The sequence below is a fragment of the Dipteris shenzhenensis genome, chromosome 1 (genome assembly GCF_047967505.1).
Source record: "Dipteris shenzhenensis isolate YYH24624 ecotype China chromosome 1, Dip_SZ_1.0, whole genome shotgun sequence".
Lineage (NCBI taxonomy): Eukaryota > Viridiplantae > Streptophyta > Polypodiopsida > Gleicheniales > Dipteridaceae > Dipteris > Dipteris shenzhenensis.
Window position 1 is genome coordinate 40,345,706 of NC_141596.1, and position 72,089 is coordinate 40,417,794.

The 72,089-nt window shown below is 40.0% G+C and overlaps 2 protein-coding genes across 2 annotated transcripts; one reads left to right on the top strand and one right to left on the bottom strand.

The window, feature by feature from the left end:
- Window positions 1-17,506: 17,506 nt before the first annotated feature.
- LOC147905827 (uncharacterized) lies at window positions 17,507-27,159 on the top strand. Its single transcript, XM_087374965.1, has 14 exons — window positions 17,507-18,542; window positions 18,622-18,754; window positions 18,843-18,923; window positions 19,028-19,126; window positions 22,544-22,744; window positions 23,052-23,156; window positions 23,870-23,938; window positions 24,264-24,327; window positions 24,411-24,605; window positions 24,706-25,627; window positions 25,737-25,902; window positions 26,002-26,166; window positions 26,246-26,398; window positions 26,495-27,159. Coding segments are annotated over exons 1-14 (2,589 nt in total). The 5' UTR covers window positions 17,507-18,540; the 3' UTR covers window positions 26,729-27,159.
- Window positions 27,160-28,898: 1,739 nt separating this feature from the next.
- LOC147905828 (uncharacterized) lies at window positions 28,899-30,886 on the bottom strand. Its single transcript, XM_087381872.1, has one exon. The coding sequence runs from the start codon at window positions 30,519-30,521 to the stop codon at window positions 29,256-29,258; it is 1,266 nt and encodes a 421-aa protein (XP_087237998.1). The 5' UTR covers window positions 30,522-30,886; the 3' UTR covers window positions 28,899-29,255.
- Window positions 30,887-72,089: the final 41,203 nt, after the last annotated feature.

A 72,089-nucleotide genomic window follows, 5' to 3' on the forward strand; every position in this document is an offset into this window, starting at 1 on the left:
GGTAGTAGTAGTGGTAGTGGTCGTGGTCGTGGTCGTGGTCGTGGTCGTGGTCATGGTCGTGGTCGTGGTCATGGTCATGGTCATGGTCGTGGTCATGGTCATGGTGCCGGTGCTAGTGCTAATGGTAGCAAAATAGGACAACAATAACTAGACAACAATAGCAACAGTAGTAGTAGTCATCATCATCATCGTCTAGCATGTGTACCTAAATATATTCATCCTAGGATAACAAAAAAATGACACTACTAGGATAAAATTTATTAAATCGAGCATTAAAGGACCTCTTTCTCCATTAGTTTGTCTTGCAATCATCCAAATGTTCATTTTGTTCAAAGATATGTTCTGAAAGATGGACAACTCAACATTTGGCCTTGAAAGCTAGTTCTAAATTTTAGGTTAGAAGGAATAGCTTTGTTGCTTTTGGGTTTGTTGGTTTGCTTCAGTAATGATTAGTGCTTCCCTGGGGTGCCAACTCCCTTTAGTAACAAAACCTATCAAAATCTTGAGTATGAGATGAATTTAACAATATGCCATGAGTAGAAATTATTCACATTAACATGGTTGTGTTCTACACTAAAGGAGCTGCAATTATGTCTTTACCATGGATGATTTTTTCAAGGTAGTTTTGTTAATAAGCTAAACTTTTATATTGGTTTTGAAAGTTTATATGCCCAATAAAATTAAATGTTTGAAACATTTGCCAAGATTTGAAACTTTATTGCAAAAATATATAAAGTTTCACCAGGATTTTCATTTTTTCCTTCAAATTTTAAAAGAAAATGTATTAAAAAGTACTACATTCTACCAATATTATGAAGCTAAAAAAAGTAAATTGAAAACTTTTGCCAAGATTTTATATTAATATATAAGCATAGCTTTGATAAAAGCATGCTTGGTCTTTACACCTTGAAATTTGGGTACACATGAAAAAGTTACATTATTTTGGAAGGAGATGGGTTTTCATATTTTAGTGTATTTTTTGTTTTACCCCCCTCATCCAAAAGACCCCCCCCTTGGGCCTCACATATTATCAAAAATATGTACAAATCTTAAAATCTTGTAGGGGTACATGAAATTTTCACGTTTTTCCCTTGCATATTTGAAATTTTTTAAGGAAATGCATGCATATTATATGTGGACTTTGTCCCCCCATATCCTAGATTTTGGACGAGGGTAGTAACATATTACATATTGAGTTGGTGCCCCAAGAGTGCTTCTTCTATGGGCTTCTCTTTTGCAATTGGCTAAAATTAATGCCTACTAAATTGGACAAAGACTTTTCACATGAGCCAAGGTCAAGAGATGAATAATGTTTCTAAGCTTTGAAAGAGGTTATTTGTTTGTGTATGGGCCAAACAAAAATCTAGGTAGGACTTGATTCTAGAAGAAATATTTGCTTCATGTGGATAAGAAAATGAATGGAATCTTACATACGCAAATGATTTCATATATTTAATTATTAATGTCAAATGCATAGATTGCATACTATTGTTCAATCTATCATCCTATGAAGATCACCCTACATCTGGGTGGTAGGGCAATTCTCTTTTCTAGATAACTTATGAGTGCATAGTGAGCTGGGTGCAACAAATGTAACGAATGGCATGCAATCAAAAGAGCAATGAAGTAATGGAAAGAAAGGTAAATAGATTGTGTCTTTCTTCTCTTCTCATCCCTTCAATCTTTTCTTCATTCTTGTCTCCTGTTACCTCACCAACCTTCTCAAGGATCCTCTTGCCTGTCATCTTGCCAACCTTCTCCTTATCACTCTTCTCTTCTTTCATCATCATATCTTTCCATCTCTACTCGGTCTTCTTACTTTGGAACTCCTTGTGAGGGTGATGAGGATCCGCTTCCTTGTCCTTGTCAAAACCTACCCAAATTTATAGAGCTAGAATTTTTTGACTCTCTTGGTAACTCCTTTAGCCTCTTGGAGTTCAACATCAATGATGGTGAATTGGTTGGCCTACTTACACTCCTTTGTTAAGGATTCATCTTCTTCGATGATGGTTTCTAGCCTTCTTCTTGTTGGCATGCTGAGTGCTATAGATAATTGTTCTCTTTTGTGCTAGTGCCATATTTTCCTTCTTGCTCTTTCATTTGGTGGCTCTATCATCCACTTCTCTTGAGTCACTCACACTCTACCAACTTCTCTAACGCTTGTGATCTATAGCCATCAATAGGATCCCAAATGTTAATGTCAAACACAAAGATTGTGTGCTACAGTTCAGTCTATCATCTTGTGAAGCCCACCATGCATCTAAGTGGTAGGGAAATTTCCTTTTCTTGATAACCAGTGAGTGTATAGCAAATCAGATGTAATGAATGCAAGGCATGGCATGCAATCAAAAAGAGCAATGACCAAATTGTAATGGAATATGTATGAATAAGAGACTTGGAAAGAGAGTTTTATAACTTCCAATTGGCCAAATACTGTAGTGCATGGCTGCACTGAATGCACTCAGACCTTTACCCAAATGATGGACCTTTCCTACTTTCACTCATGGACTATTTATATGGATAGAGTAGTCTAACACACAACTAACGAACATGGTGGGTGCTACCCACTGCCCTTACAATGATTGAATTTTGAATGCCATTTAATTCTCAGACCATTTACTTCAACGTGATGTTCGAGCACAATGTACATTTGATTTTCATATAACCACTACCGTCCCTTATCTTTATTATTGCTTAGACTGGTGAACAACACAGACTGGTAAGTTTGTTGTGCTCGTTACTTCCCCTAGTCTTTGAGCCACTCATCCAACATGTCATTTGGTGGGAACATCATCTACACACTTGGTCCTTCCCTTGAGCTCCCCCCTTGTCTTTTCATTCAAGCCCCATTTTTTCCTTTGATTGGAGTGCCTAGATTTGGCTTTATAATTAGTTGATTCCTAGAGTTTAGCATTAGCTATCCCTTGATGTAAAATCTATGACAATTATCAGGGATGCATGTGCTAGACAGTATTTGACAATGAAACTACATTTAAAGGTATCACTCTTTGAAGATAAGATTAGCCGATGATATGTCATCACATTTGATACATTACCCTAATCATACCACAAAGGACCATTCACAGAGCTATCAAGGGGGTTCACACAAAAATATCCACGTACTCATGAATTTGATTCCTATAGTGACTCCATGGGCATTGGATAAAATGTAGTCATAGGATTTAGGATATCTACTATATACAAGTTCATGGTTCATTGGGTCAACTATCCATTGAATGTGTGTGTGTGTGTATGTGTGTGTGTGTGTGTGTGTGTGTGTGTGTGTGTGTGTGTGTGTGTGTGTGTGTGTGTGTGTGTGTGTGTGTGTGTGTGTGTGTGTGTGTGTGTGTGTGTGTGTGTGTGTGTGTGTGTGTGTGTCCTACCAAACGATCTAGCCTACTACACTACTAAACCAGTTTCCAATACTATAGTAACGCAAATGCAAACATACACCATTACCCTTTTCAAACACCAAGTGAAAGTAGTCCCTTCATATTCAACCTCTTCAAATAGAGTATCAAAGTGGGAGTCAACACAATTATTCCCATTCATACTAATAAATTTTCAAATTACAAGAAGAGGCTAGAGTGATCCCCAATAGTTGATTCATTCCTACATTACAAGAAATAGAGATAATACACCATCATGTCCTCCTCGAATTTGCCAACGCCGTATTATGAGTCCATTAAATCATGCCAAAGATTTCATAATGCAAATTTGATGGAGAGGTATGCCGATGCACTTGGCACCATCATAACCAAATGAAAGCTAGAACTATTCATTCAAGCTGTGGTATCCAAGCTTCAATGCCAACACACAGTTATCAAATCTTGGAAATCTTAATACTCAAAAAATAATCAGCAGCAACGAGTTGGCATTTAGATAGATAATGAAATGCTTATTAAATGTTAGAATAATACCCAAGGAAATAAATGGAGTAATCAAAGGCCCCATTGTCCATTGATCAATTCTCAACCAATCATGATATCGAATCATGTTAGGCCTACAAACAAGAAGCCAAAATTATGCATAGAAACTAGCATATAGAACCAAAGTGTAAAACATGTCTTAACTCAGTTCATATCCAAGATAATCCCATGATTCATTTAAATAATCTATAACAGGGCCAAAAAAATTTCTAAGCCAATGGTCCAAGATTATCCTAATCATAATATTCCCATTATGAAACATTAGCTAAAAAGTCTCAAAACTTTTTAGCTCCTTGGTATATAAAATTTTCAAGCATGTTGTATTAGTCCAAGGGCTAATAAAGAGTTACACAATTGTAGAATCTTGCCTTAGGTTTTTAGTCCTCCCGATCCTAAATAATTATAGAGAGATCTTAAAGAAACCTTTAAAGTATAGAAAGTCCCACTCAAATGCTACGAAGCAATGTGACAAGAACCAAGGTATTACACTGTTCATGGGCATTGTTCAAGTATATAGATAAATATATTTTGACATATATCCATGAAATTAATTATTTCAATCCATGGAGCCAAGTTATGGTCTTGAAATGCAAACAATTGAAATTTTCTTTTGCTGGGCTACTATACGTTATCTAGTATCTACTATACCTAAAATACCAAGTCGTAAAAGAAATCTTTCCCAATATAAGACACTTAAGTAAACTCCTCCTCTTTAAGTCACAAGCTTCCTTTAATCCTCCTAAAATAATCTATACTTAATAAGAAATTTAATAATTATTCTCAAGGAAATTCCCTCATTTTCTTTTCTCATGAATAATAGAATAAAGTCCTAGTAAAATTTAGAGCAAAGGACAACTTTAAACTGCATCCTAAGCTCCACATACAAATTAAGCTCATATGCTCATTTACAATATAGTGAGTTTGTGAGAGACAATCCTAGAGATGTCAGGCTTATTCTTTAAGCAACGTCTTCAAATAAAGTCTTTATTCATTTATATAGCAATAGTTAGAGGACCATATGTGAGCATTCCTCGTGAATAACAGAAACCTTAATCCAAATACTATTTGTATTCTTCCATGGACAGTCCAAATATCAAAAGAAAATCAACAGAGTGCAAGCGAAAGTAGATGGCACAGTCTCCTCACCTGATTGGCAGGGCATTCATAGGAGGATTCCACATCTTTGTATGCCACAAGTTCATTAGGGAACATCATCTTTCTCAAGAGGGAGTCCATATCTTGTAGATAGAGAGGGGGTTGAGGATCATCATAGTGGGTAGAAGGAGGTATACAAAGGGCATAGATTTATGGGAGCCATCAAGGTTCATCCCACAGTGCACAATGAAAGAGAGGGGAGAGTGACAAATATTGAGCCTGCAGGAGAACAAGAAAGAATGGACGTGTGAGGAATGAAGATGAGTAGATAGTCAAGAAGAGGAGGTGGATAGTAGCTCAAGGGAAAGAAGCTATATGAGAATCCCATTAAGAGGACAGCTTTAAGAGGATTTGAGATATGGCAGGATGCACATATGCAAAATTATTTGAGGACCGTGAGGGATTGAAGACTATGAGAGTGTCAAGGGAAGGAGGGTTGGAGGAAGTCTTGCTACCATATGGAGGAAGGAGAGTCAGCTATAGAAGAAGGACAAAGAAGGAGATGTAGCTATGGATGAGGCTTGCTCATTATGAAGGGAAAGATGATGAAGATATTGAGAGGGAAATATATTTTAGGCTAGAAGGGGGCATTCGAGCACAGAGGCTTTACAAGGGGGAGGGAGGAGAAAAAGGACACCATATGGGCCACCTCTTATATGTATCTAAAGCATAAAGTATTAGGATAAGGTCTTCGTCCACCCCTTTGCTAGGCTTACAAGTGCACTTTGGCTCTATGCAACCTACCCATGGTGATAGAAGACATGTTATGGGATGGAAAAACAATCTTTATCATTTACATTTGGAGCAAAGCATTTACCCACTAGAGACCAAGGTGGTACTATGGGAGAGGAGGAGGTGTTACACAAATATTACCAGTACCATGTAGGGAAGTAAGCCTCTTGAGAAATGGAGTCATTATGGCTATTTAGTTTTATGTAATTACTCCCACATTTCAAGAGGGTCCTTCCAAGAGGTCTCTTTCATGAGACGATTAGTATAAATGAGAGGTAATTTTAGTGAGTACACATGGGATTAAGAAAAACCAAATTGTCTTAAGCTCCCATTCATGAGTTACATGGTAATTATTCAAATTTAACTCTATTAACATAGTTTTCTTAGACCATTAGATGGCATCAAAGAAAAAAGATGAGACTAAGAGGGCTATTTGGTGCTAAAAGTTTACGATGAGAGTATGAAATGTAGGGGTAGAGAAGAGCACAAGATGCATTGAGCTCGCATTAGAGAGGGAAACTAGGCATAATCAAGAGTCACGCCCAACAAAGATACATCATTTAATCAAGAACTACCATATGGGATAAGAAAATCAATAAAAATCAAAACACATATGCAATTCTAAGTATGAAGAAAAGTTTGTGTGTGTGTGTGTGTGTGTGTGTTTAGATTTAATAATCCCATCAATAAATGAACCATACAATTAATTCAATCATTTAAATAATTATAAAAAGCAATGAAATGATTTTTTTAAAAGAAAACTAAATTGATGTAACTTTTGACAATGTTGCAATCCAAAATTTTGGTAATGAAAGCAAGAGGATTGGCAATAGACTTTTTATTTATATTGAGTTTGCAAACTTGAGCAGTGAATTAGTACAAAGTGTTGAATCTGTCAAGTAGTCCAGGCTCCAAGGTTAGGGTCCACTTACCTATCACCATCCACAGAAAACCATTTGTTAGAACAAATTTGGCATCATGTGGGAAGACAGGTAATGCATGTTTTCCCCAGCTTGTTATCACTTACACTAAAGAGACTTAGAACTATAGACAAATTCTAAATGTTATGGACTCTTAACTAATCGAAAGAAATGTCATGAGTCACAAAAGTAAGGGTTAGTGCACATCCACAGAGGATGAATTAAAGTGGCGGGTAGTCCACACCCACTAGTGACCTATAGAAGAAAAATTTTCAAGGAAAAATCCACCACATCTAAGGTGCACAAACTACAATAGGGGGTAGTCCACACACACTGGTGAGAAACAGAAGGAAGTCTAGTCGATAAATATTCCATCCTCTAGAAACAAAATCCCAAGGGGGTAATGCACACCCTTTTAACATTATTAAATTAGCAAAAAGGGGGGTAGTCTACACCCTTATGAGAAACAAAAATAACTCAATGTTTTGTAAACACCATTAAAGGAGAGGATGTAGGGGGGTACTCCACTCCCATGTTTTAAGGAAAAATGGTGGACATCTTTATGTAATAATGTCACAAAATGAAGCTAATCAATTCTTGCCTAAGTCTATGAATAAAGAAATTTTTAAAATAAAAGTTAGTTAACAAATAAATGAAAACACTTTAGAAAAAGAGTAAGTCCACCCACAAGATTTGAGAGGAAACCATCATCATGAAAGCAATCTTTAAAGGTGAAACTCACAAGAAAAAAAGAATTTTTTTTACAAAAAAAGGAGTTAACTAAGTGTTATAAATGTTTATCTGAAGAAAATGAAAATAAAAAGGAAAGCCACATAACAACAATAAGGAAAAAATGTTTAACAAAAGAGATATATGTATATATATATATATATATAAGCACTAGATTGTATAAAAGCCAGAATAAAGCTTAAATTAAAAAGATAGGTTAATTAATTAAAGAAAAGGACAATATAAAGGAGGGCCACATAACCATAATACGAAAAAAAGTTAATAAAAAGAGACAAATAACTTTACTCTAGAAAGAGAACATAAAAAACAAAAGAGGAAAATAACAATAAAAAGGAAGTAAGGAAAAAGAGAAAAATAAATAATACATATATATATTTATTTATTTATTCATTTATTTATATAGCGAACCAAAGAGAGCCCAATAGCTAGCGAGCACTAAATAAAATATAAGTATATATAAGCATATACTATATAAACTTATAAAGGAATAAAGCAAGTTACAATAGACCCAATGAAAACTTATAGAAATTAAAGGGATAAAAAGCATTCTAAAATGTAAACGAGTTAGAAAGAAATAAAGAATTAAAATTTTCTAAGAGAGCTAGAGAGGGTATCTATACCAACAAGTGGAAGCAAAATAAATAAACTAAAAGGAATTAAACAACCACCAAGGTCATAAAAAGAAACTAAAAATAGAAAGGTCAGTCAACTCTATGGTTGATTGACCAAAGTGAATGGGCTAAACATCTACAAAGTACGTGTCAATCGTAAACACAAGCAAATGTGTTTCTGAAATGTCGCTCACAAAAAGAAGAGCCTCCAAGCTACTTTTGTTAAAAATCGAGTTGCACCAAGAGAAGAGCCACGACCAAGTGATGAAGTGGAAACTTTTACACCATAGAAGCCCCACCAAAGAGCTTTGGGAATAGTAAGCAGCTAGGAGTGAAGCCATAAGGACAGCCAACCTGGAGCCATAAGGAGCCCACAATGAAGGCAAGAGTCGCCCACCTTGGCAAGAGATGCGATTAAAGAGTAAAGCACGTCACTTACCGAAAAGCTTGAAGGTATAAGTGTACCAGAGCTAAAGCATGCAACAAGGAGGAGGGGAATAGGTGCGAACACAAGGTCGATGACCAACAGATGAGGTAAAGGAGTAAAACATCAAAGCACAACATATCATGTCATCCAAGAGATTCCGCTCCCTCTTGTACATATGAAACCTCTTCTTTTCCCTTGTGTTTGTAGTATTTTGAGTTGCATTGGAGTGGAGCCTCACTCTATTAACAATGAAGATCACTTCGTATTCCCTCTCTTAAGTCTCTCTTCCCTTTTCTTTCTTTCAAAGCCTTAAAAGTTCTTTCTATTCGGCCCCTCATTGCACACACATGGTCCATCCATTTCTCGAGCCACCAAGGGAGTTACTTACCCTATTCTAGGTGAAATCTATGAGTGGTGGATTGTTGATGAAGGTGGATTCTTGAGGGAGCATCTTGCTCAGGAGAAATTAGCATGAGTGGAGGGCAGTTTTAATGATAGTTTGACCCCCTGTTAGTGTTTTGCTCATAACTTTCTGCTCAATAGTCCGATTTTAATGAAACTTATATCAGCACGAAGCTCTCTTGAAGATGCATGTTTCTATGTGATTAGACCTTGAATCAGATACTACTGTAGAAAGTTATGAGTCTCTGTTTTTTTTTAAGATAGTTTTTACCCCCGTCGAGTAAACCGCCCATAACTTTCTGGCCGCTTCTTTGTTTCTTATGAAACGTATATCAACGCAAAGCCCATCTCAAGCTGCATCTCTATCTTTGATATCATGTCTCTACTAAAATTTATAGGCCTCTGTATCTAATAACAGTTTGTAGAGTGTTTTGAGCTAATTGTAAAGGTATCTATGAAGGAGGTGCAATGTTTCCTCGGAACCTACCCATCCGACCCAATCAACCTCTTCAAACTCCTCGATATATATCAGTTCATGTCATGTTGAGCTGCAAGGTCTTCTTTCAACAACGTATCGCTCTTCTCTTTGGCATAGACCAGCTTGCTGAGATTATGGCCTCTGCTGATCCTTTCCTTCTCCCTATGCTTGAGTACAACATCACTTGGGATGTTACCATCTTCATTCTCATCTAAGGGAGGAAAGTATAGTGTGGTATCTCGGCATAAAAGCTTCTTTTTAATGTCCCTTTCTCAACGATAAATAAATGGGGGAAGAACCAAGTTAGGGGGTTTTCGAAGATACAAAAGTGGGAAAAAAAGAAGGGGAAGGTAGGGATGCTTCTAAGAAAAAATTTTATTGAGAAAATTATGTGTGTGTGTGCATGCGCATGCGCATGCATGCACGCACGTGTGTGTGTGTGTTTGTGTGTGTGTGTGTGTGTGTATGTGTATGTGTGAACATGAGATAATTATTAAGCAAAATTTGTGTGTGTGTGTGTGTGTGTATGTGTATGTGTGTGTGTGTGCATGTGTAAAGAAATAAGTGTTTGTGTGTGTGAGATACATAGAATGCGTCTTTTCTCTGAGCAATTTGATTGAGCACATTTTTCTGAGCATGGCCTATATTGTGGTTTCATGGACAATTTTATCAAAACATCACACCCCCTACTACCCCACAAAGATTCAATACATTTAATTACATTTCTTTCCAATAGGGTTTTGGGTTTATAAGATCCCTTTATTCACAAAACTACTTTCCATGTCTACTTCATTTCAACATCCGCCACCTACATCATCCATCATGCATACTATCATGATAGATACTGATTTATCGATGAAATGATTGCAAGTCACATGTGCAAATTTGCATGCATCTAGGCCGAAACATTTATTAGTTGCATCAAGGAGATACTTTAAGATTCAATTCACCATGATGATCATTTGTACACAGCTCATAGTTTTGACATGTAAACCTTAACTAAGTTTGACATGATTGTCACATGTCTAGAAAATAGTAAAATTTTTATGAAACCAACATGCTTGAATATGTGATATTGAGATTAATATTCATGGGTACTCACATGATGTACTAAATAGTTCTACAACATGATTACAAAAGCTATATAACTAAGCTTTCGATTAGCATTAATTCTAGCGGTTTTTTTGTCCATGAAAACCCAATTCTTCCTGTAAGACAAGAAATAATTTAGTGAAAAGAATAGAAAAAAGTATTATAAGAGTGTTAGTTAGAAAGTTAGCAAATAATTAGAGATTAATTGCATAATAAGTGGTGGGAAGTGTAGAGAGATGCAAGACCGACAAGGAATTAATTACTAAAAAAATACACAAAGACACAACTACTAGGAATTTATCACCTAGAATTAATTATGCCCATGCAACAAGAAAGAGAGAGACAATAATTAAATGAAATGCCCATGTAATAAGCAAGAAAGGGACAATCATCCAAGGAAGGTAATAGTATAATGAGCAATAACTATGAAACAGTAAAATAAGCTCATCTATATGTAACTATAGAGAAGCCTACATAATGGAGGGAGCATAGAAGAGCAACGTATTCCATGAGTAATAGTGCATTTGTAGTTATAAGCTAGTAGTGGCTCAAGGTTGGTTAAGGGGCAAGGTAGGCCAATAATGCTAAGGGGAGTGACAATGCCTGGAGAAGAAACCATGAAGACCGAAGAGGCAATGGCTGTTCAAGACTGGTTCACAGTAGGTAGAGTATAAAATCGATAGAGCTACTGGAAAAGGGAATACTTAAAAGATTTCCCTACGTAGGCTTAAGTGGTAAGAAGAAGGAGAGCTCACGAGAGAGCGAGCAAGGAGAGTATGCACCAGCCATGAGAGCCTTGCGTAGTGAAGTACGTAGCATGAGCGTTATGATTATCATGTAGGTACGGGATTATACAAAAACAAAGGAAGGTAATGACCTACGCCAAAGTAAAGCAGCAAGCAGCAACTGACATCAAAGCATCAGTGACCCAAACACTAAGAAATCGATACTGTAACTATGAACTCCACAGCTTCGACGAGACCTAGATGAGAGCTGGTAAGTAGTGATAATCTAAGTTAAAGGCATGGCTTGACTACAAGCATAGAGCTAAATGGAGGACCGTAGACAACACCAATGCGAGGACACTCTGACTGTCAATCTCTCACATTCTCACAAGGATAGTGCTTCAGAGGAAGGGACAGCCATGCTGTGATAACATGAACAAATATGAAGAGGGAGAGGAGAAGAGTGGAGATGAGGAGGGAGGACATAGCTAGAGAGCACACCGCAAATGACTAACTATACACTAGATTAGTTGAAAAGAATCAATATATAGAAACCCCTTTGTGTTAGGGTCAGGGTTGGAAACCCCTTTGTGTTAGGGTCAGGGTTTCCAACCCTTGTGCCTTTTAGCACTCTTTATGTTAGTGATATGCACACATGGTATTGAGATGAATCCTCAACAATAGAAGCTCTCAAGAAGAGATTGGATGATTTGTCCAAAATCAATGAATTGAGGCTTAGGGCAACCTAGACACAAAGTGTAATCCAATGGGGAAGAAAGGCGTGCCATGACTGCCACATCAAGAGACAAGTATAGTGCCTAACTTGCGGCAATGAAGCAAGGCCATACCAAATCAAGGAGTGATTTGAGAATGAGATCATAAATCTAGAAGATCTAGAAGGAAACAAACTACCACAACAAATCAATAAGATGAAGATCAAATTGTTTTGGCCAGAAATTGAGTTTGTTTGGGAAGAATTTGTCGAGGTAATCACAAAGAGTAACATCATGGGCACCAATCGCAAAGGGTTGTTACACATTAAATTAGGTTAACATGCAATCAAGCAAGATCATGATGGAGGGGAGTGCCACCATGATGAGGGAGAATCTAAAGATGGAAAAGAGAGGTGTGAAAAGAATGGTGATCTGATAGTTGATAGGAAGATGTGGTGACAGACCCTAAACGCCCCAATACATAAGCCTTCCAAAAAATTTGGGTGCACTTTTCTCATTCAAGCACTGAATAATCCTCTCTCTCTCTCTATCTCTCTCTCTCGCTCTCTCTCTCTCTCTCTCTCTCTCTCTCTCTCTCTCTCTCTCTCCTCCATAGCCTCTGAAACCCACACCTCCCATGATGAGATTAGATGCTTTAAGCCATCCAAAGTGAAAGGCAACCAAAAAGGGTGAGGAGCTGACACCAAAAAAGATGAAGTCCAAAAAACCAAAGGGACAAGAGGTCAATGCACCTCCTATTCATCAATGGCCACTTACATCAATCAACTATATGAATCGCATGAGCCTTAATGCATTATTCAATGTTGCTTGAATGTGACATTCAATTTAGGCCATAGAAGCCATGAACTCGTATGATCCAAAAATGAAGCTTTTTCAAGTGAAGGGACACAGAGTAACGACAAGCAAAGTCAAAGTGGCCACCATCCTAAAGCTCTTGAATGGAGAGATGGTTCCCCTTAACCCCTCAAAAATCAATTGTGATGACCTCTTCAAATACGATGCATGGTTGCAAGGCGAGGGATCCGTGACTAGCAAGGTCAAAGAGGGGAGCTTTTAAAGGTTTCTTTAAGCTCCTCTTTGAACAAATTCATGGACACTTGCATGCTAAGAATGTTAGTCCATAAGGCAATTAGGGGGAGCGAAGGTCAATTTGGAGAAATTGATGGCCATGTAGATCAATGAACAAGTGGTAAAGATGAAGTCAAGATAGATAGGGGCAAACCTTTGCCTCATGGCACAAAGTAGTTAGGAGATTCCAAGCCAACCACCACCCCCCAACAACCAACATTTTTGAAGGATCATTTGACAAACCATCCTCAGAAAATAAGGCATGAATAGCCACCCCTCTACCTAAATTCTAAAAGTAGTAGAAACCCGTTAAATAATCCATGAAGTTAGAAGCGTCGGTGTTGATTAGATATGATTTAATGCTATCTATCCTTTTGATGGGTAGGTGCAAATTATTGTAAGTATGGGTGGGTAATACTTGCAAATGTCAAAGATTTGTGTAAATAAAAGTCTTACAGTCCTAGGAGTTTGGGTCATCTTGTTTTTTTCTTTTGAGAAAAGTTCAAAATTGTATTAGAAAAGCAAAAAAGAGGATACAAAAGAAAAAGGAAGAGTTTCACTAAAAAGTAGTTGCCACAACATGTCATTTTGCTTCGAAAAATGTTTGCAAATCCTTAATAGGTTTTCCACGACCAGCTCATGCATGAAGTTTAGCCATTGCCCTTTGTTAAACACAACAATATTTTTAACTTCCCAGATATGAATAATAACCAATACTCTAACCAGTTGCTCCTAAATACAAAAAAGGGCTTCATTTACTCTACCTCTATCACCCAAAATGGCTTTCCTTCAAGTAGGCCGAATGAAAATAGAAAAGGATTCCAAACTTTTGCATATTTTACCCAAAGACCTTTCACTGGGGGGCATTCCCAAAACAAATGCAGAATAGTTTCTTTCTTGGACTTACATAAAGGGCAAAGGAGAGATATTCTCGAATTCCTGCACTTACAAACTATAAGATCATCCAAGGGAGCATGTTGCTTCCATAGCTCCTTATTCTGAACCATAACTGACTAAGAAGATTCTGCTCTAAATTCATTCATTGTACAAGCTCGAAATGGTTTCATTGACGCAGTAACATCCTCCACTCTAAACACAGTGCTACTAGGCTAGTACCTTTTAATTCTCGTTAGCAGTAAAGACATCACACTAGATTCTCTTTAGGAGTAAAGAAATCACACTAGATTCTCTGGAAATTAATTGAAATAATGCAGTCTTAAGTTGTTGAATAGAAAGCCACACACCCGTTCCTGGCTCATCTTGTTGCTAGAGCAACACGAGTATATAGAGTGTGGCCTCAGTGCTCTTTGTATACCAATTGGCTAAGTAATAAAAGAAGATCAATTCTAGTTTGTTGTGCATATCTTTCTCTTTCGATTTATTTTCTAAGTTGTGTGTTTCCCCCTTGCCGCCTCACAACTTACATACATTGCATCCCACTTGCACTTGTTCATTGTGAGCAAACTTTCACTTGGTTATCGGGGACAAACCAAGGCACCAGCAAGTAGTACCACGATTCGACATTAACAATGTGACACAAGTTAGAGAACCTCTCAGCTTCTATTCAATAATGTCATGGAAGAAGAGTATAATGGCATTCATAAGAATGATTCTTGGGAGTTGCAGAACCACCCAAGGGAAAGAATATCATTGGCTACAAATGTGTCTACAAGGTCAGACATAAGACCAATGGAAGTGTAAACAAATACAAAGAAAGGCTAGTGGCAATGGGATACGCTCAGTAAGAGGGCCTTAATTTTATGGAAACCTTTGCACTGGTAAGTAGGATGAAGACCATCTAATTGGTACTCTATTACATGCAATATGGGGTAACAATTGCATTTGATGGATGTCAAGTCTACATTCTTGAATGGAAAACTGTAAGAGGAGATATACATCGAGCAACCACAAGGATTTGTTGAGAAAGGATTTAAACATTTAGGAAGTAAATTGCAGAAGGCACTTTATGGTATCAAGCAAGCCCCATGGACTTGGTTAAGTAAGATTGGTAGCTACTTTAGAACGAGCCACAATTGGTAGGTTTCTATGATGCAGATTGAGAAGATGAGATTAAGGGGATTGGTCCACACACAAGTCTATTTTAGGATACACATCTATGCCAAATTCTCATTATGTATCTTGATTTAGCAAGAAGCAACGACAATTGTGGTATTGTTTATAGTAGAGCTTAGTACGTCCGGTGTGCATGTGAGTAATATGGCTTCATATTTCTTGGAAGATCTTGGTGTGGTCCCAAATGGTGCTTCCATGGTCTTTTGTGACCATCATAGTGCCACTGTTGGCAAAAAATTTGAAAGATCATGAAGGGTTAAAGCACATTGATATCTGTTACCATATCATTTGGTGGATGAAGGGATCGCCTAGCTTATTCGCTGTCTCTCCAAGGATCATGTAGTAGATATGTTCATGAAAGCCCTACTTGATCGAACTTTGAAAAATGCAAAAGCTTTTCATATTGTATACAATATGATATAGAACCACTCACTCATGGAGTAACTTTAAAGTATGGGTCATTAGAGGTCTCATTTAACTGAACATATGGTGGACTTTGTACATGGATGTATACATGGTTAGATGCTACATTGTAGTGAACTGTAGAAGGGGCCTAAGTCAGAGTTTGAATAGTCCTTAATCCATCATGTTAGTAAAAGTTAGTGTACATTTTGTTAATAAGAGTTAGTGTACATTTTGTATAGTCAATAAATTGGTGTCTCTTCCCTCTCCAGTGTGTGCATGTCAGCAGTGTATTCAGCTCACAACTCTTAAATACTATATATAGGTATTAAGAAAGGGCATGGTTATCATAAATAGAGTGATAAAAAGCTTCATGAGATTTATGGGGGTGAGATAATAACTTAATGGCATGATAAAAAAGTGCATGTGACCTATATGGAGGTGGTCTTAAAAGCTCACATTAAAGCTATCTTCATTAATACGCATCTTGAGATTGCACATGTTGAGTTCGTTTGAATTTCCCATCAAGCAGTTTCATAAGTAGTCTCGTTACATTGCATGTGGTTTTCATACCGGTGAGTTGGTAATTGCTTAGCATGCAAAAGATATCCTTTTATGCTTCTCGAAACCTTGTACTAAGGTTATGAGAATTTGTAGGTGGGATTCTTTTGTTTTTCCTAGAATCTTGTACCAAAGCTACAAGCATTCATAGGTAGGCTCTTGCTTTAGGTGATAATAGTGTTTGCCTCTTTAGGAGACTCTGCGAGGCATACAATGAGTTTGTACATTATGCTATATCTCACATTAAGATAAGATCTATATCAATTGTCATGCAATGAGAAAGGCTCACATCGTATTTATTCATGCATGTTGGATCTCAAATGAAGAATGCCATTTTTTGCTCTTGTGTTTGTATGTCAATGCGAGCTTTTGCATTCAAATGAGATCTATTGCTCATGGTTGATCGGCATTGGATGAGAAGAGATTAATGTGTGGGAATAGAGTAGTGTGCATGCATATGAGGTTATTGGATGAGGGTGAAAGGCTCAGGTGGTTGTGGGTTCACATAAAATGTGCAAATTTTCAAAAGAGAAGATAACTAAATATTGTTAAAGAAGATATGATGTCAGAAAGGGATAATTGAGGTTTTTTTTTTGTGTGTGTGTGTGTGTGTGTGTGTGTGAGAGAGAGAGAGAGAGAGAGAGAGAGAGAGAGAGAGAGAGAGAGAAGGGGGGGGGTTGAGCTTTAAAATATCTTCGTCTACTTTGAAGGAGGAGATCATGGTAGCAAGTTTGTGGAAAAAGAAGCATACATCATGGAGGATGTGATACTTGGGGATGCACGTCACCCTCAAATGGCGCTAGTTGACGGGGAAGTCCCTGCCCTCACATGGAAGACTTGAGGAGGCAACGAGTTAAGCGAAATTGGAGGGTTTTGGGAATATGTATACCCAATGGGCGGGTTCCAAGTGAAAAGTGAGGGAGTGGGGTTGAACACTGCAGCAAGAACAAGGTGAAAAAAATGTCACCAGGCGTGCCAAAGGGGATGTGAGAGCCTGACTCTTAGATTATGACAAATACGTAAAGCCTCTATCAAGATACTCTTCGACAGAAGAGTTCTTTGAAGGAGCGTGAAGAATTCCCATAATATAAGAGAGAGAACTCAAAAGAGAGGGGAAGGAGTTGAAAGGGAAGAGAAAAGAAGATAAACAAGATTACTTCTTACTTCGAAGGAGAAAGGAAATGCTCAAATTTACCGTTGAGGGGGGGAGGGGGGGAGAGGAAGAAAGGCAAGGGGCAAAGTTCGATAAAAGTGGGGGGGGGGGGGGGGGGGGGATAAAATTGAAATTTTGAAAAGCGCGAATTTCGAGTCCGGTCTGAAAGGAGCTTTTACTTTTAGTTTAATGCCTCAGCTGCGCATACAAACAAAATTCGTGCCAAGAAATCAAAGCCTTTTTCTTTCTTCCTTTTCTTTCTTCTCCATCTCTCTCTCTCTTTTGCTCTGCCTTTCATTTGTGTTCGAACTCTTCTGGCCTTTTGAATTCCACAGAACGCGGGCTTCCCCTTCCCCACGTTACACCACCTCCCTTGCCTTGCTTCTTTCCTGTTCTCATGGCGAAGCCTCTCCATTTCTCCACTTCTCCAGTCCTAGCTCGCTTCTTCCCATCTCGTCCATCCATGCAGCAGCCCCGCAACAGAGAGGTTACACCAGCTCAAGCGCTCTTCTCTCTATGACAGACAAGACGAGCCTTTTGCCTTCACGCTGCACGGCCATCGTTTTCCTCCTGCCTCTGCAATTTGCCTTTTTTGCAAAAATTGAATGCATGTGAACACGGACAAAAGGAGAGCGATCGCGATGATTGCATTCACGGGAGACAGGCTTGTAAGACAAAGTTTAAGCCGCTCGTAGAGACAATGAGAGGTCGCATGTGAAGCGACGGGAAAAACAGACCTGCACTGTAAATTTCATCTATGTGAGCTGCTGGAGGATAAGATTTTCTGTGCGAGGAGGTGATGCATGGGAATCGCAGAAGACATGCGTGAGCTCAGGCTGCGGATGTCGAAGGGGAGGCCAGCAATGTGGATTGAGCGGTCGAGAAACAAGGCTTGAGAGAGAGAGAGAGAGAGAGAGAGAGAGAGAGAGAGAGAGAGTAGACCGAGTTGAGCGTTACCCGGAAAATAAGAACGGCGCAAATCTAAGAGTGACAAATGCCATCTCCTGCTGCGCCTTCTCGAAAGACAATTAAGAATGTACCGCCTTTCGTTCTGCTTCTCGTTCTGTAAAAATGGAACCTGTACTCCTTGATCCTTTGGAGTTCGAAGGCCAACAATCTTAATAGCGTCCAGGCGGAAATCGCTGGGAACATCGTTCAACTGATCGTCATCCGACTCCCACAAATTTGCAAATGGATCCTGCATTCCTTGATCCTTTGGAGATCGACCAACAATCTCGCTACAGTCCTTGCGGAAGTTGTTAGGAGCATCGCTCGACTGACCGTCATCCACAAATTTGCTGACCGCTGGTTTATCCTCGGTAGCGCACATGTGAGTGCTCTTGCGTCTCATATGTGGACTGATCATGAGCTTTACAGAAGTTTTTACTCATAATTCGTTCCTGGCGTAGGTGTGCGGCAGTGCTTGGACAATGTGGACCCCGAGTACCTCGCCTCAAGTCGCTGTTCCACTCCCTAAGGTACTCGGACGAGATTTCCCTCCTTCGGGGAGACCGCCAGGCTGAGCTCCAATCGATCTGGCAGGTAGCTATTACACGTTTGAGGTGATAACCACTGGTTTCCCGCATGCATCGTTTCTGGTCACGACACTTATAAAATTTTTTCTGATCAGGAAATCGGTGAAGACAAGTATCAGAAGCTTGAAGAGCTCCGGCGACTGGTATCAGCTGCAGTGGACGACGTATATGAAAAGGTGTGGACTTCTTCTGCTTCTTCACTTCAGAAGACCTTCTTGTGATCGCTTTGCTTCGTCATTCCTTTCTTCTTGACAGATTGTGGGATTACTTGGCCAAGCAGGCGTTGGAGGATTGCATAAGGCGGAAAATGGATTTAGAAGAACTGGTGATCAAAAGCGAGATTCGATTAAAGGAGCTTTTGGGATCCAATGCTATGCAGGTGAGCTTTCTTATTTAACAAAGCAAGCATGCTTTATTAACGGTCAAAAGAATCTCACGAGTTTGATTTTTGCACGAAAGGCAGGCTCGAGGTATACACAGGGGAATTAAGATTTTCATAGACTGCTTCCTTCCACGACATTTTTATGTCCAGTCAGTTGCATTTTCATCTCTTTCTCACTTTTTGGTTTAGGAGGAACAGAACTACGTTTCAACTTAGAAAAGCCTTGTGATTAAGTTACTTGGTAGTTGGTTAATGTCAGTATAACCAGATAGCTAAGTGGATAGACGTGCACACACAAACTTTGTCTTCACTTTCGAATTTTACTAGAAACTTGATATTAAACCTTTGTTTTAGTGCCAATACAAATGTGTATGCCAATCAACTTGGTATTAAACCTTTCTTTCAATATAATTGAGGTGTGAATATGCATGTCGTATTACCAGGTAACCTACTATTAATTTGCTTAGTGCCCTTTCTTTGAAAAAGAGAATATTGAGCCACACATTGACCAACTTGAGGAGGATATTGCTTTCTTTTTGTTGGACATTTTTAGAGCTCTATTGAAATTTAGTATGAGGACCTTTGCATAAACATGTATATGTGTGGCACATGCATACTTAAAGGCCTAAATGTACAAAGGTGTCATCTCTCTCTCTCTCTCTCTCTCTCTCATTTTTTAGTTACATAAGGAAATCAAGAGCCCAAGGCATGCCTTCAGCATATACATTTCTAAAATTGGCAAGCAAACCAATGAGGTATTGCCTTCCATCAACTCAATTTATGTCTACTTTGAATGAAATGGTCAATACATAAGGTGATAACACAACAAGATGATGTCATTGACTCTACATAACACAAAGTAGTTCAAGTAGTTCAAGACAAGAGAGAGGAATTGTAGGATCAAGAGGAGCAAAAGATGACCCTTAGTAAACCTAAAGAAGGCAGTTGTACAATGCATTACATGGTCCTTGTTAGTTGAATTCAATCTATTGACAAAGCGGGAAAGCAAGCAATTTAATAGTTTGGTTCGTGAGAGGAAAAAATCAAATACCTTACAAGCCAATAAGCTAAACGCACACAAGTGTATATCTTGGATGATCTCACTCTAGCTCACCTCAAGCAAAGACTAGCTGAATTGGAAAAGATGCAAGTTAGGAAAGCAAGAAAATGGGAAGTAAGTATATGGAGTAAGTTGGACAATCATTAAAGACTTTAAACTCGAGCCAAAGAACATGCAATCCATAACTGATGTGAAAAAGTTAAAAGAAAGAGACTGTTAGCTCTATGATACAATGATAAGTATATATATACTTTTTGGCACTCCAATGTTGGATTATGGACTCATATACCCTTGTTGATCCCATAGGATTTTGGCCTTTTGTGGGTGCTAGTAAACTTGTGTGTGTGTTCTCGATTTCTGCGTGCTCATTAGATAGATTATCTTGCATACTTGTCTTACAAAGCAATTTTCTGATGTCAGAAGCTAGGAAAGATAGGAAGTATATGGAGAAATTTTATTAAACCCAAACCAAAGGACACTCAGTCCATAACTGATGTGAAAAAGTGAAAGTGAAAATGAATGTTAGCTCTATGATAGAATGAGTAGGAATGTTTTTTTGGGACAATCCTTTGGACTCCATGTACCCTTGTTGAGTCTCATATATCATTTTGGCCTTTCATGGATGCTAGTAAACTTGTGTATGTGTGTGTGTTTGATTGTTTGCAAGCTCATCAGATAGATTATCCTGCATATGTGTCTTACAATGCTATTAAATGATGTTGTAATCGCATGTTCCCGATCTAGGGATTGCCCTTTGTAAAATAAAGCTAGATAGATTTCACTAACAAAAAGTGTGTGCTCACGTGCTTTTCTATGGGTAGATAGGTGGTTGACGGAGCCTTACTTTGTGAGAGGTTAGATTTTTGACCTTGGACCTTTCAAAATATACCCTTGAGGATGGTTAAAGGGGAATGAAACTCATGTCCTATTTGCATAGGCATAGGCTCCATTACAATAGGGTATGGCATTGAAGGTATGCATGAGAGAGAGAGAGAGAGAGAGAGAGAGAGATGATATGGTTGTATTCAAAACCGTGTGAGACCCTTTAGGATCTATGGGACTGACGATCACTATCAACTAATAGTGATCCTTTACATCCAGCGAGAAAATTAGAGACTTGTTATGTAGTGAGTACTTGTTGGACTGGCTTGTGTGCTAGTCCTAGCAGAGAGAGATTTTGGTAGGTTAAGGTACAAATGGTTAAAATTGACAATTCATTTGACAAAGATAGTAGACACTCATCCTAGACAGTTGGTGCAAGGGAGATGAGGATAGCTTTCAAAATATAAAGGGAAATGGAACTCATGTCCTATTTGCATAGGCATAGGCTCCATTACAATGGGGTATAGTCTTGAAGGTACGCATTTGTGTGTGTGTGTGTGTGTGTGTGTGTGTGTGAGAGAGAGAGAGAGAGAGAGACCTGTTTTGGAAGGCTATGGTATAGCGTAAATGGTAGAACATTGATAATCAGATAACAAATGCTTGTCCTAGAGGGTTGTTGTGAGGAGATGAGACCTCTTGGCATTAAGGAACCGTTTTTGGAGAATAAGCTATACATTTTGTGAAAACAATGTTGCTTGTCTCTTTTAGTCAAGGTTGAGACCATCATTGAGGAGTTTCCAACAGGATGCAATATTGGTAATGGATAGTGCTCTAATTGTCTAGGCTGTCCGAAGTAGCTCCCTCTAGTGGATTATAGCTTGTGTTTGGAGTTCTCTTAGGCAAGTCGCTAGGTGGATCAAGGGTCTAGGCTCTATGAATCTTTGCGTAACATATGGAGTGGAGCTCTTGATATGAAGGTGGGAATATCTTGCCATCAAGCTCTCTTTTATCAAGAATAAGTGTTTGTGACGCTACGAACTGGACAAATCAGTGAACACTATTGTTGTGTGCCTCTCTAAGTCCGGGGAAGGTCTTGAACAAAGGAGGATTGTGATATCCTGTGAGAGGGTGTGATATTTTGGTATTATTTGAAGTAGTACTTTGCGGCATATGGATGTTGGTTTGTGATAGGGTTCTTCTAGAGAACTCAGATAAATTAGGTCGTGTATAGGTCCTATAGGACCCTCCATACAAGAATGAAATCCTTCTTTTTTTCCCTGTTGCACACACAAATGCATTGCTAGTAGGGCAGATATGATAAAATTACCTCTTTGAAATCCTTGATTGAACTGTACAAATGATGAGTGAAAACTGTGTATTTATTTACATGGGTAAGATGGAAGGGTTTTGTATGGTCATTTAGAGTCTCTTTTCACTATTCTGCCCAACCCATTCCCTTCTATAAGTGTTTTGCATGTGAATACTGTGCAATTTTCTAATACATCAATCATATTTCTCACTGGTGATTGCAGGCAATTGCATTAAAGGAGCTACCTCTGCAGGCCCGTCTAAGTGTGAATATGGCACGTTTGCAAGATCTAGATAATGCTAGGATGGGTGGCTATGGTTGGGTTGGAGGACTCGTAGTGTTGGTGGAGCTCCGGCATAGGGTTGCAGCACTCCGAGAAATGCTTAGACTCCCCCCATGTGACACCTCTGCTGACCTTGATGAGGTCTTACAGAACCCCTCTCTCATGTATTTAATTTAACAAAATGGCAACAGCATAATGTTGAGTCATTAGATATGCATTGCAATTGAACACCTGCTGAGAACCTCACCTGTTATATGTACCCTTCGTCAATGATCTCTCTCGAAAGCATTGCTACTTAGTTTTTGCTGGCTTACCAAGACTCTTACTTGATTTGATTCATCTTTCTCTTGTCCTAACTTTGGATATGGATTTAAAAAAAACACTTTGGATATGGTTTATTTGTGAATATGAATTTGAATGCTGAATTAGGAATTTATGGAATCTCCAGGTACTTGCTAGTACAACTGAAGCACTACACAATTTGTGCCCAGGAAAAGTGTCTTCAATTCCATCCTTCCTATCATCCAAAAGTGAACAAAAACCAATATTTCAGGTATATGGAATGAAAAATATGCCCAAGGGTAGATTCTTTTATGAGATAGATACTGCTGGACCAGATGTGTTAAACATGTATTCGTTCCAAGATGTGAATAGACATCGCTTATGACTACACAATGACCGCATATTGCTCTGTATGTTCATGTTCAGTCCATTGCTGAGGGAGGGAAAAGTAGAGAGAATTATTTATAACCCACACACACATTCATAAATGCAATAACATCCAATATGACAAATTTCAAAGAATTGGTCTGATGGTTATTGAAAATCTTTTCAATGCTAAAGTAGTTAGCATTCAGTGTTTATTATAGCTGCAGCTGTACCAAGCATTGTGTCTATCATAGGTACATATGTTGTGTAGGATGTATTACACACGAAGTTTACTATACATGATTTATTTATTATGTATCTATATCTGCATACTTGTGTGTCTATGAGTCTCCATACAAGCAATTCTTCACAGCTAGAAATATACACAGAGGTGAAGGCCAGTGAATACTACGGATATGCATCTGTATAAGTATGCATCCATTCATTGGCTTATATGTCTTTGCATATTTACCTTAAAAAACCTTATCTGTGCAACTGTAATCTGCATGTTCTTTGCATGGCTTAGTCTATAAGCATCCTTCTGCATGTAGTTCAGGACTCTCACAAAATTTTCAAAGTAAAAGCTCTTTTAAGGACATGAGCATTGTTTGTGAACAGCGGCTGCAGGGGTTTTATCAGACACTCTGTGCTATGGAGAATGTTTGGGTGGATTCCTTTGCTTCCAAGGTTTGTTCTTGTACCAAAGTAAATCTTAGGTATTCAATGCTTCATTACTGGAAGCATGCATGCTACTGTGGGCAGCAGGTTCATGCTGAAGAACTGCTGTCCTAGACTAGGCTGACCTCAAATTATGGAGGCTATAGGAATCATTTATCTTGATAAATGCATGTTTTCATATTTGGGGCAGTTTTATTCTGTGTATGATCTTTAGATCATTAACCTTTCTGGTTTTCTCAGGTGATGAATTTAGTTCAGTTTGTAGGCGTAAATGCTGGGCAGACAGCAAACACTGTTGAACAGGAATAACTTTGTTATTTTCAAATTTGAACAGGATGTAGAACAAGCTTACGATTTTTTCCATTGCACTGAGATGTCTGCTCGAATGCGTTTGCAAGGTAACCCTCCTGTATGTCAACCTCTTTCAACCTCCAATGAGAATTTCAGTACTTGACCTTACAATTTCTTTGAACCGTCTCAGAGTTTGAAGAGATGAAGGATGCCAGGAAAAGGAGTCTGGAAATTCTGTTTGATGAAAGCAGCAGTTTACAATCAACTACTGTTGCCCCTTTTGGGTGCACTGTAAAACGTTCTAGCTCAAGGTTTGGATATAAGAGCAAGGACAATAAGCAATCCAAACACTATTCAGAAGAGGCTTCTACACTGGAACATCTTAGTAAGTATTATTTTGTAAAGCTGGCCTATCATGTCTAAGCTGCATGAGCCAGCAGTTTTTGGGACTGAATCTCACGTGTACCTGTTTGTATTTGACACAGGTCGCAAAATTTTAAAGAAATTAGAGGATATCAACAGGCAAGTGAAATGTGCAGCCCACCCAATTGGTGACGTCTTCAGCCCTTGTTCATCATACTCACGAAGCTCAGAAATTGATTATTCTCCATCTTCAAGGACTATAGAAAGATCTGAAAGTTCAAAGAGTTTTTGTACACCATTGCAATCAACATCTGTGTCTCCATCTTCAGAAGATAATGGAGCAGATACTCCAACCTCTGTTTTACCTGAAATAACAAAGGCATCAAGTCCTAGCTACCATTTAAGTATAGGGATTAAACCCTCAATTTGGCCAGCATCAGCTGCTTTAGTTTGCGACAAAACAATCCCTTCAACTAGGGATCCATGTCAGCGTCAAGATCAGTCAGTGGCCCTTGATACATGCTGGGGCCCACAAGATGCAAAAGATTCAGACAAAACTGAAGTTGGGGGAGAGGATAGTCTAGCAAGTGGCGGTATTTCAGCTAATGTCAATGGAAACAGACCTTCAGATCTGGTTTTGGTTATCCAGAAGGATACTGCAATGAAAGAGTCTCAGAGTGCCACAAGTCCCTGTAGCGAGAGATGGCCTTTGTTGTCAATCACAAACAACCAAAGAAACTCTTCTCTCAGTGCAATCAAAACAGAACTGCAAGTATCATCTCCTTCACCTCCGCCTCCCCCACCGCCTCCCCCTCCACCCCCACCCCCTCCCCCTCCCAGAGGAAAATTAGCACGACCTTGTAAATCAGCCAAGCTCAAGAGGTCAACTACAATAAGCAGGACATACATGGGTATGAAGAGAAAAGTGGAAGGCACGGCTTGTATCCAGTCACCGACGACTGATGTAGGACTACCACGTCGATCAATTGTTGGAGCTAGTACACGAGAAGGCATGGCTGAGGCTCTGGCAGAAATTACAAGAAGGCAAGCTTTCATCTATGTATCATTAATTCTCTGCAATTTTTGCTCATGAAGAAAATCATAAATTTCTATTGAACATTTTCTCATCGTGATTTTCTTCTTGTTGCCCCAGATCATCATACTTTAGGAAGATTGAGGATGATGTACATCAGCATGCAACTTCTATATTGGAGGTGAAATCAGGACTGGAGTCATTTGAAACCTCTGATATGCAGAAGCTGTTGAGATTTCATGAAAGGATTGAGGCTCGTCTAGAGCAGCTTACTGATGAGTCTCAGGTGAACATACAAACATGTTAGTCATTGAAATGCAGCAAAAATTTTCACTCTATGTCACATTTGGCAGAATATGGCTACAGCCAGTTTTTATCCTTGCAGGTATTAGCACGCTTCGAAGGGTTTCCAGTGAAAAAGCTTGAGACTGTACGAGCAGCCGCATCTCTATACCTGAGACTAAGCTCCTTAGTACAGCAGATTGAGAACTGGTCTGTTGAACCTCCCATATCAGAGCAACTTGAAAAAGTCACTGGTTTCTTTGACAAGGTATAAAGATTACATTTTCTTCAGTGTATAGGCAGTTCAATATGTTGAAGTTTTAACTTATGATTTTTTTAAATCTCAGGTGAAGACAGATGTAGAGGGTATCGAGAGGACAAAAGATGAAGATCTTCAACGTTTTATCAATCAAAAGATTCACTTCAGTTTTGAAATCATTACTCGTATCAAGGAAGCAGTGGTTGATCTTTCTTCTCGGTGCTTAGCATTAGCATTGAAGGTTTGTTGGAGGGTTCAGACATTCTGCATACGGTGGGGTTTTGCAATTATCGAAATTTCTGCAAATTTCAGTAATGCTTTCAACCCTGGATTGCAGGATAGCAAGAGGACAAAGGCAAGCTTCATAGTTGACGAGGATGTCATTTCATCCAAAGACATGAACAAACTGAGAAGCAGCTTTCAAATGCTGTGGAAAGCATTTCAATTAGCATTCCGGGTCCACAATTTTGCAGGAGGGCATGATGACAAAGCTGAGCAATTGTCTTCTGACCTAGCTCATGAGATGGAGACCTACCCCTCTACTTTTTGGCTAGAACTTGTAAACAAATAGTAAGCTTTGGACAGAAGTCCTATGTGACTAATCAACTTTTTGGAAGGTGCTCCAGTATATGTAACTCCTTTTGTCAAAAGTTGGAGCTTAACATGTGAGAACATGATCATTGGGGTGCGCATAAGAGTATATTGTTGCTGTTACTGTGTTGTGGTCACAACGAAAGTCTCAAAGGAAGAATCTTGGCTATAATGGAGTGATGGCATTCACTGGATTATTTATTATGCATTACTGGCAAATGGTCTGAAGTTGACTGAGCAGCTGAATATCAAAGATAAATGATCTTTAAGGTATGCTGAGTCATGTCTAGACTCTACTCTACTATATATTATTTTTACGTAGTTCCAAGGAAGCAAATAATCGTATAAACAGAGGAACAATGTCCTCTATGCATTGAGTTGTCTCCTTTTTAAACTATAAACGATCTTATAAATAGAGGAACAACCTCCTCTATGCATGAAGTCATCTGCTTTTTAGATAACACTGGGTAAGTGCAAGGAAAATAATTATTTCGACGAGGAACAATCATATGATTTAAGTATGCTAATGTACTGGAATCATGCCTGTAACAGCCCAATCTCTTAAAGCATTTCCAGTCTCTGCACCCATGTAAGAGCTCTAGATTCGCTTGAGAAACTGCCTTACGGTCCAGTGTAATACTTGGTAGCTGCCCTGTTTCAGATAAGTGTGCCGATAAACAGTGATTCTACCTCCCATAACTATTGAGCAATTTTTCTTTGGGAGGGAACACATTGTCAGGAAGGTGAAGGCCTCAACCACCCTCTTTGTGTTTTGAACACTCTGATGCGGAGGAGGGTGGGTCCCTCAACCACCAAGCTTTGGAATCTGTATGAAAGACCTCCATGGATAAGTGCAAACTATGTTAAAGTTCCAGGTTCTGTATTGAAGGCCTCCATGGATAATTGCAGCCAATACAACTCTTCAGCGCTGTATTGGTAGTTTTACTTTTCTATATCGAAGGCCTCCATGGATAATTTGCTAAGTCTGTATACATCACTCCAGATGCTAAAAGGCAGGGAGGCATGCTAAATTGTATTTTCTGCATTTATAACAAGCAGTGCAGCCCAGCAACTCATCTGCTGCACTACTACGCAGATGTGAGCATTCTCACTAGTGTCTCGGTTAGAATTTAATAAAGATATGAGCTTGATGAGCTTATGAGCTTAGAGAATTTGCCAGATATGAGCTTGGTTAAAATTTAATAAAGATATGGATTAAAAATTTGCTAGAGAAGGTATGTAGAAGGAAATTGGAAGATTTTTAATCATTGGCATACTTGGCTTAAACTTCTATGAAGTTATCAGTTTGGCACATTTAAAATTTGCACGTAAGATATGCTATTAGGGACAACTTGATAACTTAATGGAAATTTCATACCTTACCTCGAGAACCAATTCCGATTAGTTAAAGATGACCTTAACAAGGGAATTGATTCCCTTTGGTACTAGACTATGTTATGCACTAAAGTGGTCTTTATTAAAGCTTTCAGGGCTTTTTGTTTGTACAAAATGGTTTATTTCATCAATTCAAAGTCCATTCTTTAAAGTTAAGGTTACAATGGGTTCATCTTTTCAAGACCCTTCAAATGAGTACCCATGTTATATAGTTCTGAGTTGATCTTGACCATGAAAATTTCTTAACAAGAATCTTGCTTAAAGTGGCACCGGCACTCCTACTGCTCACCCTTACCTTGAGTGTTAAATTTCTACATTTGAACTTCTTTTTCACTAGAGTCCTTAAAGCATCTCTTTTTGGGGGTTTAAATTTGCAAGCATTTAACAAGCAGACTATTTAAATGCCAGTGGGAATGCACACTTATGTGGACACTGCATTGACAGCTTTAACTAGTGTGCCCGAACTGGTAGTGGGAATAGGCCCTTAGTCAAACTTTTGAAACACACTCATCAAAAGGCACTGATATCGGTTGCATTGCGGTTGTTTGTCTGTATGGCAAGTACATATTTATTATTCTCCAACAACAAAACATCAAAGAACAATTGGTGGTGTGCCGTGGCTTTGAAAAATTAGCCACAAGGGGTACTTTAGGACATGTTAAAAGACTCCTGATGTCTGTAAGGAACGTGTTCTCTTACTGGAACATGACTGTGGAACACGAGGACGAGCAAAATAATTGCATTAGGTCCTCCACACTGCCTAGGTCCTAAAATAAGCAACTTACCCCTAGAGTCCGAAAATGAACACGAAAAGCTTGGTACTGAATAATCATTATTACACTACCTTCACTGCATAGGAAGGGACATCAGAAGAAGTCGAGCACTGGAAAAAAGACGTGCTGGACTTCATCCATGGTTTTGTGTGAGACATCTAAATTGGGGTGAAAGAATAGGCTGTACAAAGGTACATTTTTGAGGAGCAGCGTTTCCAAAATGAAGCTACACCAGGGGTCTGTGTGATGAACTATTTTTGATAGTGAAGATGATGATCGAGCAGAAGAAGTATTGGGCTGAAAGAGAAGACTGTGCAGAGATCCCATCAAAGTTGTTGCTCAATTTCTTGGCTGTGAAGCAGCAACTAAGTTCCATATCGTTTCCATATCTACACTAGGTACAGTGCTCAGGGGCTTCTGCTTGGAGGGTTGCCAACTCAACTCTGGCAAATTCTCTAAGCTCATCAGCTCATCGCATGGAGATCCGACCGATGACAGGAATAAGGATTTCCCATCGGTATCTTCGTTATCCACGAACGATTGAATTATGCAATCTTCTGCGTCGAAACCCAGCGCTTCTTCCATCTTTTCCACTCTTCCATCGTCAGGCTTACTGGAACAGCCCTTTCTTTTGCCTCTTGAAGAGGCCGGTGCCTCTTCTTCCGACTTGCGTTTGTGCGCCTTGGCAGCTTGCTCTGCCATCACCGCCTCTAACCTGGCGTCCAGATTGGTTATCACGGACTCGTTTCTGCGGATATCACCGAATATGGCGGGATGAGAGAACAACCATGCCGTCTGTTGCAGAGCAGAGGGGAAATTGAGGCGCGCTCTGTCGCCTCTAAGCTTGTAGGCCGCTCGGTCGTAAACAAGAGCTGCCTCCTCGGCCGTGTCGAAAGTTCCTAGCCACAACCTTGATCTGTCGCGAGGTAGCCTGATTTCTGCAACCCATTTGCCCCAATGTCTTTGCCTCACGCCCCTAAAGAGTTTTATAGCTTTGGGAACTCTGCGATCTACACGTGTCATCGAGGCGGACTTGGTACCTAAATTCCAAGGGACTCGCTGCTCCTGCATTGCCTGCGAGATGCCAGCATTGAAGCAGGTGGTGAGATCTATGGCGTGGGAAGCATTCCCCCAATTGCAATCCTTGGTCTTCGACTGGCATTGCGGTGACTGCAGCCATTGCTGGAACCCAATGTCAGATTTTCTTACGCCAATGCTTGCGCCCACGGGCGGCAAGGTCTGGTTGTATTGTTGCTTCTGATGCGAATGGGGATAACGTGAGCTGTCAGCAGAGGAACATGACGGATCGCCGACAATGGGCTGCGGCGACGTATCGAGCAATGACGGAGAGAAGCGGAAACCATCAGTGCTAGTAGAGCTGGTGGCCCGTGAAGCTAAGAAATGCTGCTGGGAGCATTCAACATCATCAAGAGTGGAAGAAGAGCTGAGGCTGGAGTCGGAGTCAGGGCTCTTGGGGGGGTGAATGAGTGAGACGAGGTCTGGAGAGGAAGGGAAAGGGGGAAGGGCATGGATGAGCTGATCTCCGAAGCGAATGGAAGGGGGAGGAGGAGGGAGGGGGTGAGGGGGAGGGTGCAATTGAGGCATGGAGAGAAGAGATGGAGCTTGGAAGGAGCAGAGATGGAGCAGCTTGAAAGAAGCAGAGGTGGAGGAGGAAGAGATGGAGCTTGAAAGGAGCAGAGATGGAGCTTGGAAGAAGAGATGTAGCTTGAAAGGAGAGATGGAACAGAAAGAAAGGGAGGTTGAAAGGAGCAGGGATGGAGCTTGGAAGGAGAGGAGATGGAGGTTAAAAGAAGAGCTTGAAAGAAGCAGAATGGGAGCTTGAAAGAAGCAGAGATGGGGCTTGAAAGAAGCAGAAATTGGACCTTGGAAGGAGCAGAGATGGAGCTTGAAAGCAGCAGAGACGGAGCTTGAAAGAAGCAGAGATGGAACAAAAAGTGAGACCAAACACAAAAGAGCTCAAAGCAAACAATCGGGTGAGGAGAGACATTTTGTGTTGTAGTATATATATGGGATCCTGGAGAAGACGATCAGGACGTGGCCACGTCAGCATCCACAGTATATTCCAGACGGGATCTTGTTGGAATCTGCCTTTGGTTGCATTTTAAAATCTTTGTCCAAACGTAGACTTTCTTAGGTCAGTCGTCGCTTTCTGTTCCATCTCTTATCTCCGTCCACGTGTTCCCTATCGATCTTGCCTATCGCATCTCCTCCTGCCACGTGCCCCTTCGCCTCCAGCTGTCCATCCCCGTCCCAACACCTGCCGGTTTGGGGGTTTATCCTCAAACATTTGTTTAAATTTTCAGACCACGCTAACCTAACCCTGGATCATTCATCCCTCGCACCGTCTCTTCGTACAAAGAGCTAGAATCTTTAGAGACGTCAATTCACTTAAACATGCTAATAATTTCAATTCTACTACATTATAGCAGTAGTACAAAGTACAAAGCTCCATTTTGAGCAAGAATCACATCCCTATGTCTTCTCCCCAAAAAGAGTAGCTCTCAAACTATACTAAATGAATTAACATTAGTGACAACATGAAGATGAGTGGATAAAAATATTGTTAACCATTGCAAGAGCGAAACATTCATGCTCTAGAAGATCCTCAACCATTGGATCCTCGTCCGTTGGCAAAGCTGGCCAAACATATCCCTCTAGAGATCCCCAGTTTGCTCGATGTGCGGGAAGGCCCTAGAGTCACTTAAGCATCTATTTTGGTCCAGCCTTGTGACCCGCAAAGGTCCTAGAGTCACTTAAGCATCTATTTTGGTTCAACCCTATGACCCGCAAAGTCTGGATAAAGGTGGAAGCGGCCATCAGAAAAGTGAGACTGATGGCGAAAGTCTACATCAAAGCAAGATGGAGGATGGTGTTGCTGGGAGACGCGCCCCACTTACCGTCTACACTCGGCACTGCATGGTCGTCAGCTCGTGCCGCAGTTTTTCTATCAGTTTGGAAGCAGAGAAACCAACTAGCCTTCAATTCAAGTATTGCATTTGGGCTTCAGGAATCCCACTTGTTTCGTTCGGTGAAACTTTGGGTGGATGATGGGCTCCAAAGACCATGTGGTTAGCCATGCACTGCTCTCCATATGCTCCACGATGTAACCCCGCGCTCCTCTGCTGGCATAGCGTAGGCTGCGGGCCTCTGCCCTTGAAGTCAGCCAATTTTTGTAATAGGTCTTTTTTTTGGGCCTAACCAACCCCTATATATATACTTGGCTTTTTATTTTAAAAAAAAGAAAAAAAAGAGCGAAACATGGAGTGAGTGCAAGACAAAAGGAGAGAGTGCAAAGGAAGCAAGACTCAATATTTCACTAGAGCATAGAAACAATGTGACAAAACAACTATGGCCATACTTTAGTGGAGCTAATACTAAAGAAAATGCCCATTAACAAAAGCTAAATTAAACACTAACCCACTTTCTAACACAATCAGGTTGACTAGAAACAAACATCAGCCCAGGTCTATGGAAAGAGGTAGCCTACACGTTGTACCTCTTGTGCCACCCTTTGGATCCCCCCTCCAATATGGAAGATTTTGGAGGAGCAAAAACATGTAGCTCTAGTGCAAGTACATTGTGGATTGATCGGCCAACATTTATACTAGATGCCAAAGCTTGCCTACCATATAGGTAGGTCGAATAGAGAAGCCTAATAGCTTGGAAAAAAAGGAGGGCCAAAGTACACAATCTACTTCACATTGCTTATATTAAAAGTACAAAATACTACACAACTAGTGTGCTAATTAAATCTTTTCTATACATTTGAATTCCTACCATGCATGCATACGCTAAGTGATGTGGGACGTTGCAAATGACACGCCCTTGTTCGTACAAGAAAACCATCACTTTTAAAGATAAATAAAAGGTGATATTATAAGTAATGTCCTTGTCCCACCAACACGTCGTCTTGGTTTCTACCAAGTTCTAAAAAGGTGATACAAAAGATAATATTCTTTCACATCAACATGACATTTTCTTTCCTCAAAGTTGTAGAAAGTAGTTATTGAAGTGAAAAGCGTAGACACGTGTTCTCCATACTCCCCCCCATATATTGAAAGTTGTACATGATGATCTTTTAGGAGACTTTTTGGTTTTTCCCACTTGCTAGTCCTTTGTACAACATAATATTTTGAAAATGGAGGTTATTATAAATTATGATTACTTATAACCATGATGTGTGGTGTACAAAGCCCTAAACGCTTGTTGTAGCTCTGAATGTTGCAATTCACTGACATTAGATATGGGCGATCTCCTTTGTTGGTCCTTTGATGGTATTGCGATGATTCTCATGGGTCTAGTGATTGTTTCTTTCTTCCCTAGAGCAACACATAAGTGTGGACACACGTGTTCAAAACTTTCAAATAGTACCAATCCAAAGGTTTCAACTCCACTTCACTATATTCATTGCACCATAGAGTTCATGGCAAAAGCCCTAACCTAACACTAACCCTAAGGAGTGGACATGTATATACTAGAGCCTCTAATACATGTACATAACCCCCCCCCCCCCAATTCTCTATCTCACCCCCATGTTCTCCAACATGGTATTGGAGCACCATGTTGAGGAGATGGAGCTCTCTCTCTCTCTCTCTCTCTCTCTCTCTCACACACACACACACACACACACACACACACACACACACAAAAACACACACACAAACCAAAAGGTAGACTCTTCCACGCAATAGTCACCACTTAATCAATTGGAGAAGAAGAACACAATTACACATTGATAGCGACAAGCAAATTGGGTACAATCTTCCTCCCCTAGATGAGTGGCTCATGCTTCCTCATCTAGAGTATTTATAATATTCCATAAAAGCATAAGGAGCCAAAATTATCCCTCTCTTCCAAAATAAGGGATTTGCTTTACATAGACTCTTTGGGCCCGAAATTGATTTATGTCCTCTTTAAAATATATTGCTCAAACTTTGCAATATTAAAGAAATACAAAACTAGCCCATGGCCATAAAAGATGTGCTGTGTGACACCTCGATCTGTACCCTCGCACTAATTCCAATCCTTGATGTGAGTTCCATCAACTGTACTCAAGCCGTCAATTACATTAGTGATTAACAATCAATTGAACGAATCACCGAATGAAGCGATCCCAACATAACCGTGCTTAAAGTACAATAATCAAGCACAACACCAATAACACTAGCGACATCAGTATTAACATGGAATCACCCGCAATAACGACCATCTAGCATGGCAAAACACAAGCTAGTTAGACATTCCCGACCAACCACACAAAGCATCCAATACGACCGACCCCCACCGCGTCTGGTGTGCTCCTATGGAATACTTTGCCATAGTCAAATTTAACAAAAATAATAATGTCCAAAGCAAGATATACCTGTAACATCCCTCTTGCTTGGATTGCACCTGACCTCAGTTGCGTGTTTGATCATAGGAACTGATAAAATCTGGAAAAGTTTGAAAGAACCGCTCAGGCATCCACTGAGCATCATCTCTCAGATGATTCTTAAATTTGAGCAAATATTTGGTGTAGACATTTCTTTTTCGGGTCGAGGTTTGTTGATGATCAATAATGCATTTAGTTTCTAGGACTTCTTCTTCATCAACAATCAATGGAGCCTCTTCATAAATAGGATGTATAGGTATAGGTCCTTTGAAGGGCTTTATGAAAAGCATAATATATTTTCCAATTATTAGGTAATTCAAGCCTATATTCTAGATCATTGATTTTTTGAATCACCTTGAAAGGTCCATAAAAACGTGGGGACATCTTGATTACTGGCCATTCCTTGACGCTCTTCAATCTTCTTTAGAAGTACATAATCACCTTCTTTAAAAAGCATGTGTTTTCGTTTCTTATTAGCTTGTTTTGTGTACTTCTTTTGAGTGATTGCAATGGCTTCTCAAACCTCTTAGAGATTATTTTGATAGTTATGGATAAATGCATCTGCTGCTTCAACTCTATGGGTCAATTGTGTGATAGGTATAGGTAAAAATTTCCCATAGATGATCTCAAAGGGTGCTCTTCCAATTGCAGAATGGGGAGTATTATTATAATTATTTAAGAATCCATATGGTTGTCTATATTCCTAGGTAGAGCGATATTAAGCCAGGGGAAAAAAGGCATTACCTATCTACCCAAACATAACTATGATGTTCTAACACCTAGTTTGTTTGGATGGTGGCAGGTAAGTGGACCCTGACCTGGAAACTTGGACTGCCTGATGATTTCGACATCTTTTTTCAATATTGTGTTTGTCAAACTCAATATTATTAAAAATTCTTAATTTTGGTGGAAATTTTTGCAAACTCTAGTTGTTGCATTTTTCAACTTAGATGTATCAAACATTTTTTCCTTGTATGTTTCCATTTTTTAAAAAATTTATCCAATTGATGGAATTAATTATATGGCTCAATTATTGATGGGACTTTTTAATCACACTTTGATTTCCCAACTAGCCTTTGGTCACGCATGCCATACAATAAATTCACATCCATTGGATACTTCTTTGGCATGGATAATCCCTAGTCATTTTGTGATCAGTCTTGTTTTTTACTAACCTTTATATTTATTTTGCAGAAGGGGTTTACACATTTACTATTGGCATCATTTTTTCATTTGCGATATCAGTAGGTGGGGAGTAAGTTCCACATGGTTGGCTTACTCCCCACCATGTGGTCTTACCCTTTGGGTTGGGGGTGGGTCACACACACACACACACACACACACACTTCCCATCCCCTTGAAAAGCTGAGGCAAGAAGAGATTTTAATTCATGGGACTTAGCTCCTAAGTAATGAATATGGATATTAAACTTTGTACTTAGGTAATGCTTGACATAATAAGGCAAAAAACAAGGGAACGTTGACAAAATGAATGCCCTATAGTTAAAGAGAAAGGGATAACCCATTTAATTGAAGAGAAATACAAAACAAGTGGTGATGAAAGAGGGGTGGTAAAAGAAAAACAAGAAATGGTTAGCACCATTGAGGGGGGTCTTAATAATATGGGGCGGATAGAAAATTAACATGGCATATACTTGAAGGGATATGGGATCCCTTGCGTATTGATGGCCTAAAAGAGACACAGGACTATACAGCATTGCTCGAATAGCCGCAAAGTGCCGATCGAGTTAATGGGTTGTATTGGTGGATAGTAATGGAACATGTACTAGCCGAGCCTCGAGCCACAAGAGGGAAAACACTCAGGAGAATCTCCAAAGAGAACTTCTCTGACTTCGGAGAGTGTGCGCACAGCTTCCAAGCCTTCTTACACTATCTCATATACTGGAGGGCTTAGGATCCCTTGATAGTTTTGGCGTGACAATTCTGGCACACGTTACGTGAAGGGTTATTGGCTCCAAGGTGGCTACTCTGCATTGTAAGGCACAAGTATCACAAACTTCATGCTATGGAGGCCAATCAGATAGTATTGGTTGTAGAGAGTGCTAGTATCACAACACCGTTGTTCATTGCAATGCTCAGCTTACCCCTCACGCTTCATTGTGAGGATACTTAAAGACATGTTACGAGACAAACCCACAGAGCTCGAACAATGATTTACATTTGTGCATGATGATAGGAACGATTTGCACTCTATAGAGCTTCGGGTAGCATAAGAGGTTGATGGCATGGTGACCTTTAGTCTGTGCTTGAAAACCACCCAAAGAATGAATGGTCGTTTAGTTTATGGGTAAAGTTTTACATACTAAAGAACTTATAATCCATGAACGACACGCTTACCTGTTTCGATTGCAATGACCTATACTGGTGTGAGCATCGAGCAATTGGCCTTAGTGCTCTGCCCTGGAACACGTTATATGGGTAGTTCTCAATCGACCATTACGTTGAGTGGACGCTTTGGAAACACTACAGGGATGGATTTTGAAGCCGTTCTCCTGGCTACTTTCTACATGCACTAGGTACCGGGGAAAAACTAGATGACGACCCAGACATCCACATGCCTTTTGGGGGGAATACGGCAAGCTAGGCGTCGGTAAAATTTAGTGGCTTAGTTTCTACTGTTGTTTGAGTCCTGCATTACTAGGTTGCATAGAGAAGTGTTTGAAATGTATGTGGTGGTAAGCACACGAGACAAATTATAAAACATGTTGTTACTTTGATATGCTGAAGCGGTGGGTTATAGTTTTTTATACGATTGAACGGCCAAAAACTGTGTTGAGGACCTAGTGGGGATGATATGCTACACATTAAAATGCAATAATACTTAGAACCAGCTACTTCGAGCTGTTGGGTCATAGTAAGCATCGTTTGATCGTGTTAGATGATAAATCCCCTTACGCCCTAGGTCCGGAATGGTGATGTTCACAAGCAGAGTGGGGATGGACTTAGACGTAGGTATCGCTGCATGTCAACCATTATTCTTACATTGGCATGGTTTTTTGAATACCTCATGGAACGACCCTACTTGGGCACGAATAAGAAGAAAAAGATAACTTCATACTACTAATCCTCTAGAAGGATCGTCATGGTCGGATTGTGGAAGCTTTTAGTGTGTCGAGCATTTACAACTTGGGTAGACAGTTTGTTTTATGGGACTCTACGTAGTTTGTGCACATGAACCTAAGTGCTAGTGAGCATATTCTAGTAACATGTATATATTGGCTCCCCATAGGGTAGAATTTACTAAAAGGAAGGAAATTCGAGTTCAGATTACCCTTTGAGCGAGAAACAAATTGTATGCCCCCTTTGATATATATATATAAATTTTTACTAGTTTAATGTCCAGGTTCAATTGTTAAACATGGGGACATTATATAAATGCTAGTAACTAACGGACTAGTGTTTGCAATGTTCTTTCTTCCCATGGGCATGCTGCATTTAGGATAGCTTGATGTGGTTGGTCCATATAGGCTTTACTATTGCCATGTACTCTTTAAAAAAAGTAACCTTAGGTAAACCTGCATACCTTGATTGCTGTAATACATGTAGTGTATCACGTGAATATTTAATAAATCATGGTAGATACTAACAAGAAAGGGTAATCCACCATAAAGTTAATGCAGTTGTGCTGGTTTCAAAATAACACTGCTAATTGCATGATGAATTGGATTTAGCAGCCTGCAACAGCGAAGCATATGTTAATGTCTACTACATTTTTATTGGACAATTTATGTTCGTCCAGTGTATACTTCTGATACGTGAGCTCCTACGATTGTCTTTAGATTATGCTTGTGGATGGACATGCATAACAAATGTGCAAGGTTTTGAAGCATGTCTTCCCATTAAAAGCTAACTTTGGTCACTTTTCTTGGATGGTGGCAAGTGAGTCCCTGCACTTCTATGCAAGATTCTTTGAAGACTTCTAGGGTGGCTCTAGTGGTGGGACAAAGAATAAACATTGGCATGGACGTTTCCACCATTGGGACAAAAGATGGATTTATATGATACCTTGATCTTGGTGGAAAGCCCATAGCGGCATTCCCTTGCTGTCTTTTTTGAATATACTGTAAAAAAATAGTTTTACTATCAACAAGTTTATAGTTTTTTGGGGGTGGTATCATATGAGTAGAATGATGAAGAAAAAATATGAACTATAGGACCCCTGCCTAACATTTTTATGAACAAAAAGAATGACATATGAAATTTTGCAATTGATATTCAGGCAAGTACTGGCTTTGATTAGAGACATGCTCTTTGAACATAGGTGGATAAGGTTGCAACAAAAAAAGTCATGCTCCCCTTGCTAATAAATTAATATGAAAAACATTGAGATAATGGTGGTTTACACTTTGGATTGGATATAACTACATGCTACTACAGCTTGGTAATCTCGCATATATAATGGAAAAAATAATGAAAATTGGATTGGAGTTTGAAAACTTTGAGTTTGTGATTTTAGTAGTAGTTAGGAAAAACACACAACTCTCATACCATTTGGAGATAATAAAAATATCTGGTCTAATGGTGGACTTGAATGATTTTCTGGTTACAGCATCTTTCTTCCTGGCATTAAGATTTAAGGGGGCTTGGTTATATGGAACCTCTTCGTGCCCCTCATTGGGTTGCCAAGGTGTCTTGCCTATTTCAATAAGAAAGTCCATGAGACAATCATAGCCTTGGACACACAAGAATTAAGTGACCACCCGGAATCCATTAAGTTGTTACTGATGCAACTGTCATTCAATGATTGGCGTCAGATATTGGTTTTGGGCAAGGGAAACATTGAGAAGACTTTATCCCTTATCAACAGTTGTCAAAAAATTTGGAGCAATTAATGGAAGAAGATAATACCACCCTAATGGGATATGTTGAGAAATCACTTGAGACAATGAGAAATCTTTTTGCATACTCCAACTTACCACCTTCAATGGGGCCATTGTCTCCAAATAATTTGGGATTGAAATGCTTTTCACTTCTGGAGACAACTTCCAATATTTTATAGCATAGCTTCTGCGATATGGAAGGGTAGTCAAATGAAGAAAAGGAAGCAATATATTTAGACCAGCTTATGACTACTACATCCCTAAGAAAAACTCCTCACATACCTACACAAACCCCTTTCCTCCTCCTCGGGTATTGGAAGTGGAGTTGATGGCTTATGATAATAAAACTTGGGAAATGTATGACATGAACCTATTGGCACTATTTGCCTCGGATACTTGGCTATTTTTGGTAGACTTAGTGGCAAATGAGAAATATATCAAGTGAAAAGAGAGCAACGCCGAATTTTCAAATCAGCATAGTACATAACTACTCACTGGCAAGTTTCTTTCCCATGTCAGCTTTTGCCACAGGGAGATGTGCATCACCCATAGGAGTCTTTGGGAGATGCAAAAGCAGAATATCAAAAACTGAGAGGAGGACGCCCAAATACTTAAATGACATATTCAATGTTGGACGCCATTATTTGAAATGCAAATGCATGGAAGAGCGCATTGATTGTAAGGCCCAACCATTGTGGTTTGACCATGTGATATAGTTCATTGCTACCAGCAACCCCCCTTCCTTCTTCCCAAACCTCCATTGCATTCAGTTACTTTCTACTTTTTATGAAGACCAACAATATGGTGCAATTCTGCAAAGCATCAATTAGTTTCTATTACATGAGGGAGTTGGTTCTATTGGCAGTCAAGAATTTGGAAAAGAACCTGCAAGCCCCTTTACTCTCGCAACCATCCCCCAGTGTCATATCCTATGGGGAGTTGATGTTGAGATCACTAGAGGCACAACCATTAAGATCCTTTGAACCTGCAAAGAGAGCTAGGCTTGCTGGCCGCACGGAAACGACACGTGGACATGTATGCAGTGCTCCATATGCCCAGAGAATGCAAGGAACTGGCAGATTCATTAATTGGAAGCCATCCTCAGAAAGTTCAATCCATTTGGATAGCTCAGAGTCACAGGTAAGAACCAAAAAGCACTAAGAGGAGGAAAGACAATTTCATACACAAGCACAAAGAGTGGTAACCTCCCCATGCACCATCTACTACATGATGACAAGGAGTGATGACTAAAAGGTATGCTTATTAATTTTTTTCAGAGATGTTTATCCTTGATGCCACATGGGAGATTCACATTGAGTGTAGTAGAAGTGTCCCGAACTTATGTTGTTTGATAATCCCTTAATGGAAATGTTCTCCATTAAAGAATTTTTTGCTGACTTTTTTAAAAAATGGGACTACAAGCAGGAAATTACTTTATTGGAAAAAGTATCCTTTGCTTGGAAATTTCATAAACCATTATCAACAATGCTCTATAAACTGGAATTAACATTCATGGAAGGTGTAAATAATAATTGCAATTGTCATGCAAAGGATCTTGCTGGTTTCGTGATGTAGTGACACTTGATATCATGATTGTAAAAGCGAAGGCTCTACGGAAAGAAATTTAGAAGGTGTTAAACCATATTGTTCGATAAAGCTATAGCACCGAGGGGACATTACAAGCATTACAAGAAGTATGGTGCAAATTAGAATCACTTGTAATGTATGGTGCAAATTAGAATCACTTTGTACAACCACTATGATCTCCCTTGGATATCTGGAACAACACTTCAACAAAGAAAAAATGTGATGATGTACATCTAAAAAGAATTAAGAACTACAAGGAGACCCCTTTAACCATGGAAAGTCCACAGTCATTGAGGATATTAAACGTCTTAAATCATGCTTACTTATTTCTTCTACTGATAAGTTGTCAAACACACCAACTTTTATGTGCAGGGGCTTTTTATTTACCCAAGCAAGAGAAAGATTGAGGAGCAATGACTTCCAACTTGTAAAGGACCCACTTATCCTCGATCGACACTTCTCACTATGTTCATTGACATTAAATTATTTGATGGCCACTTACAAGGCCCACAAAGAGGCATTCTGGTGGATCACCAATGCCCATTCATGTGTATTTTTAGAAATGGCTTCAACTATGACATTGATCTTACAAGGGTGTATGGACTCGATTATGAGATTTGCTAGTGAGAGATTTGGAACAGCACAGGGATCCTTACTTGCACATTTTGGATCATAAATTCAATTTATGAAGTCATGCTTAACTGACCTAATAAGATTCATTCCGTGTTCACAGCAGCAGCAGAGCTGACATTGAGAAGTGTTATGAGAATATCCCATTGGAGGGGGAATGGGGCCTCAAGGAGGTAATGAAACAAGTAATTGCATGTGCATTTGAAAAACAAGACCAATAGTACATTTGCGTTCACTCTGATAAGAGGCAGGTTACGTGGACAGATAAGAAGATGGGAACGGGGATCTGCCTTACACTCAAAAAATGCACTGAACTAATGATTGGCTATTAGGAACATGCATATTCGTTTAGGAGGAGAAGTTTTTAAACAAATAGCATGTATCCCGATGGGCTTTACGTGCTCACCCTTATGGTGCAATCTATACCTTTTCTGGTTTGAATTTAAAGCGATACTCCGTATCTGGACACTAGATCAATGGGATTAACTCATGAGTTTTAGGAGTGTTTATAGGTTCATGGATGATAGACTCATGATAAATGTGGAGTCACCTACTTCATTCTTTGACCCAGTGCATAGAGGGGATGGTGACCGAGGATGGATCTACCCCCTACAATTCTTAGAAATAAAAGAAACAATAGAAACAAAATCCTTGGACCCGCAAGGCCAAATGATTGGCACAAGAGACAATTTTCTCAACATGACTATTACAGTCACTCAATAGGCTGAAGGGAATACAATTACAACTAAATATGACAAGACAAACTCCCTTCCATATCCTGTGTGTAAATACATTTGGGCTAATGAATAGACCAAAATCTTTTGCAGAAAAAGTAATCCTTTCACAAGTGATGCCCATTCTATACATGGAGAAACATGAATTCAGTGCCTTTTTACAATGTAAGGGATTAATTTAAACCTTTGGGAAAAATGGGTTTGATAAAAAGAGGAATTCGAAGGATAGTCAGGAAATTCCTGAACTAACCCTTCCCAAGTTGTGGCCTCTACATAAAAAGGATCATGAGATGGATCGGTAAGTGATACCACTACTAGTTATGTCTAGAGAATATTTGATACTAACATACTTTTGGGCAGTAGTCCGACCCACTCCAATGTGAGGGGCGGACACGAACAGCCCTGCGAAGTGCCAATCAAGATAATGGGCAGTATTGGTGGATAGTAATGGAGCAAGTATTGGCCGAGCCTCAAGCCACATGAGGGAAAACACTTAGGAGAACCACCAAAGGGAACTTCTCTAATTGTGGAGAGTGTGTGCATAGCTTCCAAGCCTTCTTACACTGGCTCATATACCAAAGGGCTTAGGATCCCTTGCTCCGCATTGTAAGGCACAAGTGAATTCAATTCACGATGCCATTGCATCTCACCACGATGATTTTCCCACCTGAGTTAAGAAGGGACTAGAGTCGATGAGTGAAGTGTCTAGCGTCAGTTCGCTCGAGGACATGTTGTGACCAAATCAATAGGACTCTTCATTGGCCAGTGACACAAAGAAAAAGTAGTGCATGTTGGGAAGGGTATAGATTGTGTAACATGCACAGTGGGTCCGATGAGAACACGAACATAGTCTCTTCACTATCGTACATGGAAGTAATGTGATAGCCTTTTTGTTAGATGAGTCAATTACAGGACTACCTTGGAGAAAGCTACAGTGATTTGAATCCCTTTCCTTCCTCCTCGATTCATTCTCCTCCGATCTGCTCAATCACAGGTTTGGCATCCTAGTAGCACATTTGCGCATCTTTCGAATTGTTTGTGCTCCTATAAACACCCATGAGTGCCACGATGGAGCAATTTGGAGATCAATCTTTGGATTGCATTTTGGGAATTCTGGTCGCCCTAAGTGCATGACAAATGCTGTAGGGTTTGTTGTGGACTACAGGAAATTTGTTGTGCCATTAATCTACAATATCGTGGGGATAAACATCGACTAGGTTGTAGGATCATGTCAAACAAGTAAAGCCTCCAGGGAAGCATTATCATGCCAGAGACGAGCAAATGGATAGGATTTTGTTCATGCTCAGCCACATTAATGACAGGGGGGCCAAGCATAACTATTTTATAGGTAGAAGAGATAGGAGTAGAGAGCATAGTGGAAGCCAATGTGCAAGAGAAAGACAAATGGGAAAATAGATAAGGTTAGTTATTAGGAGATGGTACTCCCTCGGGCTAGTAGCAAAAACCTACAAAAGGGAAGTGGCAGAGGGCATGTTGTTCTAGTTTTATACCGAGAATTTGGAAGGGAAAAACTCGGATAGGTGTGGGTTTTGAGGGGGGTGAGAAATTAGTAGAATAAAGTGTTGTTCTAGATGCAGAGACAGCTTATGGCTCATCAACCGTGTGCCTAGAAGGACCTATTAAGAAAGTTGTGGCATGCTCTTATGTCCTTGCTTTTCATAGTGGTTTAGGATTGCATTTGTAGCTAGTTTTTAGGTGCAAGTGGTTGCAGTCTTAATCAGTTAATTCTACGTGTGAGCCTTGGAAGTTGATATGTTACGAAGTAGAGACATATACTTTGTACAAGAGTAAGAGGATGGGAGGGGATTGATTCATTGCTTTCAACTAGATCTTGTATGACTTTGTGGTTAATAACTTGTTCTTGTATGCTTTTGTTGTTAAAGCTTCCTTTGAGGACTCAATACCTCGTGTCTTTGAAACTATCCTCCTTTGAGCTCCAGCTAGTCTCCTCAAGCCCCATCATCTCGTCAAGTGTAGCTTTAATTAGCAGCATCACAATCAATCATCATGCATTTTCTATTTTGAAGACTCTTGAGCTTTCTTTGTATGCTATTGAAGTAATGCCGGGACTCCTTTGACCTTGGAGGATTACCATAATTCGAGCGACTATGTTCGAGCAAGGTGGTGGTTCGAGCAAAGACTTTCATAAAATTTGACATTCTAGTGTGATGATTTCTGATAAAAAAGTATCATGCATTGCTTACTTTTACGGTTGTTGTCCTACCCATAATATTGTGTGAGTAATCAATTGTCTTACATACAAACAACAATTTCTAAAAATGTTTGGCTATGTTTTTGCAAGGGTCAAGGAAGAAGGAGGGATGGAAGAAAGGGGTCAAAGTATGTGTTTTTCTTGTGCAATTTCCATTTTTAGGGAAAAAAATAATGGGAGGAGCCTCCCAGGAGGCCGTGATATTGCAGCCTCTTGGGAGGCTCCTCTTGCCAATTTTATTTGGGCCATAACTTGGTCAATCGGACTTCAAATATGGTCATGTTTGTAGTCAAAATGATCAAAAAGATATGAATGAATCCAATTATCATGCTAAAGTGTCAAGATTCTAGAGCTATATAAAGTTTTTACTTATCTTTGTTTCATTAGAGCTAGACCTTATTAAACCTATATTTCCTTATGACCATGGATCTTTCTCATATAGAGTTTGGGTCCTTGGTTTCCTCCATCCATCCCATAGGTGTATACATGGTCATGTACACATGAAGGTGATCTATATTTAGTTAGCATCTAAGGTGATCAATAATTTATTAGTTCCATAGTTTAAACATTTTATACATATGATCATTTGATGTACAAAATGGATCAAGTCATATGGGTAGCATAAAAATCAATGTGCTAAAAATAACTATTTGTGATGGGTTTTGCTAGGAAGAGCTTCTATATCATGGGTGGGACTATTGTTGTTTGTATGTAACTCCACAAAATAAAGAAACCCCTTCAGCTCATGTGCTACCTTACATAATTTTGAGTGATCGCCTCGAGGTGTAGACATTGCAACATTTCCCCTTTTGTAACCATTGAATGATTGCTAACTTGAACGGATTTATTATTCATCAAATTATAGGTTTTCTCTTTGTATATTGCCAAGAATTTTCCCTTTAGTACTCATTGAATGATTGCGTACTTGCATGGATTTATGAGTTATCCACCCACCAATAGTAAGTTTTATCTTTGTAAAAATAAGAAAAATCAATCTCTGATAGTGTCATGTAGATTCAACCATTTTGAGTAAAAAATTATTCCTACCATAGGTTTAGACAGAGTTCCTCACAAGCATCACTCGAACTTTGGGCTCACTCGAACGCAGCTGCTCGGTTTCGACTTACTCACCTGGGAGGTCTATTCTATGCCATGCGAGGGCTTCTTTTCCCTTGAACTTTTTAAATGTATTTTTGCCACATTGGTAGGATGGTAAAACTAAAAACTTCTAAGAGGAGGGGGAGAGGTGGAAGAGGAGAAAGGGGAGGCAGAAGAGGTGGAAGGACAAGTAGCAAGAGAAGTTTGCAAGTGGAATTTTCACCAAATTTAGAGATTTAAAAAGATGTGGAAGTTGAAGTTAAAGAGGACAAGGAGATGGAAGACTTTGAAGACACCACTATAATTGTGGAGGAATCTTTTAAGAAGAGGAAGAAAGAGGATAAACACCTAGATGAGGAGTTTGAGCAAGAGTTTCCTGCTGCACTTAATATTGGCCAGGGGAAGAATGTTATTGAATGTCTTGCAATCAATCCTAGAAAGGTTGCTCCCTTGATCCCATTATGTCGTTGTGTTGTAAACGCAAGAGTGAGAGGCCTACGGACTGATATGGATAGCCGCAAGCTCTAGAGGCTGAAAAATATATTCAACATAAGGGAATGTTTATTTTATCTACAACACTTTCGGATGGTGTTTCACAAGAGGTGACAGATGAACTTGAGCAATCATGGGATTCTTGTTGGAGGGATATAAATGCAGAGTTTGAGGCATAGATTGTTGATGATGCTGATTGGTAATTTTTATCTCGAAAGATGTTTTTTGTGTGGGAGGGGAATCATCGTACTGTTGCATGGATGTCTCTAATTGAAGAGAAATTCAAGACAACAAAGGCATGGCATATTCGAGTTTTAGCAAGTTTTATTACTCTAGAGAAAGAAAAAAAAATGAAGCTAATAGCTGCTCTTCAAAGGTTCAATCTGTAAGTGCGAGTTGGGAGAGGTTTCTTACTTATATGTGTTACCTTTTTTCAAGCTTTAAGGATTTTGTGAACAATTCTTAATATGTTTGAAACTATATTTTTTTCATTTTTCAACCTCAATGAGAACAATTATTAAAACAAATCTTGAGGATTACAACACAAAGACAACATGTTCATGTGATGAGCTTATCACTTTTTTTCGAGGAAGAAAAAAAGACACTTGAAAAGCATAGGGTAAATGAAAGCAGTAAAGGACCAAGTACTTGGTATCCTTTGACATCTCTGATGCTATGGAGAATGGTATTTGTAGTAAGTTTCATACCATTTGTCTTGTATGTCTTTGGAATTAAAACTAACTAATTCATTGTACTCATTCATTTCTTTGGAATATATTTCAGCCACTATACAAGCAAGATTATGAGGAAAAGCTAAAGGAACTTCAACCAAATTTGAGTGTTGCTGATATGGAGAAAGCACTTAAAAGTATTTGAAAGGATGTGAATCTCAAGTATGGTTGAAAAATGATCAAGGTATGGTTTATTTAATGATTCTTAACATAAAGTTGACTTTTTAGTGTCTTCAAGTGTTTTTTGAGATCAAGAAAATCGAGAAAGAACTCATAATATTCAAAAGGATGTGAATACGATGTTTGTTCAAAAAATGATCAAGGTATGGGATATGCATGTATTGTATGATTAGAAAATACAGTTGAGTGTGACGATTGTATGTATTGTTTATATGTTGATTCTTTCTATTGTCAAACCAACAAATGGTGAAGATTCGTTTAATATCTTGTGGACCCTCCCATTTGATGATAAATCATCCATTGTCACATTGGAAAAGTTGTATAACATCTCTATTGCAAAAATCTCAAAGGAGACAAAACTAGCAATCCTCAGAATCTTAGGGTCAGATTCAAATTTGAGAACAAGTTATGGAATGCCAAAGCTGATAGAGAATTCATAAAGTGGATGGTGAAAGAGGCATGGATGGATCAGCTGCTTTGTGAATCTGAGAGGCTACTCTCTCAGGTCTTGGTTTCTAGACAATAAGCTAGCTTTGTGCTTCCTCAATATCCTATGTTGAGAGAGTATTTTGGGGAAATACAAGCAATGAACAAACTTGAACTTTATGAAGATCTAAAGGATTCAATGATTGTTACTATAACTACAATAGGACAAATGCAGATGACGAGGTCATCTTGACGGTTGGTATTTAGGTAAGCAAATACACATTATTTCATTTTCAATTTAAAATCCATCCTTAAGTATTTCACTTGTTTACTAAGACTCTTATTGTATGTAGATTCTTGCAATCCTAAGTTGTTGGTAAGTTGCTGCCCATATGTCGAGTATGGACAAAAATTTAGGACTTAAAATTCTGCATGTACTCTCCAAACATGATAGAAAAAAAAAGGAAGCAAGTGCTCTCTCAGTGGGAGAGAAAGAATTGCCCGTGGTGGCTAGACATGAAAAAGAATGTTGCATTGAGAAGGAGGTAGAGTTGTACATTGGTTCATCAAGCTCAAACTTAGTCCACGAGGATGATGCAATCATTGAGGTTCAAAAAACGCTGCAAAGATGTCTAAAAAGGATAGGGATTCAAGTATGGAACTAAAGAAGGGTGGTAGGCCACCAAAAACTCCTAGTACTAATAATGGTAAGAAGTTCTCTTAATCTTTTTTCAAGCTGTATTTGTGTGTGTAACATGTGTTGTTATCACTTTGTGTCTTTACATATGTGGTGTGGATACAAATGTGCAAGTACTGCAGTCCACCCATTTTGAAAAGATGTCAATGGAAAAATATGTCTATCCTCTTTTTGTACATTGCATTGACATCTCTAACTTTGATTGGGAGTGGCACATGTGATGCTTCACATTGCAAGATCTGGTGCTATGATTATGTCGATTTTGGGAAGAAATTTCTGTCTCAAACTTCACACAAGTCTATATAAACATGAAGAAATACTTTGTGGGTCTTGGAGGTGAAAGAAAAATAAGAACTAGTAAGAGTGTTGCTTGGGCTGCAGATTTTTACATAGCTAGAAGCTCTTGGAGTAGAGGATTCCACATCTCCATCTTGGAATTTATTACAGAGGACCATGTACACTACGCCTTGCTAGGAGCAACCACAATTGTTTCAAATTTTGGTTGGGTCCTAGTTGTGTGTGCTCCTCATGTTCATTTGGTTGAGCATTATTCTAGGATTAGTAGATTGGAGTTTGCATGTCAAATGTACATGCAATGCTTGGATGCATATTGCACAATAAAAGTTCGTGCTATTGATCAGAAGGTGAGACAATTGTCTTACAATGACTTGTTGAAAGAATTTATACTCTTGTATAATGAAATGGTTTGTACTAAGCATAAGTCTTATTATTTTCTTGACTTTAGGTGGGTGTTATGGTTTTATGACTTCTTCATCGGGCTGGTATGTCTTATGTTTGTAATCCTAGAAATGTTTCCATGGTTGGTACCAAATTGCACACTGCTTTTGGAAGTAGTTTGTTTCATTATTATTTACCAACAAGTGAGCAGACTATAAAGCATGGAGAGAGTATTACATGGAGAGGTGCATTGGAGAAGGCTCCATGCATGATGTTGTACGTCTTGGAATTGTGTCCAATTTTTGGACATGTGGTGGACTTGGGTGCTGGGACTGGTTCTATGCAAAAAGCATGCGTGCATTCTAGGAGAGCATGCTTATCTATTGAGAATGATCTTGACATTTGCAATTCTATATTGCAACCATTTTTGGATGAAAAGAAAGGAAAGGAAAATGTGTTAAGCAACTGTGGGAATCTAAACGATTCCAAAGATTTGGAAATGGTTGTTAATCTTCTAGATGACTAGTAAGTATGCTACTCACTTGTTTTACATTTTTCAAAACTATTTATTGGAGAATATTATTATCAATTAGGCATAAATATTGATTGATCTATTTTAGCTTTTTTCCTTCTTATGAAATGCTATGGCTAAGATGTGTTAGATATCAATGCTCCACTCTCGTGTAACTACGCGGGAACCAGGTAACTCTACTTGTAAGCCCCCCATATCAGAAGGCATTTGAGTAGCTCAGTTATCTGGTAGGTCCTGGTTTGGACACCAGATGGGGGCCATGTGTGGCCTGATGGTTGCACGGCTTCAGATAGAGTTGGCACACCACAACCAGGCTACATACAAGAGTGAGACGGCATCCCTTGACTGACCGCACTGAGGTCGACGGAGCATTTTTCGAGGCAGCCCGCTCTTAGGTTGTGGGGCCCGTTTGGAGCCTTAGATGATCCCGGATGGCTCTAGGCCAAACGGTAACCATAGGTTGGTTGCTCTGTTTTGCACACCGGTTCTATCGTATGGCCGGTGGCCTATTTTGGGACCGACTCCCAGTCGACCGTTTTGGGCGAACTGGGTCGGTCACCCAATTGAGCCTAACCGACTACGACTGGTGGCTATATAAGAGCAAGCTTGTGAAGCCCATTTCATCATTGGCTATAGCAACCCTGATTCCTTAGCATCTAGCCTCCGTCTTCTACTGTTTCTAGCATGCCATCGAAGCTTCTTTCATAGGAGCACATGGTTGGGAGGCAGCGCCATCTATTATATCAATTCTACAGTAATCAAATTTTTAATTCTCCATACTATCTTGTTTTCTCTCTTGCGTATGAGATCTTGTTATCTGTTGAGCACAGACGTAATATTATTTTCTTACATGGTATTAGAGCCTGAACTCTAGCAAGAAGATTTGGTAGTGTGTTTTCTGTTTGCGAGCAGATTGTGAGAGATGGCCCAGCCCGCAAGACTGTGAATCCCACCGTTCGGCAAAAGCGAAAAGTTGGATGGCTCTAACTATCCACCCTAGAAGTTCAAGATGAAGACCATCCTAAGTGCATATGAGCTTTGGAACACTGCTACTGGGGTGGACGTGAGGCCGGTTGCAGCCAATGTAGGACAACAGATAGTACCAACTACGGATGAGATTCTCGCATGGACAAGAAGAAATGTAGATGAGCTGTGTTCTATTGTCTACAGTGTTAGTGGAATATTCCATCATGGCATTAATTCAACATGTCACCATAATGGAGAAGGCATGGATGGTCTTGAAAAATCAGTATGAGACCACGAATCAGACGCGGATTCAGAATTTGGAGACTCAACTCGCAAATGAGAAGTTGTTTGAGTCTGAAGCGACAGAGAAGTTCATCACCAGGGTGAAGAATTTGCGCGATCAAATGATTGCGATTGGCATCACCATCACCAGCGAGAATCTAGCACGAAGGTGCATACGGATTCTCCCACCAAAGTACAACGGTCTTGTTACAGCGCTAAATACGCAGAATAGAAATCCGCCCCTCAACTTTGAGGATTTCAACGTGATGCTTCTGGAGGAGGAGATGCATCAAAAGATGAGGACTAGAGAAGATTCAGCTTTCTGGACCGGATCAAATAAAGGTAAGGGTAAGGACTCTGGTAACCCATCTTCTTCTGATGATAAAAAGAGAAAGAAGAAGATCAAGTGCTTCTATTGCAACAAGGCAGGGCACAAGCAGAATGAGTGCCGAAAGAAGATTGCTAATGAGAAGAATGGAGTAAAGAAAGAGTCCAGCAACAGCGCGCAGGCAGTACTAGTAGAGCTGTTCATCGCAATTGAGGAGATTTGCATAGAGGTAGTTCATGTACCTGCAGATGAACCGTGGATCATTGACAGTGGTGCATCAAGCCACATGAGCAGTCAGAAGGATTGGTATACCTCTCTACAGCCGGTAGGGAATGACATCTTGATAGCAGTTGGCAATGATGCAAAATGTCCAGCAAAAGGAAAAGGTACGATTGCTCTCAAGTCAGATGGAGTTGTAAAACACTTGTCCGATGTTCTTTATGTGCCAGATATCAAGAGGAACTTGTTGTCCATTTCCACAATCACAGATCGGGACCTTAAAGTTCAATTCAATAAGAATGGTGCACAGATTTTGCATCTTCAAGCGAAGGTCATTGGTAAAGGTACACGGTGCAACAACATTTACGAACTCTCAGCTTTCAGTGCTCGAGCGGATGTGAAGAACACTAAGTTGTGGCATGAGAGGTTTGGTCATCTAAACCTTAGTTCTTTGAAGGAGATGCATAAAAGTGGAATGATTGTAGACCTACCAGAAATTTTAGATCTGCCGGATGTATGTGAAGCTTGCATGATGGGCAAGCAGCATTGGCATCCCTTTCCTAAAGAGGCCAGTAGGGCAAAGGCTCCTCTAGAGCTCGTTCACACGGACCTCTGTGGAAAGATGGAGACGGAAGCTTTGGGTGGTTCCTACTACTTCATTACGCTGATCGACGACTATTGTAGAAGGATATGGATATAGTTCTTGAAGACTAAAGACGAGGCTTTTAGTAGGTTCAAGGAATGGCATGTAATGGTCGAGAAAGAAATGGGCAGGAAGGTGAAGAAGTTGAGATCAGACAGAGGTGGAGAGTTCACATCAACTGAATCTGAAAGTTACTGCAAAAGTCACAAAATCAAGAGGCAAAAACCCCCACCACATACATCACAGCAAAATGGAGTAGCAGAACGCAAGATGCGCATCATTTGCAAAATGGGCCGGAATATGATGAAAGGGAAAGATTTGCTAAAGACTTTCTGGGCTGAAGCATGTAACACTGCAGTTTACATCCTGAATCGTAGCTACACGAAGGCTATGAACGAGATGACTCCACTGCAAGCCTTTTCTGGTAAGAAACCTTCAGCTGCACATTTTAGAGTTTTTGGATGTGACTGTTTTGTGCATGTCCCTGATGCTACTAGGACCAAATGGGAACCAAAGAGCCGGAAGTGTATTTTCTTGGGCTATAGTGAAGAGGCGAAGGGTTACCGTCTCTATAACCCTGTTACTAAGAAGGTAATTGTAAGTCGCGATGTGGTCTTCTCAGAACAGCCGCATCAATTGGAGGAGGATGCTTCCTTCCCAGACAACCAAAACCAAGATATCCATCCAGTACCGCCACCAGTAGCAGAGTGAACTCCCCCAACGGTGCTTGGGAGGATTCAAGACAAAGAAGATGAAGAAGAGCCTGTAGAACCACAATGGCAACGGGCATTTGGACGGCAGAGAACCTCCAGCCATTGAGTAGGAACCATTCGAACACCGCCGGTCCAAGAGATTAGAGGAGCAAAGAAGGGCGCAAGAACACTTGGTCAACTATGCTTTGATGACAGAAGTGATCCGTGCTGATGAACCCAAGTGTCTTGAAGAGGCACAGGGTGATGATAGGTGGATGGAGGCTATACAGTCGGAGTATGGCTCCATAATGAAGAACAACACTTGCGACCTTGTGGATCGACCACCAAAACACAAGGTAATTGGAACTAAGTGGGTGTACAAGACCAAGTACAAGTCCGACGGCACGTTGGATAAGTACAAGGCTCGGCTCATGGCAAAAGGATTTGCACAGGTACATGGTTTTGATTATCAAGATACTTTTGCTCCCACAGCTTGACTAACCACAATTCGTAGTGTTTTGGCTTTAGCTGCCCAGGGAAGTTGGCCCGTGTTTCAGATGGATGTGAAATCCGCCTTTCTGAATGGAGATCTCAAGGAGGAGGTATACGTGGAACAACCACTAGGTTTTGAGATCCTCAGTTCAGAAGGTAAAGTCTGCAGACTAAAGAAGGCACTTTACGGGCTGAAACAGGCCCCACGAGCGTGGTACCAGTGAAATGATGCCTACTTTCTGCAAAATGGGTTCAGGAGGAGCCATCTGATGCAAATTTGTATATCTTCAGAGAAGGAGGTAGGTGTGTGATCGTGGTCCTTTATGTAGACGACCTTGTCATAACAAGGAACCATGAAGAGAAGATCTCGCAGACGAAGCATTTGCTAGGAAGAGAGATTGAAATAACACACCTCGGACTGATGCATTTCTATTTGGGGATTGAAGTTTGGCAGGAGCTGAAACAGATGTTCATTTCACATTTGAAGTATGCTGGAGAGATACTGAAGGCATTTGGCATGGCTGAGTGCAAGACAGTTGGTACCCCTATGGAGGTTGACGTGAAGCTCTCAAACAAGGATTCATCACCACTGGTGGACGAAGCGAAGTACAAAAGGCTTGTGGGCAACTTGATTTACCTATGCAACTCATGGCCAGACATCAGTTTTGCGACTGGTGTACTAAGCAGGTTTTCCAATAAGCCCCGGGAGAACCATTGGAGGGCAGGGATGCGGGTGCTGAAATACATCAAAGGCACACTTGATTATGGCATCACCTATACCAAGGGCAACATCTTGATCGGATTCTATGACTCGGATTGGGCAGGAGATGTGGATAGCAGGAGATCAGTGACAGGGTACTGTTTCTCACTTGGATCTGGAGTTGTGTCATGGGTCAGCAAGAAGCAACCCATAGTTGCTCTTTCTTCTACCGAGGCCGAGTACAAATCTGCATGCTTTGCTTCTTACAAGGCAGTGTGGTTGAGGAGGATTTTGGGGGACATGGGTGTAGTGCAGAACAAGCCTACGCAGTTATCATGTGACAATCAGAGTTGCATGGCAATTGCAAAGAACTCGGTGTTCCACGCTCGCACAAAACACATTGAGATTCAATCTTACTTTGTATGCGAGCTCATCATGGATGGAGAGGTTGACTTGGTGTCCCCTTGGTGTACTGTCTGACTACAGAGAATGCTGTGGACATCTTCATGAAGGCTCTTGGAAGAGACTTGTTGGAGAGGCATCTTCATCGACTTGGCATTGGGCCAAAAAAGTAAGTTCACTTGCGGGTGGACATTGAGGGGGGGTGTTAGATATCAATGCTCCACTCTCATGTAACTATGCGGGAACCAGCTAACTCTACTTGTAAGCCCCCCATATGAGGAGAAGGCATTTGAGTAGCTCGGTTATCTGGTAGGTCCTGGTTTGGACACCAGATGGGGGCCATGTGTGGCTTGATGGCTGGACGGCTTCAGATAGAGTTGGCACACCGCCAACTAGGCTACATGCAAGTGCAGGAGGGCATCCGTTGATTGACCGCACTGAGGGTAGATGGAGCATTTCTCGGGGCAGCCCACTCTCGGGTTGCAAGGCCCGTTTGGAGCCTCAGATGATCCCGGATGGCTCTGGGCCGAACGGAAACCGTAGGTGAGTTGCTTTGTTTTGTGCACCGGTTCTATCGTATGGTCGATGGCCTATTTCGGGACCGACCCCCAGTCGACCATTTTGGGCAGACTAGGTCGGTCACCCGATTGAGCCTAACCGACTACGAATGGTGGCTATATAAGAGCAAGCTCGTGAAGCCCATTTCATCACTGGCTACAGCAACCCTGATTCCTTAGCATCCAGCCTCCATCTTCTACTGTTTCCAGCATGCCATCGAAGCTTCTTTCATAGGAGTGCATGGTTGGGAGGCAGGGCCATCTATTGTATCAGTTCTACAGTAATCAAATTTTTTATTCTCCATACTATCTTGTTTTCTCTCTTGCGTACGAGATCCTATTATCTGTTGAGCACAGACGTTGTATTATTTTCTTACAAGATGATGTGTAATGACATTGCATTTGATGCCCCTATCAGAGAGAGGATACATCATCGCAATATCTATGCAGATGACATTAGTAAAGAAGATTGAGTCTGGTGATTTGACATGAGTTTTTTCCTTCAAGCAATTCATTTTTCTTGTGATGCCCTAGTACTGAACATGCATAACTTTTGTTGTGTCTTGCAAAAAAATTTCATTTAGTACATTGTGTGAGTGCCTATGAACATTGCTCTCAATATCAACATATTCAAGAATGTTGCTTTTATCCACCTATTTCATTTGCTAGAGATGTAGTAATCATATTGCAGAACTATTTAGTACATCATGTGAGTACCCATGAATATTAATCTTAATGTCACATATTCAAGCATGTTGGTTTCATAAAAATTTTACTATTTTCTAGACATGTGACAATCATGTCATATCTTAGTTAAGGTTTACATGTCAAAACTATGAGCTGTGTACAAATGATCATCATGGTGAATTGAATCTTAAAGTATCTCCTTGATGCAACTAATAAATGTTTCGGCCTAGATGCATGCAAATTTGCACCCTAAATCCTTCACCATGTGACTTGCAATCATTTCATCGATAAATCACTATCTATCATGATAGTATGCATGATGGATGATGTAGGTGGAGGATGTTGAAATGAAGTAGACATACAAAGTAGTTTTGTTGAATAAAGGGATCTTATAAACCCAAAACCCTATTGGAAAGAAATGGAATTAAATGTATATTGCATCTTTGTGGGGTAGTAGGAGGTGTGATGTTCTGATAAAATTGTCTATTGAATCACAATAAAGGCCATGCTCAGAAAAATGTGCTCAAACAAATTGCTCAGAGAAAAGACGCATTCTATGTATCTCACACACACAAACACTTATTTTTTTACACATACGCGTGCACGCACACACACACACACAAATTTTGCTTAATAATTATCTCATGTTCACACACACACACACACACAAACACAGATTACGTACTCTTACATGCACAAACACATACACACATTTACTCACACACACACACTCACACACACACACACATACACACACTTATAAAGCACACATACTTGCAAATATACACACATACATACACACACACACACACACACACATGTTACATACTCGATCATACACAAACACATGAAAATTTATACACACTCACATGCTTATTATGTGTTTCATGAACACATGTACACATTATTACCCCTCATACAATACACATTTTATTAACATTTTATGTTGGTTTGAAGCATCTTAAATAGTGGATATGGTGGCAGCATCTCTTGGTATGGAAGATGTTGTTGTATTCAAACATCAATGTTACTAGCAGCTTCTTTCAATTAACTCTCTTTTTTTTGTATGTACCTTTAATTGATCAACCCCAATTCTATACGTTCGGAGCCTTGTCAATTCTTGGAATTACAAGAATTTCTCTATTATGCAATTTTAATAATGTTAATTATTCCAAGGACTCTATGCTAACACACAATTGTTATAAATATGTGGTATGCTTTTGCCTACTGTAATAATACGTCTATCTTGCAAAGTTTCGAAGAATAAGGGGGTCCTTCATTATGATCATAAATTTCCCTATTTTACATTCTACTCCTAAAACATGACCATATGATTTCAAATGGCTCTACCTTCTCAATTTAAGTATGTGATAAGGTTGATTACCTACTGTGCGGTGCCCTTTCTATGTACAGTAGCTAACTATCTAAAAACCCCCTATGTTGACTATATCCTCCTCTACCTACTTTGCCTATATTTGCCTCTACTGTGATGTATACAGCCACCTCTATGCTCTACCTAGCTCCCTTGTCTTCCTAAGCGTTGCATTCATTCTATCCCCCTATCTTCCTAAGCTTTGTCTCTATCCCTTACCTCGCCGCCATTCTTTCCTCCTCTATGCGTAACCAAAGCCTTAGCTTACTTTTACGTGATGACGTCTTCCTAGGTACTTTGCCATTTTGCTTGAACTTGCTTGTTCCTACACTACTACTTCGCTTTGGGTTTTGATTAATAAGCATCTCAGTTGTCTTGCCTCGGTTGACAGGTTGGTTGCTTGATCTTTTTCTCACGTGATGGCCTTTAGTGTCTGTCTCGTAATCTTTTAGACTATTATATGTCGATATACGGTAGTTGGTTGGAATCGGCTGCTCCACTAGCTTGTATGCAAGGTAGGCTCTCAATGGTCCTTTCTAAGCAAGATAGGAGAGTAGACATCTCTCCTTAATCTCTCCCGATCTCTCACATAGAATAAAGAACCTCTAAATAACTCTCTTAATGAGTATATCACAAATCTCTCAATGAATTCTCATGTTAGGAAATCATTCCAATAGTGGAAGATTTCAAGGAAGAGGAAATGCATCCACCAAAATCTCAAACATTTAGTGCAAGTCATAAGTTTAGACACTATGAAAGAGATTGCTGCAAGAAGCTGTATGACCAAGGGGGTCAATCTAGCAGCAATAGAGGGAATTGTTGTGTAAGATAAAATCACCATGGTGGACATCAAAGTGATAATCATTATGCCAATGAACCTCACACAATGTATCCTACAAGTGAGGATATGTAGAAAACTAACACAATCTATCTTGACATTGATTGTTATTCCAAGGGGAATGCAGTTATTAAGCCAACCATGTAGATCGAGGTCCTTGGTACATCAACAGTGGTGCATCATCTCACATGACAAAGCATCAGGAATGGTTTTTAGAGATGAAACCATTTGAAGGACCCAAGAATGTTATCTACACTGAGGGTAACACACCAAATCTAGTTCAAGGAAAAGGCATAGTCCTTATGAGTAATTTCACTGGTATGAAAGGATTGGTGAAAGCTGTACTTGATGTTCCAAAACTCGATAAGAACCATTAGTCACAATTGAACAAATGATGCAACATAACTCCATAGTCATTTTCAATTGAGATGAATGCACAATTAGAGACAAATTAGAGGATATTAGCTAGTGGGAAAAGCTATCAAGGAAGGATGCTAGCTTTAGTACAAGACTTGCATGCCAACTCAATAACAACCGATGCCACTTTTTGCAATACGGCACAAGAGATGTGGTCATGTCAATTTCAAAAGTTTGATGCAATTAAGAAATCAAATATGTTGCTTGGCATTCCTAAACTTTGATTTCTTGGAAAATTTTGCAAAGCATGTTGCTTTGGAAAACAAAAAAGAGCAAACTTTGGGAGAAGCACCTCTTGAGCAAGAGAAATTCTTAATTTGATACATAAAGATGTATGGGGTTATGCACAAACCTATAGCATCAATGGCTCATTGTACTACTTGACCTTCATCGATGACTACAACCATATTGTTGGGTCTATTTTCTGAAAGAGAAATCTAAAATCTTTTCTAGATTTTAAGAATGAAAGCCATGGTAGAGAATCAAACAGGCAGAAAGATCAAAGTCATGAGATCAGATAGAGGAGGTGAATACATGTCTTCAACATTCATGAACTTTTGCAAAAGTAATGGCATTTGAAGATAGTTCACATGTGTAGATATTCCATAAAAAAATGCAATAGCTGAAAGGAGCAATGGGACTTAGTAGACAGTGCTAGAGCAATGCTTGGTAAGAAGCATCTTTCGAAACAGTGTTGGGTAGAGGCAATTAACACTGCAAAGTACTTTCTTAATAAGCTTCCAACAAAACCGATTTGGGGTATGACACCTTATGAGGCATTCATTGATACAAGCCACACATTGGGTAGCTCCGCATATTTGGTTTCATAGCATATGCCCACATTCATGATCATCATCACGGAAATTTGGATGTCAAGTCACACAAATGTATCATGGTTGGCTATACTAAAGAGAGCAGAGCATACAAGTTATATGGTCCCATCAACCAAAAGGTCATAATCTCTAGAGATGTAATATTTGATGAAGAATCAAAATGGAAAGCATCAAATAAATAGGAGATGGACACACCAATTACTCATCCACATATAGAGACAGATAATGAAGAAGAGCAAGAATTGCCAAAGGAACCACCAAAAGAGCAACAACTCAAATGGTCTACTAGAGAAATAAGACCACTAGCAAGGTTGACAAATGCTCAGAATGGCAAAGCAATTCAGATTGAAACCACCAATTATGCTCTTATGACTAGCATCATGGCTACAGAAGAGCTAATGTGGTTGAGGATGCAATTGACAAACCAAAAGGGCAAACTGCTATGAATGAAGAAATTGATTCTTTGTACAAAAACAATACTTGGGATTTGTGTGACCTTCCACCAAGAAAGAAGTCCATTACAAACAAACGGGTTTACAAAGTGAAGTATAATCTAGATGGCAGCATTGAAAGATACAAGGCTAGACTAGTTGGAAAATGTTTTGCACAGCAATATGGTCAAGATTATGAGGAGTCTTATTCTCTAGTAGCAAAGATGGATTCCATAAGATTCTTGATATCACTAGTGACACTCAACAGATGGGATGTGTATCAGCTAGATGTCAAGAATGCTTTTCTCAATGGTTACCTAGATGAGGAAGTCTACATGTAGCCACCATTAGGGTATGTTGAACCAGGAAAAGAGCATCAGGTTTTCCATCTCAAGGAAAGCCTCTATGGCTTAAAGCAAGCACCCAAAAGTTGTTCTAGTAGAACCAATAAGTATTTTGCTAATATGGGATACATCAAAGTCAACTACAAATCGTACTCTCTACTACAAAGTTCAAGGGAAAGACATTACTATTGCACTTTTGTATGTAGATGATCTAATTGTGATTGGAAGCAATGAGATCTTCATCAAGAAGTGAAATAAGACTTATTTGTAGAGTTTGACATGAAATATCTTGGACTTATGCACTACTGTCTTGGTATTGAGTTCTAGAGAGACTCAGACAGCACCTTCATGAGCCAGCAGAAATATGTGGATAGTCTCCTAAAGAAGTGTAGATTACAAGATTGCAACCACTCCCATGGAGTAGAGTTTGAAACTTACCAAAGATCCATAAAAGCCTACAATCAATGACAAGTACTATTGGTAGCTCATTTGATCTCTTATATATCCGACTATCATGAGGCCAAGATATTTGTTATGCAGTAAGCTCATTTGCATACTTTATGGCAAATCCAAAGTAGTCTCATTGGAATGCAGCCAAGAGAGTCTTGAGATACATTGGAGGTAGAAGATAGTTTGGAATAGAATACAGAGGAAGTCATCCAAGCAATGGGTACTGCGACAATAGTGACTATGCATAAGATCCACACAAGGATATGCATTTTCCTTGGTCAAGCTGCTATATCATGGTTGTCAAATAAGCAACCAACTATTTCTTTGTCTCAAAAGAAGTAGGATATAGGGCACTCATAATAGGTGCATGTGAGGCTATATGGCTCAGAAGACTATTGGTAGAAACAGGTTACTTTGATGAGTCAAAGCCAACAATAAATTATGGTAACCAATAAGCTCAAGAATTAGCCAAGAATCTAGTATATCACTCTAGGACAAAGCACATTGATGTTAGAGAGCACTTCATCAGAGAAAGAGTGTTACTTAGTGACATCACATTGCAACATTGTGACAGCAATGAGAATGTTGCAGATATCTTTACCAAACCACTTGGGAATGAGATTTTTGAGAAACACCAACAAGCCCTTTGTTTGACTCAGAGGAAGGACATTCCCATTTAAGGGGTGTGATGGAATGTAATGTTTAGCCCTTGTTCATTCCCCATAATCATCATCTTGAGGAAAGGCCTACTTCATGATGTTGATCTTGAGGAAGGTGTTGAGGATTCATCTCAACATCATGTGTACATAGCACTAACATAAAGAGTGCTAAAAGGCACAAGTGTTGGAAACCCTAACCCTAACCCTAAATAGGTATTGTTTTCAAAATCTAGCATACAGATAGTCATTTGTGGTGTGCTCTCTACCTGTGTCCTAATTGTTTTGAGCAACTTTTTTATTGCTTTTGCTTGACCATTTGCACGTGCATAGTACATTGTCAATTTCTTGTGTTGAATAAGGAATTCCTTTCTCATGATATCAATGACTGTATTGATGAAGGATTGCCCATAGTGCTATTTGGAGCATGTGATACCAATCATTTTGGTGCTCATTCACCATCTTGGGAAGGATTGTTTTGAGCAACTTTTTTATTGCTTTTGCTTGACCATTTGCACGTGCATAGTACATTGTCGATTTCTTGTGTTGAATTAGGAATTCCTTTCTCATGATATCAATGACCGTATTGATGAAGGAAATCCCTTAGTCAAACATGATTTCAATGGGACACTTGAATCTACATATGATATTCTCATACAAGAATCTTGCGATGATTTGTTCTATGTTGTCCCTCAAAGCTTATGCATCAGCCCACTTGGTGATATAATCAGTCACTATCATAATGTATGTGTTCTTGCCAAGATGCATGGCCACTTTGAATGGATTGATGAAATCCAATCCTCATTTTTGGAATGGTTCCCATGGGTAAGTCAGCCATAATGGCATATGATCTTGGAAGGTTGGCATATGGAATTGTTGGAATGCATTGCAATTCTTGCAATGTTTTGCAACACCTATTTATTGACAAAATATGAAGAGGGGAGAGGAGAAGAGTGGAGATGAGGAGAGAGGGCACAGCTAGAGAGCACACCACAAATGACTAACTGTACACTAGATTTAGTTGAAAAAATAGAATATATACAAACCCTTTTAGTGTTAGGGTTAGGGGATCTAACCCTTTCCTTTATAGCACTCTATAAGGTTAGTGCTATGCACATATGATCACATGATGGTGCTATGCACACGTGATCACATGATGTTGAGCATGAACTCTCAACACCTTCCCTCAAGATAAACATCATGAAGTAGGCCTTCCCTCAAGATGATGATTCTGGGGAATCGAAGAAGGACTGAGCATTACATTCCATCACACCCCTTTAATGGGAATGTCCTTCCTCTGCGTCAAACCAAGAGCTAGTCGGTGTTTCTCGAATAGCTCTTTATCGAGTGGTTTGGTAAAGATGTCTGAAACATTTTCTTTGCTATCACAATGCTGTAGTGTGATGTCACCAAGTAACACTCTTTCTCTGATGAAGTGCTCTCTCACATCAATATGCTTTGTCTTGGAGTGATATACTGGATTTTTGGCCAACGCTTGAGCCGATTGATTATCACAGTATATTGTTGTTGGCTTTGACTCATCAAAGTAATCTGTTTCTAACAATAGTCTTCTGAGCCATATAGCCTCACATGCACCTGTAGTGAGTGCTCTGTATTATGCTTCAGTCGAAGACAAAGAAACAGTTGGCTGTTTGTTTGACAACAATGATATAGCACCTTGACCAAGGAAAAATCCATATCCCTATGTCAATCTCCTAGTCTCATGATCTCTGGCATAGTCACTGTCACAGTATCCATGCAACCGTGGATGACTTCCTCTGTATTCTATCCCAAACTATCTTGTACCTCTGATGTATCTCAAGACTCTTTTGGCTGCATTCCAGTGAGACTGTTTTGGATTTGCCATAAACTGTGCTAGTGAGCTTACTTCATAACAAATATCTAGCCGTGTGATTATCAGATATATAAGAGATCCAATGAGCTGCCTGTAGTATCTATCATTGACTGTAGGCTTTTTTGAATCTTTAGTAAGTTTCAAACTCTATTCCATGGGAGTGGCCACAATCTTGCAATCTGTCATATGAAAATTCTTCAGGAGACTGTCAACATACTTGAGCTGACTCATGAATGTGCTATCTGAATCTCTCCAGAACTCAATTCCAAGACACTAGTGCATAAGTCCAAGATCTTTCATGTCAAACTCTGCAGACAAGTCTTGTTTCAATTTTCTGATGAAGCTATCCTTGCTTCCTGTCACAATCAGATCATCTACGTACAAAAGTGCAATAGTAATGTCTTCCCCTTGAACTTTGTAGTAGAGAGTATGATCTGCATTGGATTTCATGTATCCCAAATCAGCAAAATACTTGTCAATTCTGCTGTACCAACTTTTGGGTGCTTGCTTTAAGCCGTAGAGACTTTTCTTGAGATGGCAAACCTTTTTCTCCTTTCCTGGTTCAACATAACCTGTGGGTTGTTACATGTAGACTTCCTCATCTAGATAACCATTGAGAAATGCATTCTTGACATCGAGCTGATACACATTCCATTTACTGATGTCGCTAGTGATATCAAGAACTGTATGGAATCCATCTTTGCTACTGGAGCATAAGTCTCATCATAGTCTTGACCATATTGTTGTGCAAATCCTTTTGCAACTAATCTGGCTTTATATCTCTGAATACTGCCATCTGGATTGTACTTCACTTTGTATACCCATTTGTTTGCTATGGCCTTCTTTCCTGGTGGAAGGTTGCATAATTCCCAAGTATTATTCTTATACAAAGCATCCATTTCTTCATTCATAGCAGTTTGCCATTCTGGCTTGTCTACTGCGTCTTCGAAGTACACTGGCTCTTCTGTAGCCATGATGGTAGTCATAAGAGCATAGTTGGTGGTTTCCACCTGAATTGCTTTGCCTTTCTGAGCATATGTCAATCTGGCTGGTGGTTTGCTTTCCCTAGCAGACCGTCTGAGCTGCTGTGGCTCTGCTTGGGGTGTTGCTGGCGATTCTTGCTCTTCTTCATCAACCTATTCTGTAGATGACTGTGAAGTCGATGCTTCTATCTCCTGTGTAGGTGAGGTTTTCCATTCTGATTCCTCATCAAAGATTACATCTCTGGAGATAATGACTTTGCGGTTGATGGGATCATACAATTTGTATGCTTTGCTTTCTTCACTGTAGCCAACCATGATGCATTTGCGTGACTTCGCATCCAATTTTCTGCGATGATCATCATGTATGTGGGCATATGCTATGCAACCAAATATGCGGAGATGCCCAATGCGTGGCTTGTGTCCAGTGAATGCTTCATAAGGAGTCATACCTTGTATCGGTTCGGTAGGAAGCCGATTAAGCAAGTAGTTAGCTGTAGCTATTGCTTCTGCCCAATACTGATTTAGAAGATGCTTTTCACTAAGCATTGCTCTAGCACTATCTGCTAAAGTCCCATTCTTCCTTTCAACTCTTGCATTCTGCTGAGGAGTATCTGCACATGTGAATTGTCTTCGAATGCCATGATTTCTGCAAAAGTTCATGAATGCTGAAGACATGTATTCACCTCCTCTGTCTGATCTCATGACCTTGATCTTTCTGCCTGTTTGGTTTTCTACCATGGCTTTGAATTCTTGAAATCTGGAAAACACTTTAGATTTCTCTTTCAAAAGTTAGACCCAACAATATCTGCTGTAGTCGTCGATGAAGGTCAAGTAGTAAAGTGAACCATTGATGCTGTGGGTTTGGGCATAACCGCATACATCTGTATGTATCAAATCAAGAATACCTCATGCACGAGAGGTACTTCTAACAAAGTTGGTTCGCTTTTGTTTGCCGAAACAGCATGCTTTGCAAACTTTTTCAAGAAACTGTAGCTTCAGAATCCCAATTGCCATATTCTGATTCCTGAGATCTAACAAGTACTTGAAGTTGACATGACCATATCTCTTGTGCCATTTTGCAGATAGTGGCATCTGTTGGATTTGAGCTGACATGGCATGCTTATCTGGTACTGTAGCTAGCATTCTATATATGCGTCCTTCCTTGACACCTTTTGCTACTAGCTGACATCTTTTGGATTTGTCTCTGATAGTGCATTCATCACCATCGAAGATGACTTTGTAATTGTGTTCCGTCATTTGACCTACTGACAAAAGGTTCTTGCTGAGCTTCGGAACATAGAGCACATCTTTGACTAATCCTTTTGTACCAGTGAAATTGTTCATAGGGATAACACCTGTCCCTTGAATTGGATTCGGTGTATTATCTGCTATGTAGATGACATTTTTCTGTCCTTTTAATGGTTTCATTTTTGTGAACCATTCCTGATGATTTGTCATATGAGATGATGCACCGCTGTCGATGTACCAAGGATCTTGTTCCACTTGGCCAACTTGATAACTGTAATCCTCTTTGGGATTGAAATCAGTGTCTAGGTTTATTGTATCAGTTTGATGCAATTCCTCGCTTGCAAGAAACATATTTCCATGTTCATTTGCAAAATGACTGTGACTAGAATGTCCACCACGATGATTTCCTCTTCCTCGGGAATTCCCTCTGTTGGATTGACCGCCTTGGTCGTACTGCTTCTTGCAGCAATCTCTTTCATAGTGTCCAAACTTGTGACAGTAGTTGCATTGAATGTTTGACACATTGGTGGATGCATTCCCTTGTCCTTGAAATCTTCCTCGATTGGAATGATTTCCTCTTTGCTGATTCTGATTTTGCTGAGGATAATGCTGATGCTGATGCTGATGCTGATTTTGACTTTGATTTTGTTGCTGATGACCACTTTTCTGGTATGATCTACCTCTGTTTCTCCCTTTGCCTCTGCTTCTGTTTGAAGCTATGGATGCTTGATCATTAGAATGACCTTTACATGCTTGAATTGCCTGATGCCTGAGTTCTTTACCAAGTATAACTGACTGAAGTTCTTCCAATGTTGGAATTTGTCGTTGGATGGCAATACTCTAGACTAGATTCTCGTATCCCTCTCCTAGTCCATTCAGAATGACTTGAACCATTTTTGCGGGGTTCATAGTCTCTCCTGCTACTGCAAGTTGATTGTTGTAGTCTTTAATGCGTAGTACATAAGCATGACCGGTTTCACTGTTGTTGCGAAAACTTTGGTTGATCTGGTTTCTCAGGGTGAGAATCCCGGATGTGTTCTTAGACTCGTAGAGAGCGGCGAACATATCCCATGCTTCTTTTGATGTCTTAACTGTGTTGAGCTATCCTAGCATGACATCTTGCACATTCTGCTTGATGAGGTGATAGACATACTTGTCTTTCTTATCCCATTCTGCTTGAGCTTGGGCAATGGCAGGATCTACTACTCGTGCGAAAACTGTTTGTGTAGATGTAGATCCCGATGTAGATTCCGTTGCTGGTGCTATGACAATAGATGGAGTAGAGCTACTGGTGGCTGGATCGGCCAATGGTCTAGGTGTAGACCCATTGAGATACTCCCATTTGTCTTGAAGCACAAGAATGGTCTCCATTCGGTATTTCCATGAACCGTAATTGGAGTTGTCTAACTTAGCAGATGCCTCCAGATTGAGGTTGCTAGTCGACATGGTGCAAGAAATTTACTCAAAAGTGTCGTGAAGATCTCTGTATGAATCAATTGCAAATACACTGAATATGCCAAGGAGGAGAAGGGAGGGAGGGAGGAGGAGGAGGAGGCAGAGGAGGAGGGAGGAGGAGGGACAATGGGAGGGAGTGCAAAGTATAGGTTGCACCAGTGAGAGCATGCTAGTACATGATGATAGTGTAAGGGAGCATGGATTCTAGGAGATCAGTCATAAGAACACAAAACTAAATTGAATATTGAGGGCCAAAGAGTGGGATCTTCTTTCCATTAGGAGATATTTATACAGTTCCATGATTTTCCATCCCTACACAAAGTGCATGTGGAGGATCCTAGTCTTTCTCTCCAATATAAAGTGTATGTCAAGGAGTTCAGAGACTCCCTCTCCCCACATCCTCCTCTCTTTTTGAATCTCTCAAACCAAACCTACTCCACCACCACTTTTTCAAACCATACCTACTTCACGTCCACTTTTTGAATCTCTCAAGCCACACTTGCTCCACCATCACTTTTTCTCAAACCACGCCTACTTCACGACCACTTTTTGAATCTCTCAAGCCACAGTTGCTCCACCACTGCTTTTTCCATTCATGACCTCCTCACTACCTACACTATTGGTCTACCAACTCCACCTTCATCTCCACTTTCTGTCTACCATCTCCACCTCTACTTTCTCCCCATCTCTTCTCCACCTCTACCTCCATTCTCCATCCATATCTTCTTTAACTCCACCTCCATTTCCATCCACCATCTCCTCCTCCACTTTCCTTCCACCTCTTCTCCATCTTTGTCTCTGGCCCCCCTTCTCTATGTCCACCTCAACTCTTCCATCCAGCATCTCCACCTTACCCAACTATTGTGGTAGAGGTGTTGTTGGAATCTAGGTTTGAGATATTGTTGTTGAATGTTCCATTGTAGGGCCCAAGCTCCATTCACTTAAGCCATATCATGAATAAATTGAAGGCACAATCTAATTAGCAGATATAAAAATTGTTTAAAGAAAGGTATGTCAAAGAGTACCTCATAGCACCATCTTCCTTTAGGAAATTGATGTAGTCTCATTAGGCATCCTTGTTTTAAAGTCTAGAATAGAGAAAGCACTCAAGGAGAAGATGCTCACAAAAGGGAGAGGAGATATGGAAATGAAGGACCACTTAATAGGAGTTGACGAATAAGATTGTATTGGCTATCACCTTCATCAAATGGAAGGCTATAATGATCCACTTCATACAAGGTCAACCCATTAAATAGGAAACCAAGTCTTGATCCCCTAATCCAAATCCTATCCAATGTCCTCATCCATCAATCACGTGTAGGTAGGTTAAACCACTCTAATCACACTGATGTATAAATATCAACACTTCCCCTCAATACAAAATGAATGAAGTAGTTGTTGGAAATATCTTCTAGTCGAAGCAAGAGAGTGCATGGATGAGTGGGTGGTAGCAAGCCAATGGGATGCATGCTTGTGGATTGGGGAGGAGGACCCTAATCCTAATCTCTTTGTATAGGAACACACATGGGTGAAGAATTCCATAAAATAGCTCCCTTAAAAGATGGGTCCCAAAGGTCCTGGTGAGCAAAGAAGTAAGCTTATTAGGTTACATGTTTTCTTCCCTTACCTTGTCTGACCATGAACTTATCTCTCTAGCCTGTAACTTTTATCATAGGATAAAGAACTCCAGTTGGTTCAAAGCATACCCCAATTTTTTTTTGTCAAAATTGATGCAGAATCAAACTATTACCATGTGGATAGAGATTTTGCTAAACCCATAGCAATTTTACATTCCTAGCTTATGGCAATTGAAAGCACTCAAAGGATTTTCAAGGAGGTAGGGGAAGCAAGGGAAAAAACTAGAGCACAAAGAATGGACCTCATTCAAAAGACAATTAGCAATCTATAATGGTTGGCTAAGTAGGGGGACATCTATGCTTAGGAGGACATACTCAAGGAAAGAAGAGAACTCAGACCTCAAGAACAAATTAAATTAAATGAGACAAGAATTTACTTTAGGGAATGGTGGGTAGGGAAGATAGTCAAGCCAGATAAGGATACTTTCAACCTCATCATTAGAAGAAAAAGAGCTAATGAAGAAATTCCCCTCCTCAAGAATGCCACTTTTTTTTATAGTTTCGGAAGAGAGAATTTTCAGATTATATAGGACCACTATCAAGACTTGCTCTCCACTTCTATCATTCTAGATGAGGTAGTAAAGAGAGCAAGGTTAGATACAAGATAGAGAATTGTGCATAGCTTTTTAGAAACTCCTTTGACACCAGGGGATCTCAAACATGATTGTAGATGGAAAGACACCAAGAGGGGATGGGCTATCTATTGAATTCTACAAGGCCTTATGGGATCTTGTAGGACCCTTTCTCCTCTTGTTATGGCAAGAGACAATCAATCTCTGCCCTTGCACATTAATAGTGGTATCATAAAGCTTGTCTGTAAAGAGAGGAGCAAGGAGGATATAAAAAACTGAGACCACTTACAGTGCTCAGATAAGCTATAAGATCTTTGCAAAGGTTTTAGCTCTCAAAGTGCAAAAGAGGATGAACTCATGGATCCTCCAAGAGTAGAAAGGATTCATCAAGGGTACACACTTTCTTAAAGCAATCATCAAGGGTACCACTTATTTGCAGAACAATAATCAATATGTAGGAGGAGTGTGAGTATGCAAAGGATACAAAGTAGTATATATGTGTCCTTAAGGTGGATTTTGATAAAGCCTATGATAGTCTAGAGTGGGACTTCCTCATCCAATCACTGCAGGACATGGGGCTAGGTCCTCTTTTTGTAGGCCAAGTTAGGCTTCTCCTCACTGATGCCACATCTAAATTCTATATCAATCGACATGACCCAATCTTTTCTAATCAAAAGGAGCTATTGAATTTCTTGGGTGGTTGCTCCACAAGCAAGTGGAGGAGGGGTTCATAAAGGGGATTGAACTCCCCTCAAGAAAATAGCTTCACAACTAGGAATTTATAGATGCCATGGACCTCACACTTGAGAATGCCACTTAGGATATTCAAGGGGTGATTGATTGTTTAGAGGTTTTTTGCAATTCATGTGGGTTAGTCATCAATCATACCAAAACTAGGTATGCCACTCTATCTACAAAGGTTCAAGCTCTTCTTCACATTCTTGGTTGCCACAAGGTCAACAAAGGCACTGTGTTCAGACTCCTTGATATACCTCTAGGATTTGATATCACAATGAAGCAAAGGTGGGATTGGTTTTTGAGTAACCTAGTTGGAAGAAAAATGGTCCTAAACCATTGGATCAACCCTATAGGCATCTTCTACCTCTCCTATTGGTCTCCCACTAAAGCTAGGCTTGACAGATTTATTAGAGTCTATAAATATTTTTTGTGGGGAGGTGACTCTATGATATCAAAGGCAATATGGGTCTTCTACACAAAATCTAAGGAAGAGGTGGCCAAGCTACAAAGAAGCTATCAGCTTCTTAGACCATCAAAGCAATATTAAATCTTGAGAGAGTGGGCACAACTACTACTCAGGAATTTAGACCGAAACTAGACCTTAAGAGCCCCCAAATAGAGGAACCTTCTCCTCATTTCTACCTTATGGATCCCAAAATCTTGCAGAACAAAGGGAAGTCCCCGTGGCAATCTTGTGGAAGGTATTTTGAGGATATAAATTGCCAAATTGTATTCTCATGCAATGGGGCATTCATGGCTCTTGACTCCACAAGGGTGTCAGTGATTTTCAAGGAAAAACCTCTCCAAGTTAGAGACTTGAGGCAAATTCTTTTCAAAAAGAGCTCTAGAGCTAGGGAGAGGATGATGAATATAAGGTGGAAAACTTGGCTAGAAATATGAGGGAAATTTTCATTCCCAAATTATTCTCATGTATTGGTAATGGGGAAGATTGAAATATGGAAGGGTGAAACCCAGTGGAAAGGGAGCATAGCCTTCAACTACAAGATTGAATTTAGCTGGAGAGCCTCTAATGTGGAAAGGAATTCTCCTTGATGATGCTTTTAAAGTCTAACAAGAAAGCTGAGTGCATATTAGATCACATGCACTATGGTATATATGGGATCCCTAGAAACAATTTTCAATTCAACCATGTTGATTCTAACCCAAAAATGCTCTTCCCTTTTTGGTGGGATAGGAACAAGAGAGACTTAGTGAAGCTATCATGATTCACATGCTCAATTGCAAACTAAGATAGATGACTTTACATGCAGAGGACAGAGTGGAGATCTTCCTCCACCCCTACCAACCCTTGAGGGTTTTCCTCCTACATCTACTACTCCTATAGATCCTTCTTCAACACTAGCTACCACAAATATCATGGATGAATCTATTTGAAAGGATTGCTACTGGTTATAATTGGATGCTCATATATTTTGAGTTATTTTATGATAAATATTTTGGCAACTTCAAGAGACCACCTTGTCTATGGTCTCTTGTGACTTCAAGGACGTGATCCCTTTCTTGTATTTACAGTATGTAGCAGTGGCCTATTTGTTAGATATCAATGCTCCACTCTCGTGTAACTACGCGGGAACTAGCTAACTCTACTTGTAAGCCCCCCATATGAGGAGAAGGCATTTGAGTAGCTCGGTTATCCGGTAGGTCCTACTTTGGACACCAAATGTGTGGCCTAATGGCTAGACGGCTTCAAATAGAGTTGGCACACTGCCAACTAGGCTATATGCAAGTGCGGGAAGGCATCCCTTGACTGACTACACTGAGGGTAGATTGAGCATTTCCCGGGGTAGCCCACTCTCGGGTTGCGGGGCCCATTTGGAGCCTCAGATGTTCCCAGATGGCTCTAGGCCGAACGGAGACTGTATGTTAGTTGCTCTGTTTTGCGCACCAGTTCTATCGTATGGTTAGTGGCCTGTACCCCCAGTCGACCATTTTGGAAGGATTGGGTCGGTCACCCAATTGAGCCTAACTGACTACGACTGGTGGCTATATAAGAGCAAGCCCATGAAGCTCATTTCATCACTGGCTATAGCAACCCTAATTCCTTAGCATCCAGCCTCCATCTCCTACTATTTCTAGCATGCCATCGAAGCTTCTTTAACAAGCGCACGGTTGGGAGGCAGCGCCATCTATTGTATCAATTCTATAGTAATCAAATTTTTTGATTCTCCATACTATCTTGTTTTCTCTCTCTTGCGTAGAGATCCTATTATCTGTTCAGCACAGACGTTGTATTATTTCTTACATGGTATCAAAGCCTGGACTCTAGCAAGAAGATTTAGTGGTGTGTTTTCTGTTTGCGAGAAGATTGTGAGAGATGGCCCAGCCCACAAGATTGCGAATCCCACCGTTCGGCGAAAGCGGAAAGTTAGATGGCTCTAACTATCCACTCTGGAAGTTCAAGATGAAGACCATCCTAAGCGCATACGAGCTTTGGGACACTGCTACTGGGGTGGACGTGAGGCCAGTTGCGAGACCGGATCCAGCCAATGCAGGACAACAGATAGTACCAACAGCAGATGAGATTCTTGCATGGACAAGAACAAATGCAGATGCGATGTGTTCTATTCTCTGCAGTGTTAGTGATTCCATCATGGCATCAATTCAGCATGTCACCATAGCGGAGGATGCATGGACGGTCTTGAAAAATCAGTATGAGACCATGAATCGGACACGGATTCAGAATCTGGAGACTTAACTCGCAAACGAGAAGTTGTCTGAGTCTGAAGCGGCAGAGAAGTTCATCACAAAGGTGAAGAATCTATGCGATCAGATGACTGCGATTGGCATCACCATCACCAGCGAGAATTTAGCACGAAGGTACATACGGATTCTCCCACCAAAGTACGACGGCCTTGTTACGATGCTGAATACGCAGAATAGAAATCCGTCCCTCAACTTGAGGATTTCAGCATGATGCTTCTAGAGGAGGAGATGCATCAAAAGACGAGGACTGGAGAAGATTCGGCTTTCTGGACTAGATCAAAGAAAGGTAAGGGTAAGGACTTTGATAACCCATCTTCTTCTAATGATAAAAAGAGAAAGAAGAAGATCAAGTGCTTCTATTGCAACAAGGCAGGGCACAAGCAGAATGAGTGCCGAAAGAAG

Excerpts from the sequence above, each read along its gene's own strand:
- LOC147905827 (XM_087374965.1), top strand. Across the intron at positions 18,924-19,027 it reads TGGACGACGTATATGAAAAG|GCGTTGGAGGATTGCATAAG; the intron begins GTGTGGACTTCT and ends TTGGCCAAGCAG. Across the intron at positions 24,328-24,410 it reads TGCTCGAATGCGTTTGCAAG|AGTTTGAAGAGATGAAGGAT; the intron begins GTAACCCTCCTG and ends GAACCGTCTCAG.
- LOC147905828 (XM_087381872.1), bottom strand. The coding sequence starts at position 30,521 with ATGCCTCAATTGCACCCTCCCCCTCACCCCCTCCCTCCTCCTCCCCCT.